The 71,336-nt window shown below is 30.1% G+C and overlaps 2 protein-coding genes across 7 annotated transcripts; both read right to left on the bottom strand.

The window, feature by feature from the left end:
* Positions 1-30,676: 30,676 nt before the first annotated feature.
* LOC129607563 (transcription factor grauzone-like) lies at positions 30,677-54,442 on the bottom strand. Of its 4 annotated transcripts, XM_055518823.1 has the most exons (7): positions 54,204-54,442; positions 53,872-54,121; positions 53,686-53,799; positions 53,487-53,613; positions 53,225-53,434; positions 52,767-53,154; positions 30,677-31,449 (listed from the first exon to the last, which is right to left on the bottom strand). In XM_055518823.1, exons 1-7 carry the CDS (start codon positions 54,312-54,314, stop codon positions 31,264-31,266), a joined length of 1,386 nt encoding a protein of 461 aa, XP_055374798.1. In that variant the 5' UTR covers positions 54,315-54,442; the 3' UTR covers positions 30,677-31,263. The 4 variants fall into 4 exon arrangements, with proteins under 4 accessions (XP_055374798.1, XP_055374641.1, XP_055374712.1 ...); XM_055518666.1 differs by having other exon boundaries at positions 53,487-53,799; XM_055518737.1 differs by having other exon boundaries at positions 53,493-53,799.
* A 14,850-nt stretch (positions 54,443-69,292) lies between these two features.
* LOC129616707 (uncharacterized) lies at positions 69,293-71,042 on the bottom strand. Of its 3 annotated transcripts, none has more exons than XM_055532371.1 (5): positions 70,845-71,042; positions 69,868-70,179; positions 69,768-69,818; positions 69,601-69,711; positions 69,293-69,541 (listed from the first exon to the last, which is right to left on the bottom strand). In XM_055532371.1, the coding sequence occupies exons 1-5, from the start codon at positions 70,925-70,927 to the stop codon at positions 69,487-69,489; spliced, it is 612 nt and encodes a 203-aa protein (XP_055388346.1). In that variant the 5' UTR covers positions 70,928-71,042; the 3' UTR covers positions 69,293-69,486. The 3 variants fall into 3 exon arrangements, with proteins under 3 accessions (XP_055388346.1, XP_055388294.1, XP_055388371.1); XM_055532319.1 differs by lacking the exon at positions 70,845-71,042 and adding an exon at positions 70,427-70,758; XM_055532396.1 differs by lacking the exon at positions 70,845-71,042 and adding an exon at positions 70,339-70,756.
* Between the last annotated feature and the right edge of the window lie 294 nt (positions 71,043-71,336).

The following is a 71,336-nucleotide window of genomic DNA, read 5'->3' as shown; positions in this document are numbered from 1 at the left end:
TTGAATTCAAAATAGCTTCAGCTTAACATATTGCTGTTGTAATATTGTAAGAACAAACTTTAGTTGACGATAGATCTATTTCAGGGAGGGGTCGACCAATGTAGTTGGGAAAGTAGTCAAAATTTTGCGGATTGATGTTAAAAATATTATTCGAATAAGCGCTGGAGAAAAATTTTTCAAATAAATCTGAAATTATTTGTGGATCATTTGTAGTTTGATTACCATAAGTCATAAAGTTTGGAAATTGATCAGATTTCCTTTTAGAATTAACAAACTTCCAGAAAGATTTGGGATTTTGCTTTAATTCCAAAGAGCAACCTGACAAATAATTACTATAACTCACTTCACACAAACGTTTAAATGAATAAAATAAATTTATGAAAGTAGAATAAGACTCAGAGCTCTGAGTCTTAACATATCTTCTCCACGCCTTATTCTTTTTATTTCTCAATTTTTTCAACTCAATTGAGAACCAAACCGGACTTGAATCAATACTCTTATTACGCGTTTTAGGAACATACATGTCAAAACCATGTAAAACGACATCATAAAATTTCTTTACTGCTTCGTCAATAGGAACATTACAAAGTAATGTCTCGAAATCCACCGTAAAGAAATAATTATTTAGACCTACAAAATCAGCTCTAGAAAAATTATATCCAAATGATATATTAGGCTGAGAGTTTATAGGACTATCATAGTTATAGCTAAATCCTATCGGAGGGTGATAGTTGTCAATTTTAGTTAAAGGCGTGAAAATAGGAGAGTGAAAGGCATTAACCCAATCAGAAGTAAAGATAAGGTCAAGCATTCTACCACTAGAATTAAAAGTGTTGGAAATTTGTTGTAAATCATAAGAATTAAAACCGTCAATAAGTGTTGCTTCAGCATTAGAAGATATATAAGCTGGCGTCATGTAATTTTCCTCATCGGCTGATTTCCATAAAATATGAGGTAAATTAAAATCACCACAGATAATTAAGTCATCCTCTGCATTAGCCAGAGACGAAATGTAATCAACAGCCTCCACAAAATTGTGATAAGTTTCACACGAAGAGTTAGGAGGAATATAACAACAAATAAAAAACAAGGACTTTTTGGGAAAACGAATTTTAATAGCAACTACTTCCAAAGAAGGGAATTGAGATAAATTAACTTCAGACGCGTTAAAGATATTTTTCAAAGCTATAAGAACTCCTCCACCCTTGGGTATGTTTACATTGTCAGAAACTGTAAGAAGTCTATCTTTCCTAAAGACCACATAAGAGTGATCAAACAACTCTAATGAGTCAATAGAATTATGCAACCATGTTTCAGACAATAAGTAAACATCAAAGTCAAGCAACAAAGAGTTTTTATGGATTTCGTTCGTTTTAGTCCTAAGGCCCCTTACATTCTGGTAATATAACGAAAGCTGCTTTAATAACCTTGTTGAACTGTTACCAGAATCAGTCAGATGGATTAGGTTAGAGTTATTACGTCGAGTCGGAGGAACGAAAAAATCTATAATTTGCATCTCTCATTCGTTGTATGTATTCAACCCACCTACTTTTCATATGATTCCTGTATGTTTCTAAGTCTTTGTCAACTTGAAGAGATGATACATCTAGAGTCTCGTGAAATTTTTTGAATAATTTAGATAAACGTGCATATTCAGTAGGAAGACCCTCACTCTCAATAAAAACTTTCACACTTATCCTAGTTTTACCTTCATGATGAACATTGTCAGAGGCATCATGTAAATAAGCAAGGAAAAGTCTCACATTGTCATACACGGCACGATCTCTAAATCGCGATAATACGTAAACGCTGTCGCCCTCTTCAGCCGCTTTTTTTGTCATACGCACTATAGGAGGAAGAAGCGGGTTGGCAATACTTTGAGTTACAGGCGCGGAAAACGATTTTACAGGAATAGCTGGGTTACTAGAAATGCAAGATGCCTGTCCACTAGCTAATACAGAAGAAGAACCCGTGAAAATACCCCCATGAACAAAATTAGGATAGTTATTCTTACTATTTTTAATAACACTATCACTATTAATATTATTACTATCATTATTCCTATTACGATAACCATTAATATCATTACTATTATTATTAATATTATTATGATTATTATTATTATTAATATTATTGTTATTATCATTGTTGTTATTGGTATTCGTATCATTTATATTATTGATACTCACACTAACATTACTGTTATTATCATTATTGTGATTAATAACAACATCATTATTAATATTATTACTGTTATTGTCATTGCAAATATTATTGTTATTGTTATTAATATTATTATTATCATTACTATTAATATTATTATTATTATCATTAATATTGCTATTATTATCATTATTATTGTTGTGATTATTGTTATTGATACTATTATTGTTATTATTATTATTACTATTAATACCGTTATTATTATGATACTTATTGTTTTTGTTGTTTTTGTTGTTGTTTTTGTTGTTATTGGTATTGTTTTTGTTGTTGTTACTATTATTATTTTTATTAAGAATATTGTTACTATTTTTATTATTACTATTATTATTGCTTCGGGTGTTATTGTCTTTTTTGCTAATATTATTAGTACTGTTTTTGCCGGTTCTTTTATTGCAACTACTGACTTTGCCTTTTGAATTCCTAGCCTTATGATTTCTATTTTTTTTATGATTCAATTTATTAGAGCTGTTATGGTTAGCATTATTTTTCTTAACAATAGTTATATTATTCTTATCATTATTATTATTATTGTTATTATTGTTGTTATTAATAATATTGTTATTATTATTATTATTACTATTATTAATATTATTATAATTATTATTATTATTATTATTATTATTATTATTATTATCATTATTATTATTCTTATTATTATTATTATTCTTATAGCTACTTATATCATTGCTCACCAGCTGATCTTCACAGAGCGTTCTCCCTTTCAACCTTCTACTCCACTTGGCCCAACGTCTCGATGATTTCTGGTGCCGTGATTTGCTCGACGAGTCATGATTGTTCTTAATTTTATTGATATGAAAATCCCAATCCTGTATAGACCACTTTGTACCCAGTCTGAACACTGTATCGATTGTAGTGGACACATTCGGAGTGGATGCTTTTTGTTTAGATTGTATTGTAACATTGGCATGATTTACACTAGCAATCTCGTCAAATAAACTCAATGTATTCATGTTCGGAACTTGGGCAACATTTCTTTTATTGTAGTCGCTCATCAACTCCTTTAGGCTATCCAGTTGTTCTTGTAAATCTTGGATTGCTTTTAGAGGGGACTCATTGAAATACACATATAGCGAGTCCAATCTCTTCGCTAGAACTACGTTATCATCATGGAGGTCTTTTATTGATTGTTTTAGAACCTCAGTTGATTGGGAATTAACAATTTTCACCTTCTCTTCAACTGCAATCGTAAGTACATCTTTAAGATTGCTTAGTTTATCTCTGACCACCTCACTCTTTCTTTTTGCTTTCTTTCACCTCACTCAGTTTTTCAATAGAGGCATTTGCATGACTTGATAACAAGCTGTTAACATTATCAAATGACTTAGCCATCTCGACGAAGTTAGCGGAGTTAGCGTCTATTACACTAAGTGACTTTTGAGCTAGACCTCTTTTGTTGTCGTCTAGCTTTGAGATGGCGGCGAGCAATCTGTCATGAAGCGTTCTTAATTGTACTTCAACGTCCTGGCAGTCCTTACATATGAAAAATAGATCCATGGAGGGATGGTACCAATCCCTATCAGCCCCGATGCACACTCCATGTACTTGTCTCCCGCAAAAAGCTCTGCACTTCACCATTTTCGATTTGTTGTCATAAACGGTGCAAGAGGTGATGTTGCATTTGTTACTCATGATTGTAAATACATCTAATACAACTTCCAAATGTATTGCTTTGGTTTTAAAACAGAAAAATACTGCAGTGTAATATTTTGTTGGACGTTTTCCTCTTGTATTATAATAAATCCAAAATGGTCCACAAAAATCCACAGCGCCATTGACAGGTGGTCTTGCTGGTATTACTTTATGTTTTGGTAAATTACTAATCATCTGAGCTAACAATTTTGGTCTTCTTTTTACGCAATGTATAGACAAACATGTATTCTTTTTCGTATTACTTCTCTAATATTTAATACCTAAAATTGTTGTCTTATCACTCAATGCTAATGGTTCTGCATGCAAGTGTTGTTTATGTAGATGATCAATGATTAAAGTAGATATAAAATCATTACCAGTCAACAATAAAAGATATTTAGCGTCATAGGAAACTCCTACCTCACATAATCTTCCACCTACTCTTAGAAGACCGTTTTCATGATTTAAGCTAATTATTCTACTTGATTTTTGTATCGGTTTTCCTTGTTTTAGTAACTCAATTTCTTCTTTGAAATAGTTGCTTTGAATTCAATTACTATTTTGGTTACAGCTTCTTTTAATTCAGCTGTTGTAAAGAAGTTGTTATCTGTAGAATTTTCATATCGCTTTCACATTATATTTGTTGCTCGAATTACATATGCCATTACTCCCAGTAGAAAACCAAAAGAGTTTTTATGATTTATTCGAAATAAAATATTCTGATTTCCTGGCACATTGACCGTGTTTAATAATGTCGTTGATTTCTTCTCTTCGTCTTCGGTTGTTAACAATGTTGATGATCTATTATGCCAACTTTTTCTTACGGTTGCAGAAAACTAGGTCCCCAAAACCATAAATCAGAATATCTAAGTTCTTCTGCACTCATTCCCCTGGAAATTATATCAGCAGGATTTTGTTTTGTATTTACATAATTCCACTGATTTCTTTTTGTGTTGTTGGAAATTATAGTCAACCGATGAGCCACATATGTTTTTAATGATGCTGGATCTCCCTTTACCCTTGACAAAACTATTTGTGAATCAGTCCATAAATGTTTCATCTACCTGCAATTTCAATACCTGTTTTAATTTTGCGTTCAATTCAGATGCTAAAACTGCTGCACATAACTCTAGTTCAGTTGGTTTTGCTTATCAATTGATCTTATATATACGGTTCCACATGGCTTTTCACTTACGTCAGCAAATATTTAAAGATCTTTTCTTACTGTGATTTCCTTGCCAAGTATTCTATGTCGAATCTTTAAGTTTTAAATCGCACACAGTCCATCTTTGAGTGCTGTCCAGTCATTTTGTAATTCTTTTCAGCATCCCAATAATACTATAGCCTCCACAATTTTTGAATAAATATTTTTGCAATTACAACAGCAGGATTAACTAATTCAAGAAGATCTAAGGGAATAGCTGTTTGTGACACTATTTCACGCTTCATTTTTGTGTGATTCCATGTTGCTGAAAAATAAAATATCCTGTTGTGGATTCCACGCTAATCCTAACGTCTTGATAAATCCATTTTTATCATCTTCAAATTTTTTCTCTGTCTCTTTCAGTTCGCCAGATTTCAACGTATTGACTAATTGCCCTTTTAGTTGTATCAGTTCTGTTACAACCGGTAATGACATCATTTACATAAAAGTCTTCTATGGCTTTGACTCCTAATGGGCATTTTGTACCTTCTTCTTCTGCCAATATTTTTAAACATCTTGTAGCTAAATATGGCGCTGCTTTCGTTCCATAAGTAACTGTTTGTAGTTTATAAACCTTAATTCTATGACTGGGATTGTTATGCCACATTATTAATTGAAATTGTTGATTTTCTTCTGAAACTCTTATTTCTCGATACATTTTTTTATGTCTGCAGTTAACACATGTGTGTCTGTCCGATATCTTAACAGAATTTAATATTAGGCATCATTTAACAATATATTGGAACTATTTTTGCAGGATACGTCGAAACTACTCGTAGTTTCGTTGAACTTTTGTCTGGTCATATCACACAATGATGCGCTAGAAAATAATGATTTCTTGGAATTTGATCTTCTCTTATTTATCTCATATGATTAATTAGTTCATATTATTTCATGAACTCTATATATTGTTGTTTTAATGCCGGATTTTTCTCTAACCTTGATTCAATATTCAAGAATCTTCGAAATGAACTCTTTCTCAAATTTCCCAGCAACTCCGTATTTGACAATATGGGTGAATTAACAACGAATTTTTGCCTCATCATTTCTTTCTGTAGTATTTTGAAGGAATTCTGCGCATCTTTGTTCTTCATTTGATAGAGGCTTTGCTTTTCTTATTTCTTATGTTTCCAAGAATTTCATTAGTTGATTTTCTAATTCTTGATTTGTCAACCCCGAAAAGTTCTCGCGGTGATTCTCATTTTGAATTGCACCAATCACGAGCTATCCAAATACTAACTGCTGCAAATTGGTAATTTCGTTCCGAGTTTTATTTGTTTGGCCCTTACTATTTCGCTATATAACTCTGCACCCAATAATGAATCAACACGCTGCGGCGAATTAAAGTTTGGATCTGCTAAATTAACCTTGTGAGGAATGTTTCACTTGGAAACATTTTCCCTCTTTCACTTTCTTTATCACATGTGCTTTTATCTCTGCTTCATAATTATTACATCTTGATTTAATTATTAGATTTACTTTATTTGCAGACACTGCTTTCCAATTTTCCACTGCATGTATATTCATCTAATCATTTCTCTTGTTTAACTTTAACCGCTTTTGTAATCTTTCGGTGATTAAATTTATTTGTGATCCTGGGTCGTATAATACCCGGCAATAAATCTTTTCATTATTTTTTCCAAGAATTGTTGCTACTAGCGTTCCTAATATTATATATAATTTAATTTTTTATTATTTCAAATTTAATTTTTGTTTTTCAAAACTAAATTTTTTATTATTCAGTTAGGCGCTTTTCTTTTGTTTGTAATTAAAACAACAAAAATTTTTCAGTGTGGTTAACTTTCTTGATTTTATTTAACAAATTTTAATATTATTAAAATTAAATTCTTATAATTATTATTATTATTTTCTTATACATAAGTTCCACTGGTTAATGTTCTAGTGTAGTTAACTTTCTTAATTTTATTTAGTAGATTTTAATATTATTAAATTAAATTCCTATTATTATTATTATTTTCTTATAAATAGGTTCCACTTATTAATGTTCTTTTTCTTTTTATTATTATTATTTTTATTATTATTCTTATTGACAACTTTTATACTCCTTAATTTTATTTAATAAACTTTACTGTAATGACTCCGAAATAAGACTAAAAAGTAAATCTTTAAAATATTCTAACATGTGCGTTATTTTTACTGTAACAATATCAGTTGAAAAAAAGTTAATCATGTTTATAATAAAACTTAGGTAATTATGCATTTTTGCATATTCGGCGCTTTTAGGTAAAAAAAAAAAAAAGGGAAAAAAACTAGAATGTAGCATTCTAGTAATGCTTGATATTTGTGAGAACAAATATTAAAAATTCTAGGAAAGAAAAAAAAAATTAGTTATAATAACTTATGGAATTTAAAAAGAATGTGGTGCGAGAAATAAAATTTACGAAACCGGTACAGGATGATTCAATATTGGTAGTTGAGATGAGGGTGACATAACTATATTTATTATCCATTTCCTCAGTTGAACAAGCTGCGTTGACACTTGGATTATCTTGAATTTTTGAACTGCCAGCACTTGCTTTGATTTTTGTCATTGTATTATTCCTTTTAGTTTAGCCATACTTTCGTGTTACCATGTATTGTGCCGTTTGGTGCATTTGAAACACCGTTTTATAACTTTACAGTCCTTGTTGAATGTCCTTTTATTAAGAAATTACTGCAAAGATTTAACCTTTTTGCTTCTAACTGTCTTTCTTCTGGTTTTGTATTTTTAAACCGTTCTCATTTGTAAATAATGTGATCTCCTTCACATATTTCACATTTCATTATATTATCATTAGGTATGAATATGGTAGTTCTCTTTGTTTTTTCCTGTTTTAATCCTAAAGCTTCTTGCGATTGGAACCGCGACTGTTTGATACTAATAATCTTTTGTTGTTATATCTATCGTTCAATATTTTCCAACCTATTTTATAGTTTGATTCAATTATTGACAAATGTTTTATAAGTAATACATTTTCTGTATTGTTGAAATTCCTTGTATTTTAATAACTTGATGAAATAGCTCTTTAAACTGTTGCCATTTATTGTAATCCTCATCAAACTTGGGAATTGTAATTTGTGGTAGTCTTGCCGCCACATTAGCTTGATTTGTTACTTTGTCTGTAACTTTATTAACAAATTTTAAAACTATTTATACAAAACTTTCCTATCCTAAAATCCCTACTACAAATTTTTATTTTAAATTACTACCATTTGATTTGTAGGATTTTGTTTATATTAAAATTTTATATTTTTTTTTTTATTTTTAAAAAATTATCCTTGCATTGGAAACATTATCAAACTTATTTCGTTCTTTCCAAATCGTGTTAATATTATACAAATTTATATTATTTTTATTACTTTTTGTTTATGACAATTCAAAAACTAAACATCAGATATCAATGCATTTTATCTTTAATAATTTTATTGGTTTACGTATATAAAAGATGCAAACAATATTTCTAAATTTTTATTACTTTCATTTCCTACAAATTATCCTTTTAAATTCTTTGTTAATATTTCAGATTTTTATTACTTTAATACAAAAATAACCATTTTTTTGCATACAGAAAAACAAAAAGATTTTATTGTTTTAATTTCTTAGAATTAAAATATCCTTTTGCATTTTATTATCCTTTTGCATTTTACTATCTTTATTTTTATTTCTTAGAACTAAAATATGCTTTTGCATTTTATGATTGCATTTTCTTTTACCGTGTTAACAGTTTGCGTTTTTTAAAATTGCAATATTTTCACAAATTAGCATGTACCGAGCAATTACTTATGCTGTAGCAATTTGTTGCCACTTGGTGGTTAATTGACATTTTCTTTCTTAATAACATTTTTAAAAAATAAAATTAATTAGAAATCGGATTGTTTCATTCATTAGTTTAAACCACACCTGACAAAAAATTTTTTTTTGCTATGTCAAGATTTAAACCAAACAGACATTTCTTAAATTTAATATTAATTCTTAAATTAAATAAATAGACAAAAGATTTCTTAAAATTCAACACTGCGCCATCGCAACATAATTGCAAATATCGCAACATTGTAGTAATACTCACGCAGTGTTAAATTTTATGTTTACTTTATGTTTCATAATCGAGAATTTGCAGAAATTAAGTACTTTGAGTGTTCTATTCGATATCAATACAAATTTAACTTTCATCTTGATAAACTTAGAAAAAGTCCATACTCTTCATACAACTGCAGAACAGATGGCTTTAACTCGTTCCTTTGATTATGTCATCCATCTATTCTGCAGTTGTGTGTAGAAATTTCTATTAATATATTTTAGTTTTTTCAATTTCCATTAATAGTTAATGGAACACGAACAAAAAAAATTTTTTTCGAAAATGGAAAACCTAATGCCACATATATCTATCAAGCCTACAAGATGAAGATATTTTTTGAAATTTTGAATTGGAAAAAAATAAAAAAACAATTCTTAACGTTTTATGTTTTCGAAATATGCCGATCGAAATATTTTTTTATTTTTTTTGTGAAATTTTTGACTATTTTTTATAATTCTCATTTTATTTAGTGTGATTTTAAAAGCCATCTAGATTATTATTATTTCTATGAAATTCAAGTTTTAACTTTAAAAAAATATGTAGAATCAGTAGAGCCAAAAATAGTGATCAATTTCCTTCACACAAACAAATTTCGTCACCGCTTCCACTTAAACTATATATAAATTTAGAATTTATTTAATGTTTAATAAGTAGTGTTGATATGACTATGTATACAAATGTTCATTAAATATAAAATGTATATGTATCTGCATTTTATGTACATAAATATACATAAAAAATTCTAAAATTTGGAAGTTTTACGGTTTTTATTCTTTTTTTAAGAATTACTTCAGGAATTTTATTGGCTTATACGCCACTTTTAACATTTTCAGGTTATTGTATTTAAAAATATTTATCAAAATAACTCAAATAGAAAAAAAATGAAAAACTGATTTTTTGATATCAACAAACTTTATAATTTTTCAAAATATGTAGCTAATTTTGAAATAGACACATTGTTAATTTTTGTTAAGTTTTCGTTATCCAGTAGCAGTTCATAAAAAATAATTCCATAATCGCAAAGCGGTAAAATAATTTTATTTGTTGTATAAAATTTAATTTAAATTTAATGAGTAATTTAGTGAATATTTATTATTTGCGTTATTAATTTATATTGATTAAATTTTGTCCTATATTTATAATACTTAGTATAAAATAAAGGTGCTTTTGAAAGAATAATATTAAAGTTATAAAATAAAATTGCTTAATAAATTGGTGTATTTTTTAAAGTTTTTATTGTATACATATTTAAATAAAATATAATAATATATTTGATTAGGTTCATATAGGGAGAAATGCTTCAAAAATGTAGCGTTGAAGGTTGTATTTCTATAAGAAACAGTAGTCTACGAGAAAAGGAGAACCTAAATAAATGTTATACCCACGCTTATTTTTCCAAAGAACTAGGTAACAATAAGCATTACATTTGGAGTACAAAGAACGGATACAAGCATCAGGAAAAGTAATTGGACTACTTAAAAAAAAGGGTAAATCGATTACCTGCTTTTTGAATCCATTTAAGAAAAATGGATTTTTTCATGGATGGAAAATTTTTTTATGTAAATATTTTGTTACTATTACGAGTATAACGAAATAACATATTTCTGTATACATTTTGTATTTAATATAAGAATATAATTCTGAACAAAATCATGATGATCAATTTGAATAACAGACATTTCCCGACTCCGTAATACACAATTTACTAATCCATGCATACGGTGTATTCAAAGCAAAGTATATCTACCAATAAGCAATTCGACTCGTTCCATTCCGTTAGTTTTCATTTGCATCTTGCTTCCAAATTCTTAAAATTTTCCATTTTCTTTTAGAAATAGATGGTAATAAGAGTTATGCAAGAAAGAAACAAAATATTATAAACAAACGAGTGTATCAAAAACATTGAATTAAAATGGAATTAAATTAAGTTAGGTAAAAATTTTGTTATTTTTATTTTGATAATAACAAAATTTATTTTACATTTTATTAAAGTTAGGTAAAAAATTCAAATGTATGAAAGCAAAAGAGTTTGAAATTTCATGTATGAATGTACACATGCATATACCTGGTACAGTAAATGCACAGTATCAGGTAGTGACACAGAAATAAAATTTATTAAGAAAAATAGGTGTATGCATACTGATTACTTTATGAAAAATAATTATTACCGATTCATGGGAAATAAGTTCTAAATTTATTAAGATTAAAATAAAAAATTTAGAGATAATTTATTTATTTTATTTATTGATAATTATTAATTACAAATGTTTAACACTAAAAATTTTTTGTTTTATATCAAATTGTTTTATAGTTTTATTAAAACTTTTTAATATGTGGTAAATTCTAATTCTAATATACAGCTTAATGAAATATGTTTCGTCGGACTTCTCACAACATTCATAGTTGAAATTATTTTTTAAGTGTTCATATATTTTACATTCTAAATTTTTGTCTGTACAAATATCATTAAAAAGTTTAATAAAAGTGTTTTCTAAATTCTTTAAATTATCCGTGAAATTCTTGGATGGTTTATAAAAAACTGAAAAATATTTTATATGAATACACCTATTTTGCCACCTTGTACTGGAATGAATTACAGAAATTATTGTGTCGCTTTTAAAATTCTTAATATTTTTCCCTATACTTTATATAGGATAAAATAAATAACTCCCGCTTTTAAAAATGCATTATAAAAAACAGGTTGACATCTATTGCGTACTCTTTCCCTCTCCCAAAAATTCTTATTTGTATAAAAATGAAAATAGAAGGTATACTGCTTAACTCTTTTAACTAAAGGAATTTTTTGTATACAAATATTGGTGAGTGATTACATTAGTGTGATGTAAACGGAGAGTCGAACTACTTATTAGTAGATATACTTTGGAGGTAATATTCACAATACCTATTTATATATATATATCCTTATATTTGTGAGTTTCAAATAGAAGATTACATGTAGCATCTCAATGTAAACAATCTTAGTAATCATGTGGTTTATAGTATAAAGCAATGTGAATAACATTTCTTCGGCAATATCTTCATGCCTCTGTAGTTCAGATAGTAGAGCGTCCGCCTGGGAAGCGGTAGGCCACTTTAACTCGTTTCTTTGATTACATAATCCATCAGTTCTGTAACTCCATGAAGAAATTTTAGGTGAAGTTAATATTATTAGTGCAATAGGCACATTACTTATTAATTAAAACAACTACACTTTGTATACGTCGTATATTTTTAAACTCAACTTAAGTGGTTTTCTTGTTTTTTTTTGTATAGATTTAATTTATTTTGATTTTAAATTTTATTAAACATAAAAATATCTACAGATAATTCTCTGGGCTATTCAATAATAGTTCTAATTCTATATAGAGAAAATTAACCTTAAGGCACAGAAATAACAACCTCATATAAAAGTGAATTTACATTACTTGGATAACCCTAAAGGAAGCATTATAAGGAACAAAATTCAAAGTTTTTTCGACTAAGTAATTTTTTCTGTTTTACTATAGTTTTTCATGTTTCTAAAGAAAAAACCTTAATATTTTGATTTTGTTTCTCGGTTTGCAGAGAAATATCTGCGGGAAAGAAACTTCAACTAAAATCTTTGCAGTTTTATGCTATGCGTAATAATTTTATATTTGTAATTTTTTAGTACAACTATTAATTATAGCTAGAAATTTTTTTTTCTCAATTTTGCTGATAGTATCTCAGTCTGTATAGTAAAAATTTGATTTTCCAAAATTCACAAAAAAACATTTTGACCAAAACGTCAAATTAAATTAATTCACGATTTCAGTTAGTAGAGCGTCACTGTTCGGTAGGTCACTGGTTCGAGTCCAGTTCGAGGAGTAAATTTTAGTATGATACATAATAAAACAAAACAAAATAAGAAAAATTGTGCTGAGTACTAATTTATTATATTTACATAATATATGCTCTAATAATATTGTACAATTAGGTCATATGTTTTATTATTTAGTATTATGTCAGGTTAATTTTTTTTTTTAAATTCATAATACACTAAAAAAAGATCACTAAAACAATAGAATACCGAAACCAAATTTTCTTAGTTTATGCACTAAGATAGTGTGACCTATGTGATCGAACGTTTTACTGAAATCCGTATATAAAGCATCTACTTGAAATCTCTTTTCCATTAACGAAAGAATGTCCGATGTAAAAATTGTAAGGTTGGTGGTTGTAGAGCGGCCAGTTCTAAACACGTGTTGCTCATTATTTAATAACCGGTTAACAGTGGGTGCAATTATACCAGTAACTAACTTGTCAGGTAACTTGGGAATAGCAGATTGAATGGCAATTCCTTTGTAGTTCTTAATAGTTGTTTTGTCTCCTTTTTTATGAATAGGAATGAGTTGAGAAATTTTCCATATTGACGGGAAAAGACCAGAGGATAAGATGAGTTGAGATATGAAGAAAAATGGGCGATAGAAAGTCCTGGCCAGATCATTTATTGGTATCTAAGTTGCAAATACCTTCAAATACGTTGTCAACCGATAAATGAACATCTTTAAAAAGGGGATGATCGTGACATATGCGAAAACGGTTATAGAGAATATTAGAAGAAGAATTGGATATATAAATTTGTTGAAAATTATCAGCAAAAAGTTTCAGAAGTCGAAGATGACATTATCCCGTTCTTGGTCATGGAGCTCGGGTATCCCGATGATCTACATCTAGAGTTAATAAAACCAAAAAATGTTTTCGGGTTTCCCATAATAGAGTTGCCAATATTTTGGACATAAATATCATATGCCTCGTTGGATTCAATTTTAAATTCATTCGCCAACTCATTATATTCATTTCTAAGTGAGTTATTGTCTTTATTCGAATGTTTAACTTTTTTATAAAATTTATTTCTCCGATTTTGTAACTGGTTTAAAATGCGATCTAACCATGGTTCCATTAGTCTATCCTTTTTAAGGATCTTTGGAACATAAGCACCAGTTATTGTGAATAAAATAGAATAAAAATCAGAGACAATATTGTCTAAATTAAGCTGATGGAACATATCGTGCCACTTTTTCAAACCAAGGACCTGATTGATGCCGTTGTAATCGGCGTTAAGAAAATCAGAAAATTCGAGAACAATTGCATTATGATGAATTGAATTTTCAAAAAGGTTCTCTTCGTCTGTAGCAAGTAGGCACTTGAGAATACCAAGTCCAACCAATTACCTTTTTCGTTTGGGCAACGCACTATATGCTGTAATTCATTAACATAGAAAGTGCTGAGGAGACTAAAATCGATGTCTTGCATGAGGTTGGAGATGGTTATCATAATCATCAAAATCGCCTAGAACAGCTATCTCATCATTCTCATTCATTTGTGAAAAAATTTTGATGCATATGGAAAAGAAATCATTATAAAAGGATTGGTCAGAATTGGGGCGAAAGTAAACCACTCCTACATAGGTATAGACTCTACCTGAGTATATTCTAACAAATTGATGGTCCAAACTAGGAAAAACTGAAGAGGATACCAACTGGTTTGATAACTGATTATTGACGAAGATTTAAACGCCTCCACCTCTAGATTGAACTGTAGTGGTATAATCACGGTCTTTTCTGTAGATCGACCAAGGGCTAAAATATTAAAATTACACGATTTAGCGTCAATAAAAAGATTTTTAAGCTTTCCGGGCCTGGGACAGGCTTCGATACTATTTAAACCATTTTGATGGCGATTTGGAGGATCCTGACGGAAGAAAAACCCCTCATTTGATTCTCTCACTTTGTAAGTAATCTACCAATTTACTCTTCATGTGACTCCGATAAGTCTGTAAATCGTTATCGAAACTTGCAGGATGCATATTTTGTACAATTTCAAGAGATGGGTTTAATCAGAGGGGAGACCTTCACTGTCTTCACTGTCTTTTACACTGAACTAAGTTTTGCCTTCATGATGTGTCTGCCGCGCCATGTAAGTAAGCCAGGTATAGCTTAACATTATCATAGACAACACGATCTCTGAAGCGAGACAAGATGTATGTGCAACTAATTAACCACAACTGCCTTTTTGTCACACGTACAACTGATTCTTTTCACGATAACACGCTTTGATTCCCTCAGGAGCTTTTGTGGTCCCGTTGAAAGTTTCACCCTGAATAAAATTTTAATACTTACTATTATATATTACCATTAGTATTTTTGTTGTTGGAGTTTATATTATTATTATTGTCACTAGGTTTGATAACAATATTATCATTATTGTCGTTATTAAAAGTAGTTTTATTGATATTATTATTGTCACTGTTATTGTTGCTACGAGTATAGTGCTATTGTTGCTATAATTTTTATTATTGTTATTACTGATATTATTATTATTATTATTATTATTATTATTATTATTATTATAATTATTATTATTATGAAAGTTATTAAACTATCTTGATTCGATTATAAAAAAATAATTTTATTTCACACAATGTCACAACTATTACTTAAAAATTAAATTTTACAATTACTTAAATTCGAATTGATAGTTTAATTATAATATTCTATTCTTATTAACACCAATTTTAGACTAAATCATATCTTAAAATCTAACAGTATTTATAGTAATTAAAATTAAGTTCATTTCCGGCCTCGTGCAAAATTATAGACGTTTCGTCAGCATTTTTGATGGGAACGATAATTTCGTAATTTCTTCATGTTTAAACATGTTCGATTGCAGACGCTGTGTCAGCAATTTTCATGTGAACAGAAATTAGTATCGTACTGAAGATGTAATTTGATACCACTTGAATATGTAACTAAAGACGGTGATAACTCCTCCCCCTTCAAAGATCTGCGTCCCGTAGATCAAGCTGGAATTTTGGTGCTTCTATGACTGAAATTTGCGGAATCTCTATAGTAGGAACCACTGTTGGAGTGCGTTTTCTCACAACCTTGCTGATGTTTTTCTTGATGACCCAAATGATGATGACTGCAATGATGACGAGTCCTATAGTAATATCGGATGCTATAGAGAGTTGGCTCCTTGGTATTAGCTTCTGAAGTTGTTTTGTGTTGCTGATATGAAGATCGTGAATGTAGTCGAGGCTTAGCTTGATATCTCCTTCTTTTAAATTTTCTTGAAGAACAGGTGGTAAAACTTGCGACGTGGTGGCAGATTCGCTTGTAAATTTCTGACCTTTTATGTGAACGGTTTCGTTGGTATGCTGTATCATAAAGCTTCCAGTTAAGTGTTTGCTCGTGTTGCCACTTGTTAGCTCCCCATTGAAATTATTGAGAAAGATGATATTTTCACTTATGGTTTCTATGATTTCTTCCTTATTGTATTGAAGGCTGCAACTGGCGTTTATTCCCTTTAGCAGTTGATACATACAGTGTCCTTCGTCCAGTTTTCGAATTTTACTTCTTTCGCATATGGTGATGTTTCTTAAATTCTCGCATTTTGTCGATATGCCATATACGTCATCTTTCACGAGAAGTTCCTGATATTCGAGGTAGACTTGTTGGGAGTTTCGGATTGTTGATCTCGCTATAATGTGGTCATAGTACTGGTTGCCTGTCTTCGGTATTGATAATATGTAGAGAATTTCTCGTCCATTGGTTACTACCTGTGGTTTTGCGTATTCTATTGCCTCAATTTCGTTGACGTAGGGTAGTGTATCGATCTCCTTCAGTATTTTTTGGATTTCAATCCTGCTAAGAAGATTTGTGTTGACAATTCCATTTTTTGCTAATTCTGTCGCTAACACGATTTCTCCCAAGGCTTCTTTTATGATTCCAAGTTTGTTAAATATTATTTGTTCGGATCGATGATCTAAGTTCCCTACATGTTCCAAAATGTGGTTAAATCTTTCTACTACTTGGTTTGTTATCCTCATAACTTCACGATTTATTTTGTACTGTTGATTATTATTTTGTATCAGCTTGTCTTGGCTTGTAACGATGTTGTCCCAGTCTGTGGCGTCTGGTGTTCCTGCCAGCCATTTCCATGCTGTACCAATCCAATTTATTGACCGTTGAACTCTTGATTTGCTGCTTCTCAATTTAGTCAGAAATTCCATTATTTGAGCCAGTTGGTGTTCTAACTGTGGTTTCATTATGCTGGTCGAGTTGATTCCATCAACCAAAGGAATGATTTGTTGTATAACCTCGTCATAGCTCTTTAAATCAATGATGTGCACCAAATTGAAATTTCCTTCCAAGATTTGACCTTGTCCTTGTTTAATGGTTGCTATTGCGCCTTTGAATTCGAAGATTTTCGGAAATGCTGTAATTCTAGTGACTGCTAGTCTAAAAAGAAACCTAAGGTTTTGATTATTAACATAATATTCTAATGTTATATGTTCTTGATGTGTGATTTATGGATTCTTTTTCCGGAAGCGGTAATAATGGTAGCTTTATTGTTTTTGGCCACAATCTCTTTCTTGTATATCGGTTTGTGCTCGCTTATGTTCGCTCTCGATTATGCTGAATTTCCTTTCCTCTAGAGCTACGTCTTCCACTATGCTTTGCGTTATACGGATTTTGAATCTGTTAAAGTGATCCTTAAAGACCTTCTGCAGTATGCGGATGTAGCATTCTGGGATCTTTATTCCATTCACGAGGTTAGGATTTAATCTTTCTTTCAGTATTTTCGTGAGGGTTCCTTCATTTATTTCTGGTAGATCGATGTAATGCCTGTGGTACCTTGGATGTGGTTCTTCGTGTGCTTCTATGTATTTTCCTTGTCTTATAATGATTTGATTCTGGAAGACATTTATCGGCGTCTCGCAGTGGGGTATGAGATCAGAACTGTCCTCCTCGCCACTATGTGCTGTTTCCGTTACGCTGTCCTCATCTGAACTGCTTGCCGTTTCGGTCGAGCTTGTTGATAAGCTGTTTACTTCGGTTGGCAGCCTGGATAGTGCATCCGCGACAACATTTGTTCTCCCAGGCTTATATATCAGCTCGTAGTTATATTCCTCAATTTTTGATTTCCATCTTTTGAGCTTTGCATTATGATTCCTATTACTCAAGGTGAAAGTGAGTGGTTGGTGATCTGTAAGTATCTTGATTTTGTTAGCCCCATACAAATAATTTCGCAAGTTGTCTAATGCCCATACTATCGCCAACATTTCCTTTTCATTTGTGGCGTAGTTTTCTTCCGTGGTATTGAGCGATCTGGAAATGTACGTAATTGGCTTATCTTTTCCAATCTCACCTTGTGATAACACCGCTCCAATAGCTGTGTCGGAAGCATCGGTTGTTAGGATGAACGGCTTCTCGAAATTTGGAAATATTAGGACTTCTGAAGATATAAGTAATTCTTTCAGCCTGTTAAATGCCTTTAACTCTTCTGCATTCAATTTGATTCCAACTTTCTTAGATTGATTGGCCTTTATTTGTGCGTTTTCGCCTCTTGTTAAGCTCGTTAGTGGTTTCGCCACTTTTGCAAAATCTTGAATAAATCTGCGATAATATGATGTGAGTCCCAAGAATGATTTTAGGTCCTTCAAATTTGTCGGTGGCATGATGTTCTGAATGGCCGCCACTTTTCTGGGATCGGGTTTGATTCCTTCGCTTGTGACTATATATCCAAGAAATTCTGTCTCGGTGTTGAAGAATTTTGTTTTTTCCAGGTTGACCTTCAGGTTAGCTTTTTCCAATATGCTAAAAATCGTTTCAATGTTCCTTAAATGTTCCTCCTCCGTTTTTCCATATATGATAACGTCGTCGATGTATACGTAGCAGCTTTTGCCTATCTGATCCTTTAGAACATCATCTACCATGCGTTGGAATATTGAAGGCGCATTCCTCAGCCCGAATGGTAGTCTTAGGAATTCGTACTTTCCATTCATTGTTGAAAAAGCCGTCTTGGGAATGTCCTTTTTGTGCATCATGATTTGGTGGAATCCGGATGTCAGATCTAATGTTGTAAAGAATTTGGCCTGGCCTAGGCTTGCTAGTGTGCTTGTAATATCCGGTATAGGATATGTGTCTGGTACCGTTACTGCGTTAAGTCGTTTAAAGTCGATAACCATTCTATACTTCTTCACACCTGATGAGTCGGGTTTCTTGGCTACTACCCAGATCGGTGAGTTGTAAGGGCTTTTCGAAGGGCGGATAATTCCATCCTCTAGCAGCTTTTTGATTTGTTCCTCTACTTCCTTCCTCATATTGGCTGGGTATGGATATGACTTGGTGTATATGGGATCATCAGTAGTAGTTTTAATTTCTGCTTTCACTTGTGTGTCTATTATTTCCCTGTCGTTTATTGGGCCAAATATTTTCTCGTATTTCCTTATTATTCCCATAATTTTTTCTTGGATTGCCTTCGGTAAATGGTCTGCCCCGATTTCGATGGTGTTGACTTGAGCTGATGCCTTTGCCTTTAACGGAATTTTTATATCTGGCTTGATCCTTAAGGTGTTGTTCTTTCTGTCTATAATGGCTTCGAGCTTCTTAAGCGTGTCGTCTCCAATTATACCATCAAAGGTCTTCAATCCTGGCAAAACAAAAAATTCAATGAAGGTGTTGTTTCCCAGACTCTGAAAAAATCTTCCTCCGATCTTCTTGGTGATTGTTATATCTCCTCCAGCTGAACGTATCTTGAATGGTTTTGTTGTTGGTTTGGCATTTGTCGCGATCTCTTCTCTTACAAAATTTTTATTAGCTCCTGTGTCGACTAGAAATTTTAGGAGCTGGTTGTTTTTTGTCTTGAATTCTAAGTAAGGAACGCTTGAAAGGCGTCCGTCATAAAATTTACTTCTTGAACCTCATCATCTGCATATGCTGGTTCTTCGTCATATTCGCTGCATTCTTCTGGGTGGTCATCTACGTCGTCTTCAAGTGTTTCCATATTGAATAGCCTTTGGTGCTTATTGCTAGGCATGTTGCCTACTGATGGTGGCCTCTTGTATATTCCCCTGTAGTTGTCTGGCCGGTTCATATAATTAACCTGACGTGTTTGTATGGATCGGTCAACGTCCATCTTCTCTAACGGTTTTGGCGGTCTAGGTGGAGGTTGCGATTCTCTCTGATGTTGAATGTTGTAAGCCAAGTTCCGTTGTTCCACTGTTAATGGCTGTTCTGGTTGATACGACCTTGGGTTCCCAGCACTTGGTTGTTGTCGTTTCATGGACATTTTGTTGAATGGTACAGTGATTCTGTTGTTATCATTCCTGTTGTGTATAGCGAAGTTTCGGCAACTATAGTTCTGGAGCTCTAGACACGTTGAATATGCTTCTGGCAGAGTTGACGGTTTCTGAAGCATCAAGTACCTGGACAATTCCCCATTGAGCCCTCGGATAAATACGTCCAGTGCTCTGTTTCTTTGTGATTCTATCAATACGTCTATAGTTTCTTTTGTATAATTCTCGGTCTTGATCTTATTGATTATGAGGGAGAATTGATGGTTGACTCTGGCGTAGAATTCATCTATGGTTGATCTTCCCTGCGTCAGTGTGCTCATTTGGTGCTCCAATGTGCGTATGTCCCGTTTGTCGGCATAATGCAGGGACAAACACTGCTTGATTGCGGCCCATTCTTCGTCGAACAGGTTGTACGATATTAGAGCTGCATCTGCTCTACCTCTAATTTTTCCTCTAATAGCTCGTAATATTGCTCTGTATATGGGTTTGTTTCTGACAACTTCGTAATCTCGTAGAATTGATTCTACGCTGTGCACCCATGATACATACTGCACTGCATCGCCATCAAAGGTTTGTAAATCTTTGACACAGTCCGGAAGTCTCGATATTTGTTTCAGGTCGTCTTCACTTTTCGGTGCTGCCAAATTTGTTACCTGCGGTTGTGGTGTATTGAACTGAGCCTCTAGTTTTGCTAGGCGAATTTCAAACCGTTTGCTTTGTTCAATTTGAGCATTGATGGCTCCATTTAATTTTTTGAGCTCTTCCATTATTTGTTCCATTTTTAACTTTTTATTAAGGTAATTTCACTAATTAAATTATTCTATTACGCGGTTTTAAACTTTTAAATTATATTTTTCTTTCAAATTTTGTCGATTAATTTCAAATTTTTTGTTAAATTTAAGTTTTTAGTTGGTTAATCTTATTAATTTTTCACTGGTTTTATTTAAATTTCTGATTACTTTTGTTTTATTTTTTAATTAAATATTTCTTGGTAATATAAAATTTAATTGGTTAATCTTATTAATTTTTTACTGGTTTCATTTAAATTTTTAATTACTTTTGTTTTATTTTTTGTATTAAATATTTATTGGTTAAATTTTAATTTTTCAATTTATTATCGGTTAATTGATTAATTTTTCAAATTTTCAATTTAATTTTCATTTATCACTTCAATTTTTTTAAATCTTAATTTTTTTAAAATTAACGAAGCTTCTATATTTTTAAAGCTTATTCAGTGAGATGCAGTTAGTTTCCCTCAGTTAAGTTTTTAAGATTAAGTGTAATGAAAAACTACTTACAGGAAAAAAACGTAATTCATCTGTTTGAGTCTTGGTGAGTAATGCGAATAGCGGTTGAGTTGTGTTTGTCCTTTTTAGACGTGAACTTTTATTCTCGTAAACGTCCTACTGCGGCACAATCTTCAACACTTTTTTGTAAGTACGGTTTGCTTCAGTTCCTTTTTCTTTTTATTTCACTTCGGATTTCCACAATACGCGCACTATAGTTGGGTACACTTTTATCGCGATATGCTTATTTTTCTTCTTTTCTTTTAAAATTTAACGAAGAGTTTTGCGATTTCACGATTCAAGTCACGTTGGGCGCCAGTTATTAAACTATCTTGATTCGATTATAAAAAAATAATTTTATTTCACACAATGTCACAACTATTACTTAAAAATTAAATTTTACAATTACTTAAATTCGAATTGATAGTTTAATTATAATATTCTATTCTTATTAACACCAATTTTAGACTAAATCATATCTTAAAATCTAACAGTATTTATAGTAATTAAAATTAAGTTCATTTCCGGCCTCGTGCAAAATTATAGACGTTTCGTCAGCATTTTTGATGGGAACGATAATTTCGTAATTTCTTCATGTTTAAACATGTTCGATTGCAGACGCTGTGTCAGCAATTTTCATGTGAACAGAAATTAGTATCGTACTGAAGATGTAATTTGATACCACTTGAATATGTAACTAAAGACGGTGATAACTTGAATATTATTATTATTATTATCGTTGCTGTTATTATTATTATTATTACTATCAATATAATTGTTACTATTAATTATATTATCACTATTATTATTGTTATTATTATTTTTATTATTATTATTATTATTATTATTATTATAATTTTTATCATTCTTATTATTATTAGTATTGTTATTGTTATTATTGCTGTGATTGCTTTTATCATTATAATTATAATTATTATTATTAATATTGTTATTGTTGTTATTATCAATGTTATTATTATCGTTATTATTATTCTTATTATTATTTTTATTGCTGTCTTTCTTATTTCAATACTTACTATTATATATTACAATTAGTATTTTTGTTGTTGGAGTTTATATTATTATTATTGTCACTAGGTTTGATAACAATATTATCATTATTGTCGTTATTAAAAGTAGTTTTATTGATATTATTATTGTCACTGTTATTGTTGCTACGAGTATAGTGCTATTGTTGCTATAATTTTTATTATTGTTATTACTGATATTATTATTATTATTATTATTATTATTATTATTATTATTATTATTATTATTATAATTATTATTATTATGAATATTATTATTATTATTATCGTTGCTGTTATTATTATTATTATTACTATCAATATAATTGTTACTATTAATTATATTATCACTATTATTATTGTTATTATTATTTTTATTATTATTATTATTATAATTTTTATCATTCTTATTATTATTAGTATTGTTATTGTTATTATTGCTGTGATTGCTTTTATCATTATAATTATAATTATTATTATTAATATTGTTATTGTTGTTATTATCAATGTTATTATTATCGTTATTATTATTCTTATTATTATTTTTATTGCTGTCTTTCTTATTTCAATTGTTACTATTTTTATTTTTATAAGTTTTGTCATTACTGTTCCTATTTTTATTACTGTTTTTGTTGTTTTTTATGTTACTATGTTTTGTATTAATTTTGTTAGTATTGTTAAAATTGGTGTTCCTGTCGTTTTTATTTTTAAATATTTTACTGCTCCTATTATTAATTTTACTATTCTCGAAGTTAGTAGACTTGCGTTATGGTTAGCCTGTTTATTCTTAACGTTAATATTAATGTCATCATAAATTTATGTAAAAGAGTACATGCTTGCCAATGCTTACGATTTCGGATTTCTTTTAGTTTAGACGCTGGCTTTAAAGGTGAGATATTTTTCTGCTTCAGAAACGCCGGTGTGATTATCTTGCGCACAACCACAGAATATTTGAAATTTGTGCGTAATTTATGTGGTCTTTAAAGATAATTCACTCAATCATATTAAGTGCTAACATTTTTCGGTACCTTCGGCACCTCGAGTAATTCAGTATGCAAAGACTCGTCATACTTAAATTGAGAGCTGAGTTGGCTTTTTAACTTGACTCCTAACAATCAATTTGATTTCTTCCATGAACGATGACACCGATTTATTTATTAATTCAAAATGACTCTCCATTTCGTTGAAGCTAACTACATTATTTTTGATGCAGTCCACATTTTTGGCTATTGAACCTTGAAAATCAATTCTTACTGCATCGAACTTCTGTTCAAGTATGATCGTCCAGCGATTTGTTGATTGAGCAACAATCTATGCAGATTAAATGGTTCGCCAGAAATGCACTATACCAACCACGCGGAGCACCTACGCATGTACCATGAAAGGATTTTCTACAAAATCCCTTGCATGTTACTTCTTACATGTCTTTTATGCCATTGCAACTAGCTGCGGAACATTTGAAGTCCATGCTATATATTTTTAAAATGAAATTTATATTTTAAAATCAATTTGTTAAAGGTTATATTTTATTTGTTTTATGTTTTAGTTATTCTTTCTTTTATCGTGAAGAAGAAAAATCCTTCTTAGTCCCTTCTAACTAAAATCTTAAAAATAATTTTTTGCATAATTTTACCTGATCTTTATTAATTAAAAATTTTAGTTTTGCACATTTATTATCAAAAATTAATATTAATTAAGATTAATTATTATCAAACATCCTACTTTTGCAGATTTAAATTTTAATATGTCGAAGATATTTTGTATTAATTTTAAATTAAATTGTTAATAGTATCCAATTATTTAAAATACCCAACATTTTCTTCAATATGCACAGAGATTTTTCATTAAAATTTTCTAATAAAAGGAAAATACGTTTAGAGTTTGGTGAACTTACCCTACAAAAATTTTTGAATTTATTTTGATTTTTAATTTTGTTTCGTAATTTAACCTAGTACCCTTTTAGGTGGCAATAAGGAAAGTTTGCATCGATTTAATTTCTATAAATTTTAAGAAATATATTTTTTATAACATTTATTTTAAATGAAAACTTTCCACTTTTGGGTACTTTTTCTTGCAAATTATATAAAAATCGTTTAAAATATAATCAGAACATAAAAGAACGGTGAACATTTTTTTCCTTCATATAAATCTACACATACTTTTAAAAACCATAAAGGAAATGAGAGTTGCTCCCTCTACGAGTCGGCCTTATACTTAGTCTCTTTATATCTTACAAGTGCTGATCTTTTTTATTCAATAAAAATTCTTTTAATTTTTACGAAATATTCCTGTTTTTTTTTTTTAATTCCATTATTCTTGTCATATTTCTTATTATTTTTTTTCTTATTATTATAAAAAAAATTTACTTGTTAAACAAAATACAAATGTTAAAAAAAATATATATTTTTAATATATTCTAAATATTGCAAAAATTTAAAAGAAAAACATTATATTTAATATAAATAATTTGATATTATAATTTAATATATTACATACATACATATGATATATTTTGTATCATGTAATTTTGTATACATACATATATGCGTATGGAACACGAATATTCAATTTTTTAATTTACTTATTGAAATAAAAGCAATAATATATTTAAAAGAATGAAAGAATATAATATATTTAATAGTAAAATAATGGTTTAAAATTAATTTAAATTTTTGGTTTAATTAAAAAGAGAAATGATAATGATTTCGGTTGGTTAATTAGTACATAATCAATCTTATGCAATATACAATTATTTGAAATATTAATTTTTATTTTTGATTCATAATTTTTTAAATTAAATCAAAAATTTTCTTTAAATATATTTTAATTATTTTTTTAAATAAAAAATGAAAGAAATAAACAAAGTACCGGTAATATGCATTTTTTTATAAATTGCTTAATTTCTATGCCTCGTCTACATTGCGGCTTGACGTGAAATCGGCTTAAAACTCAAGCTGCGTTTTTACTATGTTAGCTTAAAAGCCTAAAAACGACGTTTAGCTATTAAATTTCGAGTCATTAATAACATTCCAAGTCAAGTAAGTGACTTAAGTGAAGCCGGCTTCAGGTCCAGTAACGTTTATATAGGCAATAATAAGCTTGAAGCAGCCATATAAACGGAGTACATAGATGTTGATAGGTATGTACCGTATAACAAAGTATGAAATTTTAAATTTATAACCAAAGTATATCTACTAATAAGTAATTCGACTCGTTCCATTCCGTTAGTTTTCATTTGCATCTTCCTTCCAAATTCTTAAAATATTCCATTTTTATTTAGAAATAGACGGTAATAAGAGTTGTGTAGGCAAGAAAGAAACAAAATATTGTAAACAAACGAGTGTATCAAAAACTTTGAACTAAAATGAAATTAAATTAAGTTAGGTAAAAATTTTGTTATTTTTATTTTGATAATAACAAAATTTATTTTTCATTTTATAAAATTTAGGTAAAACATTCGAATGTATGAAAGCAAAAGAGTTTGAAATTTCAGGTATGAATGTACACATGCATGTACCTGTTACAATAGATACACATTATCATTTGATTACTTTATGAAATATAATTATTAACAATTCATGGAAAATATGTTCTAAATTTATTAAGATTAAAATAAAAGTAAAAAATTTAAAGATAATTTATTTATTTTATTTATTGATAATTATTAATTACAAATGCTTAACACTAAAAATTTTTTGTTTTATATCAAATTGTTTTATAGTTTTATTAAAACTTTTTATTATGTGGTAAATTCTAATTCTCAAACATTCATAGATGAAATTATTTTTAAGTGTTCATATATTTTACATTCTAAATTTTTTTCTGTACAAATATCATTAAAAAGTTTAATAAAAGTGTTTTCTAAATTCTTTAACTGAAAAATATTTTATATGAATACACCTATTTTGCCACCTTGTACTGGAATGAATTACAGAAATTATTGTGTCGCTTTTAAAATTCTTAATATTTTTCCCTATACTTTATATAGGATAAAATAAATAACTCCCGCTTTTAAAAATGCATTATAAAAAAACAGGTTGACATCTATTGCGTACTCTTTCCCTCTCCCAAAAATTCTTATGTGCATACAAATGAAAATAAGAATACTGCTTAACTCTTTTAACTAAGGGAATTTTTTGTATACAAATATTGGTGAGTGATTACATTAGTGTGATGTAAACGGAGAGTCGAACTACTTATTAGTAGATATACTTTGTTTATAACTATTACTTTCATACATTCGAATGTTTTTACCTAACTTTTATGAAATGAAAAATAAAATATGAAAAAAAAAAATTTATTTTCAAAATAAAAATAACAAAATTTTTACCTAACCTAGCATTTACACGTACAAGTTACTTGCAAGAATGTTGCAATACATAAAAAAATTTTACTAACACATTGAAATATTTCTACTTGCTTGTTTACTTGCAGTTCAACTTGCAAGAATATTTTGCTGCCAGTAATTTGAGCATGTAATTTGACATATTGAGAAATTCACAAAAAAAAATTTGTTGTTTTGATTTTTTTTTTAATTTTTGAATTTTGTTTTGAAAAAATTAAACTTAGCAAACTTATGGTCATATTCCATTCGATTAAGTAGTATAAGTGGTTTTACCCAAATCGTCCTTTTTACCTTTTTTTTATTTTTTTCATTTTCATTTAATAACTGTTTTAATTCGCTTAAAATAACTACCGAAGCTATTGCTAGTTGTTTTCTTCTCAAAGACATTTTCAAAAATTAACTTGCTAAACGCCTACGTCATAATAGCAAGTAATTTGACATTTCGAAAAACTAATTGACAATTAATATTATACAAACTTGCTTGCAAGTAACTTGTAGGTGTAAACACTAAGTAACCTAATTTAATTTTATTTCAGTTCAATGTTTTTGATACACTCGTTTGTTTACAACATTTTGTTTCTTTCTTGCCTATACAACGCTTTGTACTATCTATTTCTAAATAAAAATCGAATATTTCATGAACTTGGAAGCAAAATGCATACGAAAACTAACGAAATGGAACGAGTCAAACTACTTATTAATAGATATTTTAATAAGTTTTTGATTAAGTTATTAGCTCCTTTCACATTATTCTTCTTTCTTCCACAAAATTTTGATTCTGCTTTGTTTCCACATTGTTCATTAAAAAGTGGATTCATTGTCGTATATACATATGCGTAGTAAAATTTTGAAGAAAGAAGAATATAAAATAAAAGGAAATAATCTGAAAACTTCGTGATTATTTAAAAATAAAAAAAGCAATATGTACAATTTTTTTCAATTATAGAATAATATATATATATATAATTTATTTTTAATTTATATGTATAATTCTGATTATTTTTAATTTATATGTATAATTTTCCATTTAGTTGTGCGCTCTAGTTATATGTGTATCGCTTGAAATCCAATAGATGAATGACAAAGAGAAAATTTTTTCTTTTATTGGTAGATTCAAATGTTCACCTCGTAAAATGTCGGATTCTAAAAATTTAGTAAGTATGAGGGAGAATTTAAATAGTGAAAGAAGAAACGACTAGTATGGACATATGTATTCATTATACCCTGCACTTCGTGAAGGGTATATTCACTTTGGTATGGAGTTTGTAACCACTTAAAGGAGCCGTCTCCGGTATGGACATAAATATATATTCTTACTCAGCGTAAAATTCCGCGTTGATTTAGACATGTCTGTCCATTTGGTTTTAGAAGAAACAATTCTACAATAGACCAGGTCCTTAGAATAACTAATATTATAGAAAAAAGCTTGGAAAATAGAGGAATCTGCTCTTCTATGTTTCTAGACGTAGCACAGGCATTCTACAAGGTATGACACAAAGGCCTTATACTTAAGTTAGGGCAAATGTTACCATCGTCATTTGTAGAAATTTTGAAATCTTCTTTAGCTGATACATTATTTAGAATTAAACAAGATTCTGAATACTCCACGCTAAGAGAAATAAAGGCAAGTGTGCCTCAAGGCAGTATATTGGGCCCAACGTTGTACTTGCTTTACACGAGTGATTGGCCACAAATAGAAAATGCTACGATAGCCACTTTTGCTGACGATACTGCAATATTGGCAGTAGGAGCGAACATTGACGATTCGACAAAAAAATTACAGGCGGCAATTAACAAAATAAGCCAGTGGACTAGAGATTGAAAGGTAAGGTTGAATGAAGCAAAATCGGTTCACAAAAACTTCACCAATCGGAAAATAGTCTACCACAAATTAATGTAAATGGAACGAACGTAGCGATCCATAACTCAGCAAAATACCTAGGAATAACTTTGGATGTCAAGCTAAGGTGAAAAGAGCATATAAAGAAGAAACACATAGAATTAGAAAATAAATATAGAGAAAATTATTGGCTCCTAGGCCGTAAGCCCAATTTGGCAATTGATAATAAGATATTAATTTATAACCAAATCATTCAACCAATATGGCGATATGACATTCAATTGTGGGATTGTGCCAAGAAGACTCACATTAACAAAATTCAAACCTTCCAGAATAAAGTTCTACGGGGCATGGTAAATGCGTCATGGTATATACGTAACAGTGATATTCACAGGGACTTAGAAATTCCTTTGGTTGTGGATGAAATCGGGAGTTGTGCTACAAAGCATAGCTCGGCTGCTAGATAATGGCGTTATAACAGAAAGACTTAAACGAACAAGACCATTCGATTTAACACGAAATACCAATTTCCTTATGGAAAGTGTATAATTCCTGTACGGAAAAACCAAGTTAGCGCGGAGGTAATAGTTGGTCTGTAGGACCAGTTTTATTCGTTCAGAATTTAGGTAATTTTTTAGGGTAGGAGTTACGCTCTCCCACAGATAGAGCTGTTCTTATTCATCTTTCGAGATTCTTTCACCTAGTAGAAAAAAAAAAGAAAAAAAAAGAAAAATTTAGTATTTCCTTATTTCTGGTACTGACTTCTTGTGATTTTCTAATGTTTTAAGCATTTTATGCTTGACATTACAAAATATCAAGGCCTGGATCCTGCTTTTTTTGTGAATGTATTAGTAAAATTGCATAAAGTATTTTTGGCGAAATGACTTTTCTGAAGAATCATTTTTTTTTGTTGTTTTTTTGCAAAATTTTCATTTTTCACAGATGATTTTTCGTTTCGAGTTTTCTATACGAAAAGCAGACTAAAACCTAAAAATTTTTGTACTAAAATGAAATTTAGAGTTTTCTGAACAACATATCAAAAATTCAAATTTCAACTCAAAATTAAATAATTAAGTTATAATTTTGATTAAATATATTTTCCCCGCATTTCTTTCCCCCGAGTTTTGGTCGCATTTTTTTGTAAGGTAGTAAGATTTTAATTTTTGAATTGAGTTTTTGTATTATTTTCATGAAAAATATAAAAATTTCATATTAGAAGAAAATTTAAAGTTTGTACTTTTAACTGGTGAAAAAATCAACTTTCTAGAGGAATATTTAAAGGAAATATGAAAGTTTTAAAAAAACAGCGTTCTGGAATTTTTACGAAGGTAAAGCTTTTTTTTTCACACAGTGAATAAAAAAATATTTTTGCTGTGCATATTATTAAGAAAAAAGTTTTTCTGCAAAATTTTTATTTTGTTTATTTTAAAATAAATTTAAAAAAAATTATATATTAGATTTTAAGCTTTATCATTATAGTGATTTTTATATTATATTCATATTATTATGGTTCGCAAATGCGCGGTTCTTGGTTGTCCGTCCAATAATAAAAATAAACATAATAAAAATATAATAAAGAAAAATGTTCCAGTTTTTAAGCTTCCTAACGAGGAGATTTGTAGGAAGGCATGGATTGAGGCTATTCCTAGAAAAAATTGGAACCAGTTGAGAGTAGTGGTGTTTGCCATTTACATTTTCAAAAAACATGTTTTTATTGCCTGGTAACCATAGGAAATAGCGACGACATAATAATAAATTTTAATTATTTAGTACACAAAATCAATGAAAATATTGTGTTAGATGGCTGGTTAGTATTTAAAAATAGTTTCTGCGTTGTATTATAGATTTTAGAAAATAATGATAACTTCGGGTGTGAGCTTAAATTGTAGATTAAAAATTAATTGTGATTTAACAGCAAGTTGCTTTTCGGAAAATTAGAAAATATTTTATTTATTTATTTATTTTTTCTTAAAATTTTATAAATGTATTTTTTTTACTTTTTCTAAACTTTTCTTGAAATTTTACTAATATGCTTTAATTTTAGGTAAATGAGTGGATTAGGCCTACTGGAGATACCACAAAAAAAACGCGAAATATCCTCTACCTCCACAAGGTGATGTGGAAAGGGGGATAACTACTTACTTACAATTATAAATTTATTTTATTGCATTTATTTATACCAAATGTTCAATTTTTAAAATTGAGGAAAACAAAAAATCTGCTCGAATTTTCACAAAAAAAAAAATTGCCTGTTTTCACAAAAAAAAAAAAAAAACAGGCAATTTTTTTTTGCCTTTTTAACATTTTAAAAAATTTTAAAAATTTTTTTGTAGCATTTTAACAAAATTTTGCACTAGCAAAATAGAAAAAGATTGAATTTTAAGTTTTTCTAAATAAAAGTTTGAAAAAAGTTGATCTTGTGGGAGATTTATGATGTTAACTGTCACTCTCTCTTAGGGTCCAGGCCTGTATTTCTGTCAGCCGTGATTTTATGTAAAGTAAGTTATCGTCTACATATTCAAACTTGTAAACTCTTTCCAAGTCTCTTTTTTATTATCTTTTGCTTTTCGAGCTAACTCAAATTCGACAGGATGTTTTAGTTTCCTATGATGATGCATATTTGAACTATGAGTAAAAGTTTTGGAACAGTGCGGACAGGAATACAATGATTGTCCAGTGTGTGCAGCCATATGTTCCTGAAAATTAAAAAAAAAAAACAATAAATTATAAAAAATATTTTGGAAAAAAAATTTTTGCAGCATGATCCGGCAATTATCCCCGATGGGTTGGGAAGTAGAAATACAATGGGAAATAGAAAATTGAGTGAACTTTTGGATATCAAGAAATTATTTATTTTTTAATAAAATTATAAATGTCAAAACCAATAGAAGTAATGAAAACTAAATTAAAAAAAAATTGAAATAGAAATGGAATAGAAAATCCTGCCTATGAAAACGAAAATATTGGATATTTGACCGAAGCTATGAAATAGCTACAATAACGTGCAACAAAAATGCGCTCGCCTTATATTAAATACATACGTATGTGTGTACATACTCGTACACATACTTACGTATGTGTATGAGAATTTCTGTAAATAATATAAAATTACGAGAATCAGTGTATGCTGATTTTCAAAATGTATTTTCTTGACCTCAATCTAAAGTTGCTTTTTTGAAAGCATTATTTTTATTCATGAAGAATTATATTAAATTAAAGTCTCAAAATATTACTTCTTTTTGTTGCAAATTTTATAAAGCACATAAGAAATCATATCATTAACGCTACGACTCCGCACTTTTTTTTTGTTACTACTAAGCTATTATGCAACTATTTTTTTCCTCTTTGATTAAAAACGCTACGAATTGCAAAAGCTCAAATATTTTCGAAAATATTGAAACAAAATTAAGGCATGAGTGTATATTAAAATAAAACAGTATAAGGTCCGATTTATCGGACGATTGTATTTTCCACTCTTCCAGATGACACATAAATATTTTTGACACTTTTTTTCATTTATTGTGTTTAAAAATATATTTTTTATGTTGCTAGTGCTATTTTTGTTTATTTTTAAATTTATAAGTTAATCAAAAATGACATTTAGTTGAAATGGCGCGTCGTGATTTTTCTCTTTGCAAAACTGGGGAAGTATATAATTTATTTTTTCATAGTTTTTATTATCTTGTGTTAAACTTTTTGTGATATTTATGTTGATGAATATATAAATTGTGCTTGGTGATTATTTATATGTAAATATTAGTGTCCGATAAATCGTACGCAATGCACATTGAACTTTCTAGTATAATTTAAAAAGCCTTACGATCTAGCATCACTTCTAATTACATGACAGGTTTAACAATTTATACCGGGCGAAGTACTAAAAATTAGAAAAAAAATTGATTTAGACCGCGATGTTGTTTTAGAACTAATAAGTCAAAGTGAATTATTTTCAAACATATGTATATTAATAAGTAGTTTATTCCATTTTTATTTAGAAACAGACGGTAATAAGAGTTGTGTAGGCAAGAGAGAAACAAAATATTGTAAACAAACGAGTGTGTCAAAAACATTGAACTGAAATAAAATTAAATTAAGTTAGGTAAAAATTTTGTTATTTATATTTTGATTTTTTTTTTTCATATTTTATTTTTCATTTCACAAAAGTTAGGTAAAAATCAAATGTATGAAAAAAATAGTTATAAATTTAAAATTTCATACTTTGTTATACGGTACATACCCATTCAAGATAGATACGCAATATGATGTAGTAATATGTATGTACTCCGCTTATATGGCAGCTTCAAGTTTATTTTTGTCTATATAAACGTTACTTGACCTGAAGGCTTCACTCAAGTCGTTTACTTGAATTGAAATATTAATAATGATTTGAAATTTAATAGCTAAACGTCGTTTTTGGGCTTTTAAGCTAACATACTAAAAACGCTGGTTGAGTTTGATTTCACATCAAGCCGCTATGTAGACGAGGCATAGAAATTAAGCAATTTGTAAAAAAAAATGCCTATTACCGATACGCGTGTATGTATAAATATTCATAAGAAATATTTGTTTTAAATTTTTAAAACAAAATTGAAATAAAAATAAGAAATTCATATTTTATATTACAGTAAATGTAATGACAATTACTAATTACAAATTTTAAATATTTTGTTATTATTTGTCTTTTTCAAATTATATACATATATGTAATATGTAAAATTTGTTTTTAAATCGCTTCGCTTTTATAATATGAATACTAATGTCTTTATATCTAACAAGTCCCAATGCTCAGAGAGAAACTTGAAAGCACACCTTATTTTATATGGACTTTTTTAAATCGAAGTGGCTATTTTTTGAGCAGAAATATTAAAATAAATTCACATTTATTATAAGGCAGGTAAAATTTAGAACATATATTTGAAAAGTCAAAAAAATACATTAATATTTTCATTGATAATTATTTTAAAATTTAAAAAAAAGCGGAAAAACAACAAACACAACCTTCGCCTTCAACGTTTTATTTGTTACTGAAAGCATTTCATTATTTTTAAGTGAACAGCTTTTTTTTCTCATAGGGTAAGTTAACGCAAGATATGGGAAGTACCTGTGGTGTCAATTTGAAAATATAATTAATGAAAGATAATTCTTAAATATTGATATAAATACATAGTAAAGAAAAAATTTGAAGAGGGAATTAGAAAATAATATCTAAAATACAATCAAATATTATTTGTTAAATACAAATTTTATATAAACTTCAAAATTTTACCTCTATTTTTATTTGAAAAAATATTAAAAACTTACTATCATTTATATCAATTACCTAAGAAAAAAAAATATTTAAAATGTTTGGAAAAAACAGTCATATATTTTTATGACCGGATTTGAATATTTTTCTATTTTTGAAATAAATGGTATTTTACCAAATGACTCGAAAATTCCGACTGTAAAATAACAGGTATTTTAAAATTTTTGTTCATGTATTTTAAAATTCTTTCCGTTTAGAATTAAGATAGGTCATACATACACATGCAGTGACATTTTATAAATAGATTGCTCTTGTTTACCTGCTAATAAAATATGAAAAAAGAGCACAGCAAAATTTTTGAAGCACTCAATATAACATGTTTGAAATAGTTTTAAAATAATTATTTAAAAAAAAAATTATTGAAAGTAGGTACATACATATTTATTTTTAATAATTTAAAAACTAACTGAAATTATTTGAAACAATTTTATGAGTAACGTATGAATAATCGAAATGAGATAATTCAAATTGTTGAAATGTGTCAACCTATATTACTTTTAATAACACTTTTGTTAGCCGACACTACTCAACTTACCTTATTGGGAAATACAAAATGTGCATAAAAAATCGTACATCCTTCCTCATTAACATTTCAAACCATACTGAAATATGAATTTCAAATTTTTTTTCATTTTTTATTTCCTCCTACCTTTCTTTCTTTTTCGTGCAATAGAATTTAAATGGGAAGCTTTTTAAAAAATGTGTATAATATCCTGAGATTTTTTAAAATATTAATCTCTTTTTTACGTAAAAAAAAAGAAAAAAATAATAAAAAATATGACACGATCAGTGGCATTTAAAGAAAAAACCAACAACGAGGCCAAAAATTCGTAACATTTCGTAAAAAAAATTGAGTATTGGGACTTGTTAGATATAAAGACATTATGAATACACCCAACCCTCGATTTGCACGTTAAATTGGTTCGTCAAAACTACCGTGTAAATCGAAAATCGTGCAAACCGAATCCACATTTTTTTAATATTGAAAATTAGAGATATATGTACATATCTTACAAATCCGCAATAGGTATGATATCAATGAACCATTCAGGAAATATTCCTCAAAAGGAAATAATGGAACCATGTTATTTATTTTTGTATAATAATTTGCTTTATTATTATTAATAAACTAATAAACAAAAATTTAAAAAAAGTTCATTTTAATTTGAAAAACAATAAAAAATAGTTAAAAATGTTGATATAATTTGAAAAGCAATTAGAAAAATTAAAAAGTTCATTATGTATCATCTTCACTTGTTAGAAACACGACAGCTCTTTTCTTGTTTCTTCTCGGAAATTCTTCACTACTGTTACTAATTTCCCCAATTTCAGAGTGTTTTTTGATTCATTTTCCATATGCAAGTTTTGTTTTGTATATAATGTAAAAAATAGATAGATTTTTTTTATTATGAACTCTTACCGAATGTTAGTGATTTATGATTGAAGAACACTTTCTTTTAAAACTTACACTTTCGAAAAGAAATATGTACTGAAATATGTACACATAATTTATTCAACAATATATTGAAGTTAGAATAAAGTGCTAGCTAGCAACGGTTTAAAATCTTACGCCTACTTAAATTTAAAAAAAATTTCTTCCTTGAAAACTACTTTTTTGTACATACATAATTTATTTAACTGTTTAAGTTTACTGTTAAATAAAAAGTGTTACTTAGCAATGGTTTAAAATCTTGAAAAGATTTTTTTTTTAATTTATGTGACCGTGCTAAACTGAAATAGTGTCGTGTAAATTGAGGTTTTTCCCCATTTCTCCGACCGTGTTAAACCGAAACCGTGTAAATAGAGTACCGTGTAAATCGTGTGTACATACCGGTTAAGTGTACATAATTTCTGTAACTTTGGACTGGAACAAGTTACAGAAATAAAACTCCCGCTTTTAAAATTCTTAATATTTTTTCCTATACTTTATATAAGAAAAAATAAATAACTCCTGCTTTTAAAAATACATTATAAAAAAGCAGGTAGACATCTTTTGCGTACTTTTCCCCTCTCCCAAAAATTCCTATGTGAATAAAAACGAAAATAAGAAAGTATACTGCTTAACTCTTTTAGCTAAGGGAATTTTTTGTATAATTATATACATATATTGGTGAGTGATTGCATTAATGTAAACGGAGAGTCGAATTATTTATTAGTAGATATACTTTGTTTTCAAATTCAGGAGTTAAAATTTTCTTTATAAAACCATTATTGGTACCTTTTATGATAACAAGGATCGTTGGGTAGTACCTATTAATACTGAACGTAGGTGTGGTTATAACTGTGGTGGATAAATAAAATTCAAAGGCGAAGTGGCTTTACATCCGAAATGCTTCATGCAGTATCATAATAATATAATAATTTGTGAAGTTGCAATTTTTTATATTTTTTGAATTTAATTTAATTTTTTACTTTGTTTTTAAATTTTTGATATATTTGTTAGTTGAATTGTTCATTTTTGGATTTTTTTTTAGTTCTTAGTTACTAAATCGCTAATTATTGACGATGTTCTTTTTTTGCAAATAAATATGCCAATCAAAATAGCAAAAAACATAATTGTTTTTAAGTTAAATTATTTGTATGAGTACTGCATTTATCGAACATCTTATAAAACCCAAGTTATTGTCAAAATTTTAAGTATAAGTGATCTTCAAGGACCGTTCTACATAGAGAAAATAAATTTTACTCTGCACAATAATTTTATGTACTAATCGGTTAAATCACATTACATAAATAATTAATTTAATGTTAGAACAAAAATTTAAAATTAACTCAGGTTGCTGTTAACTCGCAAAATATTGAAATTTATATCTATATATCGGCCGAGTAATAGTCATTGTAGTTAATTTGAAATGATCTTGGGTATTCTTGTTGAGTATTTGTTTCTCATCTTTGAGTTTTTTTACCCTGCTTTGCTCCTGGAGGGGCATGCGACAGGTGCATGATATTGTTGATAACCTAAACCACTTTCTAACGTCATTGAGTTTACTAGGTAGGTAACGAGTCTACCGTATAAGTTTGAGTATAGGTTCTTTATTTAAATGCATTATAAACTATGATTCATTCATAAATTATATTTTCCTGTTAATTCTATTTAGTTCAAAGAAAATTTCTAACATTTTTATAACAACACATACATATTAAGAATGAATATATACATATGTAATACTTTTACTGCTTAGCAATCTTATTCAATTTGTGAGCCAAACTTGTATACAATTTAGGTCTGTCTGGGATAAAACTTAGAAAAACTTTAAAAAGAGAAACATTAACGAAATTTCTCTCAAAAAGAAAAAGTTCTCACTTAAAAAAAATAAAACTGCCTAAAACTTGAAAAAATTTTATAAATAGGTGATAAATGTCAGATTTCAAAATATCTATCAAATATCTATAATATATATAGCATTAGTTCGACAATTAAAAATTTTGAAATCTGAAAAAATAAGTAATAAATATTTCAAGTTTGAAAGAAAACAAAGCATCGAAATAATACTGTTTACATTTTGAACATACACACATAACCAATATAATTTAACCAAAATTATCTGCAAAGGTTGAACTAATGCCATATATATCTATCAGGTCAGGCCACCAATCTCAGAGAGCAAATCCAAAATAAATTCCAAATTTATATGAAGTTTAAATGGAAGATGTGTCGGAATTTATTTGTGTGAAGGAAATTGATCAATATTTTTGTCTCTACTGATTCTACGTATTTTTTGAAATTTAAAATTTAAATTTCAAAAAAATCGATTGGGAAATTCCATTTGAAAAATGTATTTAAAAAAAAAACAATCCAATTTTTAGCGCAGACCACCTTTCTTGTCTTTCAAATGGAAGGGTACAGAATTACAGTGTAAAATTCTTGATTGAGAAATAGAATTTAAAATTAACTGAAGAAAAAAGCAAAAAAATTAAAATTATAATCTAGATGGCTTTTAAAACTACACTAAATAAAAACTATACTAAAATTTATAGTATAGAACTATACTAAATTTCACAAAAAAAAAAAAAAATATTTCAATCGGAAAAATATTTCATACTTCGAAAACATAAAGCATTAAGAATTGTTTTTGTATTTTTTTTCTATTCAAAAGTTCGGAAAATAATTTCAACTTGTAGATATACATATAACGCATTAGTTGAATTTTTAGCTGTTGAAGATCTATGATTATGTCAAAAAATGTTATTAATATTTCTGTTAGAAGAAAAATTCAATTATTTTCAATTCCATACACAATTTTTAAAATGCCTTTTAATTTTCAAATAAATCTTTTACTCAATTAGCACAGCAGTGGATGATAGTAAAGGATTTCTGAGTTTTATTTTTATAACATTATTAGAAGGGAAATTTTAAATGGAATTTCCCAACCGATTTTTTTGAAATTTAAAACTAAAAAACTCTTAATAATCTAATTCAAGTTTGGGAACATAATTCCATCTAAATTCCGTTTTCAGTATTTACTATTTGAAGCCTAAATATCAACAAAAATTCCGATTAAGATTTTTTCTAGGTAACCAAAGCAGTATGTATAAGAATAGAGGTCACTTTTTTTTACTTTCTTTTTTGTCATGTTTGTTTTCGTATTCCCTTTGCATTTTTGTACGTTATTTTTTTTTTATCGTAAATCTCGCTACAATCTGGGTATTATAGTTATATATAAGATTAAGAAGTATTAATAATCACAGTTAGTTATTATATGAGTATCGTCTTTGGCGGACGAGGAACTGTCACTGTGAATCAATTTCATAGCTCTGAAACCACAGTTTCATGATGTCTATAGACTTTCATATAAACCTATTTTTCGTAGATCGTATCTATCATTTCTTTTGACTCTTGTTACTACATATGACCCAAGAAATTTGTGAAATAATTTTAAATTTGCGCTGAACTCAGTTTTTTTAATAGCTACTAAATCTTGAATTTTTAATTTTTACAAGGTTTTCTCTTTCTGTGGAACGTTTTAATATTTTGTTGTTGTGTTTTCAGAATATTTGTCAATGCTTCTTGTCTTCGTTCGTTTCTTTCTTCTTCAAATTGTTGTAACATTACTTCCTAAATTCGTTTTTCCAATTTAAAATCTTCCGCATTTCGCATTTTTGTCGCAAACATAAGTTCGGGAACACATCCCAAACAAATAGCTTTTATTTGTACTACGATTTATTTTAGAATTTATCAACTTTTCAACTTGTGGATCGTGAAAATTTCGTTTATTCGCGTAGAATTCCGGTGGTAATACCGATATATATAATATTATTTTTATCACAATATTCGCTGAGATGAAGGTGGTACCTTTATCACTGATTATTCTGTTAGGATTTACAAAGGCATTTGCTTGTAGCTGCAATTTTTGTAAAACTTCCTCTTTTGTTGTAGACTTCGCAGAATAAATCAAAAAGAAGTTAGCAAAAGCCTCTGGTACAAAAAAAGATATTTATAATTCTGTGCCATTGCCGCCAAAAGACCAACATGAACTGTACGATAGCAATTTTTTCGTGACGCTAAAATACAAGCAATACAATTATCAATAAAAGCTTTTACCTTTGAGTTTAACTATTGTATATAATCATACTGATTAGAATTGATGATAATTTTCTGCTATTAATATTTGGAAACTACCAATAAATTTAAGCCATTTTAGTATTTGACATTCAATTCGTCTAAAGTGGTGGTTTTAAGCAATACAGTTTGGTTTATATTGCTATCTGGTATACCATTTATAATGTACATACAGAAAAAAAGACTCTTCGTCTATTGTTGCTTTATTTGCTACAGATTCCATTGCGTATAGATATTCAAGAAAAGTTTCAAAAGTTTGGTTTTTCTTTTTCTCGAGCGTTCAGTGAATTCTGTGAAATGCTAGAGTAGTTCTTTCTTAATTATAATAATTAGCCACATTTAATTATTATATGAGTGCGGTTTGTATTATATATGTGGGTACTTCAAATATGCTTCAAGTAAAATATATAGATTTATTATGATTTTATAAAATTTTATCCAAGAAATTTTTTTTCCAACCAATCGAAACTAATTGACAAAACTAATTGACAAAAATATTAATAATAAAAACTTTCCAAAACGATTAAAAAATTCTTTTAGAAACAAAAATTCCGAAGTTATTTACTCGTTCTTAGTTTTGGAAAAATATATTGTTGATAAGAGAAAATTAGAAAAAGTTTTCGAATATTAATTTTTACACATGTACATGCACATGCACTTTTTATGAACTTTGATAAAGCTTTCGTTTTTTAATTCATAACATTAAAAATAAAGACTGATTGATTCAGAATTTAAATTAAATTTAAGAAAATTTAGCACTTTTTTGTATTACTTTAGAGAGGTACTTTTGCACTTGATATACGAAAAATATTGGCGTCACTGGAGAGTAGTGCTACATAACCGCCAATGCCGGAGATGGACACTAATATCTCAGAGAGCTTGAAAATGAGTGGCGCAGCAAATATCGCTTTGAAAGGTTGCTGGACCAGGGAGTCAATATAGATGAAGCCACGGAGGAATCAAGCTGAAGGAAGGCAATAATCAGACCTGTAAAAATCTCCAAGCTGGAGGTGAAGTCAAGCTGGCAGCCGGCTAAAGTAAGCCAATAGCACGCGACAAGGCAACTACGACCAGAGGCTCGGCGGAAGACCAGCGGCCACAGCGGCTACCTGTGCTTAGTAAGGCTGAAGCTGGGATGGTGAGCTAAGTGCATCCAGCTAAACCTCCATCAAGCTAAAGCAACATCAAGCTGTGTAAGCAGGAGGTTCACCAAAGAATAATGTTAATAATAATAATAATATGACGCTTTAATTCATTCGAAAAAATTCATTCCAAAACTTTTTTTTTTTTGCCTTTTCATTCAAGGGCCCTTTGTGGAATGCTATTTACTGGCCTCCGAAAAGTGTGGCCTATCCAACTCCACCTCCTTCTTCGGCTCTGGGCGTATGCTGGTTCCTGCCGCATTAGTTCTCAGAGATCCTTATTGCTTATAGTTCTCGGCCAGAATATTCCGCATATTATTCGTTGGAATCTATTTATGAAGGTCTGCGCCTTATCTATATAGCTCTTCTTCAATAACCATCTTTCGCTGCCGTACAGGAGAACCGATTTGACGCACGCGTCAAAGATTCTTATTTTTGTGCCCTTGATAAGTGACTCTGCTTCCAAACCGCCCACAGTCTTCCGAGTGCCCCACTAGGAACCCTAAGTCTGTTTTTTATGTCTCCTTCAGCACCTCCTCTGTAGTAACTGTACTACATAGGTAGCAGAACTCGGAGACATCCTCTATGTTCTTGCTATTTATCTGCAGAGGGATCGTTGTTCTTGCATGAATTCTTAGGCATTTTGTCTTGTTTGTGTTTATACGAAGACCTACTTTCACAATATTTTGCTCCAGGCTCCTTATTTTTTCTTGCATTTCGCTGCATGTGTGTGTGAGAAGAGCTATATCATCTGCATATTCCAAATCTTACAATGTATTTGTGAGGATCCATCTTATTCCTTTAGCAGTGTTTGTTGTTTTGTTCATAACTTCATCAAGCACCACATTGAACAGGAGGGGGGAAAGTGGGCATCTCTGCTTGACTCCCGCCCGCAGCTCTATTGGGTCGCTCAGGCGCCCATGATGAAGCACTGCCAATTCCGCTTCTTTATATAGTGCTCTAATTATGTTTATTATCTTTCCCTACTTGTTAGGCAGCGCCACAATGCTTCTCGGTCAATCCTGTCGAAGGCCCTTTCAAAGTCCACGAAGGCGACGTACACCGGCGAGTTCTATTCAACTGACTGTTCTATGATTATTCTTATGTGTTAGCCTGGTCGACACAGCTTCGCCCCCTTCTGAAGTCCGCTTGCTCCTCTCTGTGGCCCGCTTCTATTTTACTTTCTGTTCTTGGGTGGATTATGAGTGCTAAAACTTTGACAACAGAGTTCAATATTGAGATACCTCGCCAATTTCGGCATTCAGACAGGTCGCCGTTCTTTGGTATTTTTATTATGATGCCACTTTTCCAGCTTCTTGGTATATTCTCCGTGCACCATATTGTGTTATGAATCGGACGCATAATGTTGGTTATTCTGTTAGCGGCCGCCTTCAAGAGTTCTGCTGGTATTCGATCGAGACCTTTTGCTTTTTTGCTTTTCAATTTGTGGATAGCATCAATTATTTCTCTTTTGCTTGGCGGCCCCGATTTAATATGTTGGTGCTGCCCCTGTTTTCTTGCGTTTGCTGTTCTTGCTGGTATCGCTGGTCGCCATTCCTCCGTAATTGCTCTTTCGTGGACGTGAGTGGCCGGTCTTCCTTGTCTTTGATCGGTTGACTTTCCTTCTTGGGTTTATTTGATAGCGTTCTTATGTTTTTGTACAGAGCATGCATAATGTTTATGCATTGTAGTAATTTCTTGTATAAATAAGTAACTAAATAAACTTGCAATATAGTTTTTAACGATAATTATCAATTATAAAGCTATATTAAATACCAGCAGTTTAATTGTAGTGAGAAGATTTAGTTTAATTGTTTTAGTTGAATTGTAGTAAGAAGACTTCCACACAGGCTTCCTTCAGGAATCATGATTGGAGTTGTAAAATGTAAATTGGTTTTCTTACATCATTCTGAAACACCAAGAGCTGCATTGCGACTTGATAAATCTACCAAATTTCTTGCAATTCCAGAGTTCATCGTTAGGGACCTGGTAGCATTGGAGGTCGAGGCTCGGCAAGCCGGCGGAAATCAGAGGCTAATCTGTGCTTTAGCGTATTTTTCTGGAGAGCAGACCTTTGCCCCTCCAAAGGGCCTAAAGAAACTCGTTTAGTACTGCAAGAAGAGAAGAGACTCATCTTGGTCTGTGATGCCAACGTTCATCACAGTATGTACTTCCCCAACACGAACCCCAGAGCTGAGTGCCTTTTTTGATTTTCTGCTACAAAATAACTTAGATATCGTTAATAAGGGTAATGAACCGACCTTAATAAAAGTAATACGTGGAGATGTCTAAGACTTTACAATATGTAGCCTCTTTTGACGTCTCTAGTTAGGAATTGGCATGTATTTGAGAGAGCCTTTCTTTTAGCACAAAAGCTAAAAGAGAGGTGCCCTGGTGGAATGGAAGGCTAGCTGGAGAGGTGTAAAGGGGAGTTAGGCAACTTTTCGATATCATAGGATTCTCACAGAATACAATAAAGAGATTCGCAAATCTAATTCGCAGGAGGTTCCCACAGTTCCTCGTCTTCTCAGGTCGTTTTCTGAAGATCATGCGAACGGCATTGGAACGCCTAGGAAGGATGATAATTCTTTTACTGACAATGCCGAGGAAACCGCAATGCTTCTCCTTTCACGCCCTAAATTGGAGGATTTATTAATATGGTCACATTCCACAGAGCTAGAGGAAGGTGAGAGTGGTATTCATACCGAAGGTCAATCGACCTGATACTCACCCGGAGTCACCCGAAGTCATGGAGAAAATGCTGCATGTCCACAATGTTTGCCGAGAAAGATACGCTGATGATCTAGTCGTAATTGTGAGGGACAAGCATGACGACGCCGTAGCTGACCAAATGCGGGAGGCCCTGGACATAATCCGGGACTGCACGCAGACTGAGGGCCGTGGCATTAACTTTGGAAAGGCAATCTTTATACCATTTTATAGACGACGGAAATTTAGTTTGCGCCCGATATCCCTGGGAGTCACCAATAAAGCCATTCGGGCTCTATGGGCATCGACGAGACTGTATGGAAGAGCATAGCCCCAGACCTAAAATGGTCCAATGTACCTACACTACCATTGTTCGACCAATGTACTCTTCAGTCATATGGTAGACTTTATGGGCCATAAGCATTATTTCTGATGGATTGGGCCACGAAATATCTGCAGTATAGTATACTTTTGGTAAGAGCCCTGTAAAATCCAATAGAAATCCAGACGCGACTCTCTGGTCTGCAACTTATCCCTGAGGGACGGCAGAAATTATATGTTCTGCATTGCACGTTGGAAATATTCTCAAAGCCTAGAAGAAGAAAACTACGAAATAAAGCAAAACAAATACAATGAACAAAACACAAGAATTGTATACCCCAGGTGGTAATCCAATAATGCTGAAAAACCCACACTCTTCGGAGGATGGTTTCATGGATTTTGAAGGAGACCACTTCTTGCATAGTAGATCGGCATTGATGGACCCATTTTAAAGAAGATCAGGAGTCATCTGCAAAATCTGTATTCTAGAAAATCTGCATCAGTAGAAGAGAAGAACAAAGATGCGAAAGTTATTGTATATGAAACCGATGAGGAAGAACTGGTTAGAGAAACTGACTGGATCATAAAACAGAATAATGCAAAAAAGCGAAAAATGGAAATAAATTGAGAGGAGACAGTTAAAAAAAATAATGAAACCAGCCCTAAAATGAAGGCTGAAAACCCCAAAGAAGTAAAAGCCTGCTTCGGTTATATTGAGCAATATTAAAAACTACTCCCACATAGTTAAGATATTAAAAAAAAAAAGAATAAACGTTAGGGTCAATATGATGAATAATGACCAATTAAAATTAAATGTGGAAAATGAATATGAATACAGATTACTAACAAAAGCTATAAATAAGGCTAGACTGGAGTGGCACACGTATGAGAATAAACTGACAAGGTCAGTTAAGGTTATTGCTAGAAATCTCCATCCATCGTGTGAGCCAGAGAATATAAAAAACGAGCTTATTAGCAAAGACTTTAAATGTCTAGATGTTGTAAATAAAATCAAAAGGAAAATTGAAAATATATTTCAGTAAAACTTCCGCTTTTTGTGTTATCTTTTGACCATGCGGAAGAGATAACCAAAATCTATAAAATATAATACTCACAGCAGATGAGAGTAAAAATTGAAGCTGTTTTCTAACAGCAGCAAATCCATTCCGCAATGCAAAAGATGCCAGAGGTTTAGACACACACAAAAGTTTTGCCAAGGAACGGCTAGATGTGTAAAATGTGCTGGTAATCATATTACAACAGAGTTCAACAAGAAGGATAATTTTCAGCTCAAATGTGTAAACTGCAATAAGGCACACCCTGCTAGCTATCGAGGTTATTTGGTTGCAAAAGAATTTCAAAAAACAAGATTAAAAAAGAATAAAACCAAACAAAATCAAGTTAAACTTAATGAGCAAAGAGCTCCAAAAATAGCCAGAATAACAACACCTAGCAAAGTGTTAAAGGAGTACCATATTCACAGGCGTGACGCAGACATTATGTTGATTAGAATTGACGAGATCTCTAAAAGACTATTAAAAATAGAAAAAAATAACATTGAGCTGTATACAGGGACATCAAAGCGATTAATAAAAGATGTACGTAAATGAGAATAATAAGAATAATAAGTTCTTAATAAGAAACAAGAATTAGAGGTTTTTCTCAAAACGAGAAATGTAGAAGTTTGTTTGCTGTCGGAGGCTCATTTGACATATTATATTGGCCTTAAAATAAAAGGTTATAATTACTATAAAGTGGTACATCCCCGCAATCAGCCAAGAGAAAGTAGTGCAATACTCATAAAAGAAAGTGTTGGTGCTGTATACTGTCCACCAAATTGCAGCATTAAGGAAAATACTTTTAAAGATCTCCTGTACAAACATGGACATAGATATCTAATATTAGATGACTATAATGCCAAACATACAGATTGTTGCTATCACTCCACTGACACTCCTACTTATTGGCCTACTGACACTAGCAAGATTCTTGATGTTATTGAATTTTTTTAACCAAAAAAATATCGGAAAACTTTCTAAACTTTGAAGATAATTATGATTTTAATTCAGATCACTCTGCTGTCATATTAAAACTGAGTGAAAAAATAACTAGAACATTATATAAACCCACATTGACATATAGCTCTACAGATTGGGCGAGCTTTAAATACGAAATAATAAATAATATTGATGTAAATATTAATATACAATCAAGAGAACAATTAGATCTTGAGTTAGAAGAATTTATTGAAATCATACAAAAAGCTGCATGGAACAATACAGAAATGTCAAAGTGCTAACCGACAGCAAATAGCTATCCTAAAGAAATGACTGATTAAAGAGGTGAAAAGAGAAGGACCAGACGTAGATGGCAACGTTCACGTCACCCTGATAATAAAACTCTTTTAAACAGACTTTCTTTTCATGTGCTTAAAAGAAAAATCCAAGAATGTAAATCGACAACATACGAAAATTATATAAAGAACTTGTCAGCTACGAAGGAAACGAATTATTCCCTATGGAAGACGACCAAGAGCAAAAAGAAATCGATTAAGCAGGCTCCGCCACTGATGAAAGCAGATGGCAGTTGGGCGAGGAGCAATGTAGAGAAAGCCGAATTATTTGCTGATCACTTAGAAAGCTTTTTCACACCAAACGCAATAACATCAAATGTAAGTTCAGTAGAATCTACCGCAAATGAAGCAGGCAGCATAGCTCCACTTACTCAATTAGAAATTTCGAAAGGGATAAGATCCCTGAAATTGAAATAATCACCGGGTTTTGATCTTATTACTGTGGAAGTACTCAGAGAGCCACCAAACGAGGCATTGGAACGTCTGACGAAAATCATGAATGCAGCTATGGATTTTGGGTATGTTCCGTATTTTTAGAAAGTCGCAGAGGTAGTTATGGTGCCCAACCCCGGGAAATCCTTGAGAGAAACAAAGTTTTACAGGACCGTTTCACTGTTACCAATGATGTCTAAAGTTTTTGAAAAGCTACTATTAAGGAGATTGAAGCCAATAATAAAATCTGATGTGGTCAGCACATAACCGACCGCAATGTGTATTGTCTATTTTAGCGAAAGTGTTACAGAATATTATAAAAATGTCTGTCAATTTTTAGGGCTTTAGTAAGCTCTAAATTAACACACCTAGAAAAATTTATATTTGGCTCTTAGTAGAGTTTCGCTTTGTGTTACCCGAATTCAGATCAGTTTTCAAACCCTGGTCTTTCCAAAAATTTTATATTTCCATTGTTTTAGTAGGAAGAATTTAAATATTAAATTTCAATGAATATATTTTTTCTCTTTACATAGGCAAAAATGTATATTTGGCTCGTAGTAAACGTCCAGTTGCTACGAAATTCCAAAAATTTCTTCCAAAAATTAGGAGGTATCGCGGACGGTCGAGCGAAGCCTATATATGAAATTTCAAGTAAATCGATTGAATATTTTCTTCAAAATGGTCAAAATGTAAAGTAGACCCGCTAAAAAGTACAGTTCCCGAGGCCTGACATATTTCAAAAGTTGATCAATCCGTGTCATGGTCGAAATAAACTTACATATAAAATTTCATAAAAATTGGTTCAGCCGACAGATGGACAGGTTGCAAAAAATAGTTTATTTCACTTCCCTACCATGGAGAAGTGCATTCCCACCGAAAACTCAATATGCAAGATTTGTTGCCATCACATAACCTACCTATTGTATACACAATACAGTCATCAATTTGGTTTTAAAAGAAACCATTCCACAATAAACCAGGTCCATAGAATAAGGAATATTACCGAAAAATCTAAGAAAATAAGAAGATCTGCTCTTCTACTTTGTAGACGTAGCACTGGCACTCGACAAGGTATGGCACAAAGGCCTTATATTTAAGGTAAAACAAATGATACCATTATTAAGTTAGGACTTAGCTCATAGACTCCACACTAAGAGAAATAAGAGCAGGAGTGCGTGAAGGCATCATATTAGGCCCAACGTTGTACTTGCTTTACGAGTGATCTACCACAAATAAAATTACTTACGAGTGATCTACCACTCGTACCTCTTCCATAAAAAATGCTACGGTAGCCACTTTTGCTGACGATACTGCAATATTAGTAGGATCGAACATTGACGATTCGACAAAAAAATTACAGTGGACTACGATTGGGAATTGAATGAACCAAAATCGGTTCACATAAACTTCACCAATCGAAAAATAGTGAATCCACCACAAATCAACTTAAATGAAACGAACGTAGCAATCCATAACTCAGCAAAATACCTAACTTTCGAATGACTTTAGATGTCAAGCTAAGGTGGAAAGATTATATAAAGAAGAAACACATAGAATTAGAAAATAAATAAAAGAGAAAATTATTGGCTCCTAGGTCGTAAGTCCAATTTGGCAATTGATAATAAAGTAATGATTTATAGCCAAATCATTAAACCAATATGGCTATATGGCATTCAACTGTGGGGTTGTGCCAAGAAGATTAACAAAACAAAAACTCACATTAACCTTCCAGAATAATGTTCTACGGGACATAGTAAGTGCGCCTTGGTATATACGTAACGGGGACATCTAGAGGGATTTAGGGGTTCTTTTGGTTGCAGATAAAATTATTAGTTGGGCTACAAAGCATAGAGCTCGTCTAGAGCAGCATATAAATATGGAAGCAGCTCGGCTGCTAGACAATGGCGTTATGACAGAAAGACTTAAACGAACAGGACCTTTCGATTTAACACGAAATACCAATTTCCTTATGGAAGATATTTAATTCCTGAACGGAAAAACCAAGTCAGCGCAGAGGTAATAGTTGATCTTTAGGACCAGTTTTATCCGCTCAGAGTTTAGGTGATTTTTTAAGGTAGGAGTCACGCTCCCCCACTGTCGGAGAAAAAAGGCTGGTAGCGCCGTTTCTCTTCACCTTTCGGGATTATTTCACCTAACAGAAAAAAAACTTGAACTTTAACGAGGAACATAGTTAAGCCTTACATTGCGGATTTGGGAGGAATAGCGGCCACAATTTGGCCCTTGGTCCGTGGTGTTCTGTACGGATAGATACAAAGCCTATGAGGGTGTGGGTGTGTACGGCCAGGGCGTGAACCTGACAAGGGCCCTCGGACACTGTCCATCTATCCATTGCCGGGATATTACGATATACACGGGAATAAGAGAGCTCATGGACTCGCCAGGGATGAGCGGCGAATCCTTCCGTTGGACCGGAGCCATGCTTTATGGTGCCAAGGACAGTGCGCACTCTGAGTGACTAGCAGGAGCAACCCAGAGTTTAACATTGGAACAGCTGCTGGTACCTTTCGCACTCTAAGAAATTTATGCCACTCTTGGGTCTGGAGGGGCGGAACCTGGTCGTGCTTGCTGCGGTTTGCCAAGGGCCTGGTTATAGGGCTACCTTAGATGGGAATGCGAATCACAAGAGATCTTACGAGTCGACGTGAGCAGGGCTAGAGTGTCTCGGTCCCCAAGAGGAGAAAAAAAAAATAAATAGATGCACAAATTTTCGTACATACATAAGCTTCATATGCTTTTTGCTGAGTAATATATTTAACAAATTTAAAATGTTTATTGATATTATAAAATTTTATTAATTTGCTTTTTTAAAATTTATTTTTATTATTTTTTAAAATTGCACATAAATTATCATTACTTTTGCAATGGTAATTTATATACAATGTTTTTATATACGAAAAAAAAGAAAGTACATTTAAAAATACATTATAATACATTATAAACAAATTTTATTTTATATTTAAATTTCTCGTATCAAAACAACGAGTATATAAATTTTTATGGAATGATCACGGCTCGTAAACTCAAGAAATCTGAGGACCGATTTTACATTTTTTACCATATCTACGGAACGAATCGATGGAATTTCTTAAAATTTGATATTTTAGCTCTGGTTGTAACCGAAACTAACTGGCGAGCATTTCAGGGAATTCGGGTAGCACAAAGCAAAACTCTACTAAGAGCCAAATTTACAATTTTCTATGTGTGTTAACTATAAGCTTATTAATGCCCTAAAAATTGGAAAGAACTATTTAACAGGCATTTTTATAGTATTCTGTACCAATTTCATTAAACTAGACAATACACATTGCGGTCGTTTATGTGCTGACCACATCAGATGTTTTTGTTATTCATTCATTTAAGCCGTTACTTAATGGTTTTACAAAGATTTTATTTGGAAATTTCGCTTTTTTTTTTGAAAGCTGATCACAGCTGTTTTAATCAAAAGATTGATGAAAATGATTGATTGATGATGTTTACATGGCCAATTAACTTCAATTTCAATCATGATGGACATTGACATGTAAACGCCGACTTAGAGTAAGAAAAAAGCATATGGATTTTGGATAAATTTTACTTTGTTTAACAGGTGTGTAGTGTGCACTATCTACGAATAAGTTTACAGGGCTATCTGCGAGTAAATTTAAATAGAACAGGAAACGGAAAAATAAATAATTAATAAACATACATATATATGTGAATTATGAAATGACAAATTAAGTACAGTAATACATGTTTAGCTGCTTCCGGATTAAAAGCGTTTCCTTTTTAAGTATGTCATCTTTTTTAGAGCTTTTACTTTCTCCACTACATTCAATGACAAAAAAATCGGTTAATTGCGTTTCCTATAACTGCGCGAATCGTTTAATTGCATTAATTTTTTAACAATGTTTTTCAGTTTTTTTTTAGTTTTCGAAAATATTTTTTTAAAGTTTTCGAAAAATAAGTTGTTTTCATGTACGTCTAATGTCAAATAAAATTTAACAACTAAGTTATTTCAATTTTGTTTTTTGTTGGTGGTTACCTATATTTAATATGGTTCCTGTTACTTGCGCAGTTAAGCGGGTTTTTTAAGATGCACTAAAGCGATAGTTAACAGTATTAGATAGTTAACAAAGTATATCTATCTAAGAAGTAGTTCGACTAGTTCCATTCCGTTAGTTTTCGTTTGCTTGCCACTTCCAAAATCTCAAAATATTCGATTTTTATTTAGAAATAGATGGTAATAAGAGTTGTGTAGGCAAGAAAGAAACATATTATGGTAAACAAACGAGTGTATCGCAACATTGAACTCAAATTCAATTAAATTAAGTTAGGTAAAATATTTTGTTATTCTTATTTTGACAACAAAATTTATTTTCCATAATTTATTTTTCATTTCAATAAAGTAAAATAAAAAATTCGAATGTGTGAAAGCAATAGATATATTTGCTAGATATAGAAATTCTTTAGCAAAATATGTTCATTTTCCGGACTTCTAAAATATTGTGATATTAAAATATTTATAGTTATTTGCAATTTATAAATTAAATTTATTCAAAGAGAAAAAAAAATAATGAGTTTTGTTAAAATTTTGTTTTTATTACAGATATCTAAAATGAAAAAATATTTCGAAATATGTTTTAGTTTGTGCATTAAAAAAATTTTCAACCTATCCTTCTTACAAATTACACATATTTTATAGTAGCGGTCAGACAAGAAAATAAAATTAATACTTAATAAAATTAATACTATTATAACTTTTACAATGCTCGGAGCAAAAAGACAACCAAAAAAAATTTGGCTTCATTGTTTTTTCAAGATGCTCCTTCCTTTAGTGTTTCTAATTCGTTGATATAAATAATATTTGCAAATCTATCAACAATATTACTTCAGGCAGGGTTGAATAGTTCAACACTTATTCTTCAAAATTTAAAAAAAAAAAAACAAAAGAGCTCTCATAATTTTCACTAATATAAATAGGGTAATACAATTTTGCGCAGTTACATGTTCCAAAACTATATATGTACACTAATACATACATATCTAAATAATTTATTATTAAATATTGACTTAAAATTTTACAAAAAATTATTTCAGGGAACTTAGTATTACTGAGGATGACATAAAAGTCGAAACTAATCGGAATCAATATATTTAAACAACTTTTTGTGATTCAAGATAGATCTCACGCTGCATTTTTTTTCAATGGTCTAGCTTCTATCGAGCTTTAAAATAAATAATTATAATTTTTCGTTATAATGAAGAATTACATTTTCTGATTTTTCCATTTTCGTAACATTGGTTACTTCATTGATTTAAAAACCATCTTGAGATCTTGGAGTAAATCTTCGAGGTTTCCATTTCTTTCGATTAGAGCACTGTTTCTTAAGCTATTCTTGAATTTTTTGCAGAAATAAGATAACTAACGGCGAAGAGACTGAAAACAGTCTCAGGAGAGATTTTGCTCAATAACTCTTTTTTAAATTATAACATAATGAAGTTCTTATTAAACTGATAAAAAATAAAATAGTAGATTAAAAATTGTACGTACATGTAGAAAGAAAAACAAAATAGAAAATTATATAAAAAAAGAAAAAAATTAAAGATAGAGCAAAAAAAAATTATAAAAATAAGAGAGTAGAAAATTACAGAAAAAGCAGAAAATTATGGAAAAAGAAAATAGATTATAATGTGATGGAAAAAAATAATGTGAAAATAATAAAAAAGGAAATCGAAAATTATAGAAAAAGGAAGCGGAAAACGATAGAAAAAAAAAAGAAAAAGAATAGAAAAATTACAGAAAGATAAACAAAATTTCCCACATTTAGTCTTTTTTAGGTTGGAAATCGATTTTAACTCGTCATTGAACTGTAAAATTCTTTGTTAAATTTAAAATTATCACATCATATTCTAATTGGATAATTTTGAATTTATTGTTTATGATGACAGAAATGACTTAAATAACATGATAACACAAAAATGACGCAACTCAAATGGCAACATTCAAGAAACAAAAAGCTTGAAACCGCCGCAAATTAAAATTTTGCTTTAATATAATGAATTCACTTTTATACGAAAAAAGATCAATTTGAAGTAAAACCCATATCTGCATAAAATGTATTATTAACCCTTATTTTTGTAATTTATAAAACACGTAATAAGTGAATATTAATAAAGAAAATGTTAATTACCTTAAGAGCTAATTCCCTTTTGAAGCTTTTCTTGCACAAAGTACACTCGAACTTCGCTTTGGCCCTATGAACATACTGAATATGATTTTTTAGTGCCTCCGAGTTCGCTGAAATTTTATTACATATAGTACATTTAAAATCGATATTTGGATTTTGATTTTCATGTTCTCGAAACTTATGGATGTTATATGCGTATTTTGAACCAAATTCCATACAACAATATTTGCATTTATGTGTCGACTTTCCTACACCTTCATGAATTTGGAGGCGGTGTCGTTTTAAATCTTGCCTGTTGTTATAAGCCTTCCCACATATATCGCACACTCCTGAATAATATCCTTCATGACATAAACGTATATGATACTTTAGGTTCGATTCTGAGGGAAAACTATAAAAGAAATGAAATGAAAAATATACGATCAAATTTAAACCGAAACATCTGGAACGTGTTAAATTACTTTTTTTTGCAATAGGAGCACTTAAATTTTTTTTCTTCTTCTGGTAAATGAATTAGCTTATGACGTGCTAATTGTGCTTGAAGTTTAAACGTCTTACTGCAATATGAACATTTAAAAGCCTTTATTTTGTCATTTTCTTCCTTATGAATGCTTTCCATATGTATCTTCAGATTCCAATGATTCGCTGAAATATGATTGCAAATGTGACATCTACAAAATATTCATTTTGTTAATTTGTAAGTTTGAATAAATCTGCTACAACTTATGCTTTTCAGGATCAATGTGCATTTCAATATGTTCTACCAATTTACATTTTTTGTAAAATTTTCTCCCGCAACACATTACCACTCCTTGCTGAGCATGATTTGACGTGCAATGATGCTTTAAAGCTGTGAAATTTATTTGTTCTTTTGAACATACATTACAGTATATTTTCATAAATTTGGCAATTAAGGCATCACCTTCAGCAATTTTTTTATTGAAGGCATATGTTTCCTCCGGTGTTCGTTTAAATATTTTTCTTTTATCTTTGCCTTCCTTTTTTAATTTTCCCTTTACCTTAGCATTAAGATTTCCTGTTAAAATGTTAGTGGTAAATTGTACGTGAAAATTATAAGATTCTTATTTTAATTTAAATTCGGTTTCACCTTCGTGTACTTTATCCATCAACGCCCCATAGCCAAAATAATTTTCCTTTAAATCCTGTCTCTCACTTAGGGTAGGCTGAATTTCTTGAATATCAAATTCCTGACTTTTACTAGGGTCTTCTTTTATAGAAGACAATGTTTCTGTCCAATATTTTTCAACCTTTTCAACAAGCATATACAACTCATGAAAATTTTTTGTTGTTGTCCAACAAGGAACACATATTGTGTGAGATTTGTCGTCTAATTTTGGCTAAAAAATTTGTTTAAAAATATATACATATTCATTCATTAAATTTTTATGCAAATTCATGTTAACAAAATATATTCTTTACCTCAAACCAAAAATGTTTTGCTATTATACTAACAATTTTTTTTTCCAATCCTACAGAATCGAAGAAATCTAACATATCTTCCTTGTGCTCCGAACAAAGTCGGCAAATCATGTTTTTGTTTTTCAAATGCTATAGTGTTATTTCCCTTGCATTCGTATAAATATTTCTGAATTTGTTTAGTATTTGTTTATCACGTAAGTATATACTTGTTTTAATATTTTTTAATTGCTCAACTCCAGTGTTCCCACTTGGTAAAAACAAAATGTATCCAATTTCAAGGAAAAAATGTATCCATAGTTAGAGTTACCACACGTCCTACTTTCGGTAGGACAGTCCCACAATCACGTAATTTGTCCTACGTCCTACATGAAAGCAAAATTGTCCTAATTTTAAACTTTAAACCATTTTTTTACCCGATAAATGGAGTATTATTTTAAAAAATACAACATCGAATAACGATAATATATTTAAAATTTTGTCACATAATTTAAGCATTCCAGCTTCATCGTCGTTTATTGAACGTGTTTTTTCGATTATGAATAATAAGTGGACAGATGAAAGAAACAGGTGTTCTGTGTTCTTCTAAACTTATTAGAGCAGAACTTCTAATTAGTGTCAATTTAAAAATTAGTTGCCTGCAATTTTATGAAAAAATACAATATGACACTGAGTTATTGAAATGTGCAAAAAGTGATAAAAAATATAAGTTCAGACACAATCAATAAAAATATTTAATTTACAAATAATACTGACTTTTTTTTTTGTTGTATGTCCTACTTTGAGCCTGTCATTATGTGGTTTTTTTTGTTATATGTCCTACTTTGAGCCTGTCATTATGTGGCAACCCTATCCATAATGTATCCAAACTCATTAAGTATAATTTTTATACCAAGCCGTCCTATTGTTGGTTTTTTTATTTATAGTAAATTCTTTAAGAAATCATATACAACTTCTATTATATTTTAAATGTGAAAGTTAAGGTCAGAAAAAACATATGCATATATGCCTTCTGTAGTAGTTGAATTATGTGCCAAAGACAATTCACCATTAAAACGGAAAAATTTTAAAAAATATGTACAGCCAATGCATTTTCTATTACAACTAGCTTACACCAATATATTTCTGGTACGTTCTTGGCTAAATGTTCTTGATTTGAATACAGGAAGAGGCAGTACTCATTTAATAAAGCAGATTTCTTACTTTCTTCTAGTAAACTCGGAAATCTGTTTAGAAAGGCCAGCAAATAACACTTTTTAAAGATAAAGCAATTTCGCGTTTTAATATTAGCAGCATTTTACAGTTTTGTAACATTTATTTAGTGTTTGAGAAATAAGTGTATCCATATTTCAGCAAAATTTTGAAATGTAGCGAATTTCGGCATTTTAGCAAATTTGAGTATCTTTGTATCCAAGTTAAATTTAAAGCAAAAAATGTATCCAAATAGATACAATTGTATCCAAGTGGGAACGCTGCTCAGCTCAATACAAGACAAAAGTGTTAACCGGGGTTGCCACGAAAAAATAAATGGGCCAAATATTTAAAAAAAACCCAAATGTAAGTAAAAACGGCCAAAATTGATAGTACTTACCCTCGACGCTCAATTAGAACGACAACTACCCTGACTACATATTACATAAATAAATTTTCGGTGCCGTTGAATTAAATGAAATAAAGTGATTTCAGTCAGTCAGAGTAATTTACGCTTATTCTCATGTGAGATATAGCACTCCAGCAATAACTTTTAAACAGGAGACATTTTCATTAACACAATACTGCGAAACAATAATGTGATAGATACGTAATATATTTTTAACAGTTGTATACAAAATTTGCTATTTTGAATTTGCAGTACTGTGTTCATGAACAAAAAATGTCTTTAACAAAAAAAAATTTGTATTTTGGCCTTTATATTATAAAAAATCACTTCATGCACCCTGTGTTTTTGTGAATGTATTTGTAAAATTGCCTATCTAATTTTGGCGAAATGACATTTCTGAAGAATCATTATTTATTGTTTTTTTGAAAAATGATGATTTTTGATATTTTCATTTAGAATTTTTCATACGAAAAGTTGACTAAAACCAAAAAATTTTTATATTAAAATAAAATTTGCAGTTTTCTAAACATCATGTAAAAATTCAAATTTCGACTCAAAATTTTAACTATAATTTTGATTAAATATATTTTCGAGTTTTTTCCGCATATTTTTGTACCGCATGTCAGCAACATGTGAAAGAATTGAGAGTAAAAAATGATAATACACTGAATAAAAAAAAATTGGTGCTATATTTTTAGTCTACAATAAATTAAAGTTATAATAATTTTATTAGATTAAAGTTAATAAAAATTTTATTAGATTTAAATTTAGAATTCAATCTTGTAATTATTTGATTTTAGGTTTTATAATTATGATAGTGCTTTTAAAATTTTATAATCATTATAAAAATGCATCGTGTCAAATTGTCCCCTATATAGAAACAAATATAATAAAAATTAAAGAAATTTGTAAAAGTTACTGATGCGGTAGTTTAGATAAATTAGTGAAATAGCCTTACTAACAGTGTGAAAATATTTGTTAATTAAACTAAAATCACATATGTATATACCTAAAAAGAATTACATATATGGATTTTTTATATAAAAAGAATTCACATATGACGGCAATAATTTTTATGAATAATGGAGCATATAAATTTATTTAATATAGTACACATAAAAAAATTATATAGATATATACGTGATTGTATAAGAAGTATGCATCTTGGGAAATATATCATACAAAATTAGCAAACTCGTTAACATCAAAATCAACTTCAAAAAAAAAATGCACTATTTTTTTTCTTGTATTTATTGAAATCTTAAAAAAATGAACGGAACATGGAAGGTTTTTTTTAAATCAATTTTTTAATGTTTTAATAACACAAAACTTTAAAAATGTAAGCAAATAATAAAGTAGAAAAAGACTGAGTTTTCACTTTTTCCAATTAGAAATATAAAGAAAGTTGATTTTGTGAGAGATATATGATGTCAAAAAGTCGCCTCATAGATCCCATCAAGGTTGCCGCTCTGCTCCGATTTTAAAATTTAGGTTCCCGGCTCCTTCTTTTGCATTTTCACTCCGATATTGTTTTTTCCTTAGGCCCTTGGTAATTCTTGAAAATTCTTGATAAAAAATTTCTATTGAAAAATATAATTTGTAAATAAAAAAAAACTTTTTTTGCAGTATTTAAAAATTCGTTGACATTACCTTGACTAACGAAATTATTTACATATACCTTCTTCTGCTAGTTTTAAAGTCGCCACTTTTGTAATCAAGTTAATCAATTAATCAGTTAAAGTGTCAAATAATGAAAATTCGTCTACGTCAGCCGACAAAATAATGTGTTGGTATAGAATTTTTTCAATAAACGATAATTTTGCAATTTTGACATTTTAATTGAAGTCGATCGAGTTGAAAACTTGAAAAATTTAATCAAAGCTACCTTAGGTTAGCGCAATGTAGTGCGGCAGATTATAGGTATGTCTGAGATAAAAATAAAATTGGGAAAACAATGACGTAAAACAAAAGAAATTCTCATTTAAAAAAAATTAAACTTATCAAATTTAAAGAACTATTCTTCTTATACCAAAAACCGAAAATTTTGATTTTAGATTTATACAAGTGTGAAACTTAGAAAAAACCATTTGGGAATCCATTTAGCTTATTTTTAATTGTTTTGAAAAAAAATTATTGTTAAAAAAAAATTTTGTTTTCAAAAATGAAACCTTCTGACATAAAACAATGAAAAACATATGTTTTGACAGCTGTAACATTTTAAAAGTTTTTAATACACTAAATTTTTGTTCAAAAAGTATTATTTCACATGCTTTGCGTGCACAAACTTTATAAAGGTTTTAAAGGTTTTTAAAAATGTCTTATACCAGACGGTCTATTTATTGAAATATTTTGGGAAAACAAGGGTTGGCATGGGTCCTAGTCGGTTTCACATTTTCGTAACATGTGAAGCTGAAAATGCTAGGAAATGCCCTGTGAAAGCATCAGCTCTGCCAACAAATCCGACTCTCACCTCCCAGAAGGTAGGTAACATAGTTATCAGCCTGATGTCTCCTGGGCAACTTACTTAGTAATGCTGACAAGAGCGGGTGAAAGCGAGTACTCGGCGCTTAATCCAGGTTTGGTTGGTTAGGAAGCGTGCGGGCGGTATATGCAGAAGCGTCTAACCTAGAATAGACAGCTCCCTGGTCTGCGTAAGATCCCTAAGGGACGGCAGTTTTTTAATCCTGGCAGAAGGTATAAAATGAAAAATTTAATCATTTATGCAATGGACAAAACAAAAGGATTTAGTACCCCAGGTGGTAATCCAACTACGTCGGCTCTACGGATTCTGGGGAGAGCCATTTATTGTATTTGATTGATCCGTTCAGGTGGAACGCGAAAACCAGGTGTTCACCACCTACATCTGATGTGCATATTTTAGAAAAGAATAAAAATATAGAAGGTGGACTACCGAACATTCAAGTTCCACAGGCCAATAAGGATATAACAATGAGTAAAGCTCAAGCCAAAAAAAGCACTGTGTGGCTTTGAAAAACGAAGTTCTTCAACTGAGGGCTGAGAATGAGAAGCTAAAGAAAGAGAAACATGTGCGAATTACAAACAATAAGTCTAATAATAGTATTCATAAAGAAAAAGACGCTGCACTACAAGCAAAGCAGGTGAGGTCAATCTTGGAGGACTACTCAACAGATGAAGAAGAACTCGCCAGAGAAACAGATTGGATCCTAAAGCAAAAGAGGTCCAGTAAAAAAGAAAAGCGAAATCATCTGCGGAAGTGGTCCAGGTGACGATCAACGCTAAGAAAGCGGATGTTCCTGATTCTAAAAGTCGAGGCGATGTCACAAAAAACTCTAGGCCGCCTCCAGTAGTTATAAGTAATGTGGTTGACTACAATCAAATAGAGTCAACATTAAAAAATAAGGACATCAATTACAAGGTTAAAATGATGAATAACAATCAATTTAAGCTTATTGTAAATTCCGAAATGGATTAGAGGAATCTTACCAGGGCCATGAATGGATCTGGACTAGAATGGCATACGAAAACAAGCGGACCAGACCAATAAAAGTCATGGTAAGAAATCTTCACCCCAGTTGTAAACCGGAAAATATAAAAGAAGACTTAAGATCTAGGGTTTACAAGATCTTAGATGTAACCAATAAAATTAAAAAAATAAAAGAAAATGGGAAAAATATTATGGTGCCTCTACCGCTGTTTACGTTAACGTCCTCAAATGACGAGATGAAGAAAATTTATGAAATCGATCACATAAACACGATGAATGTTAGGATAGAGGCACTTTGAAAGGATGGAACCATTCCGCAGGTCCTAAAAGGTGTCAAAGGTATGGGCATACACAAAAATTTTGCCAAAGAGAACCAAGTTGTGTTAAATGTGCAGGCAGGCAGTTAACATCAGATTGTAGTAAGCCAAAGAGTACTGCAGCAAAGTGTTCCAATTTTTTGGAGGCCCACCCAGAAAACTATAGGGATAGCTAAGCAATTGCAAAAACGTAGAAATACGAGTAAGAACAGCAACAACAACTTGAAGAAGAATTCTAACCGGCCATTGAGGCAATTTACCTCGAGAATAGTCTCAAAAGATGTAACATACAAATATGTTCTGCAAACGAAAACTGATGACGGTGGTACGAGCAATAAGACAAGGGCCATTGACGTGAATGTTTTGTATAAAATGAAAATATATGCAGAACATGCTAGATATGATGGACAAAATCTCTCGGAGACCTGGTAAATGATGGCACGAGGTAATTTTAAAATAACAACATGGAATTGCAATAGCATTGCAAATAAAAAGGACATGCTTGAAGTTTTCCTACATACACAGAATATAAACATGTGCCTCGTAACTGAAACACATATAACCTTAAGAAGCAGGATTTAGTTTTCAAGTTATAGAATTTACAACTCGAACCACCCTGGAAATATAGCGAAAGGCGGAACGCCGATAATAATAAAAGAAAATATAGTGCGATCTGCACCAGAAGCAAACCGAGGTAATGCAAATACGGCGGTTCAGATCCTTCCGACTAAGCAAAAATTTAGAGTGGCTGCATTAAATTGTCACCCCAGATTTAAAATGACGGCAGAAATGTTTCAAAACGTTCCGGCAGACCTAGGCGATTGATTTATATTGGGGGGTGACTTTAGCGCCAAGCACACTGATTTAGGTTCGAGGCATACTTCAACTAGAGGAAGAGAACTTAGGATAGCATTTGGAGGCGCAGGGCGCCTTTTTCACTCTACTGCGAAGCCATTGTATTGACCAACCTATGTCAATAAGTATCCTGATTTAATAGATTTCTTCATAACAAAACGGATTGCGAAAAATTTCATCGAGGTACATGATAACTACGATCTTAACTCCGATCATTTAGTGCTTATTCTTGATATTGTAATGAAAAGAGCGAAACCTGCGCTGACAAATGAAACTACAGATTGGTCAAGATTTCGCTTAGAGGTTGAACTACAAATGGATCTAAAGAAAAGAATAAAAACGACCCGGCACATAGATGAGGAGGCCGAAAACTTTAATAAAATTATTCATAATGCAGCTTGGAGTAGTTCGAAAATTATTGCTATTAGAGGGGTAGGCACTGTGAAGGGCAACAAAGAAAATGAAGCAACCTATCAAACACCTTGCTCTTATTAAAAACAAAGATGGAACGTGGGCAAAAACTGACAAGGACAAGGCAAATGCGTTTGCCGATCATTTGGCCGATATATTCAGTCCGCATGACAGTCAGGGCGTGTATGAAAATGAGGAATCTGCTTTTTTTGAGGATAGCGTGACTATTCCAATTGTCAAGGAAATAGATGTTATAGAGATCAGGACTTTTAAACCTAAAAAGGCCCCGGGATTTGATCTAATAACGGCCGATATTTTGGAAAAATTACCCAAAAGGGGTATAACCATGCTTACGCGTCTAATAAATGCGTTTATAAGGTTTAATTACATGTTTGACATTTGGAAAGTTGCAGAGATAATCATGCTGCGCAAACTTGGCAAACCTATAGACAGGCCGACTTCTTATAGACCAATCTTACTCTTGTCGATGATTTCAAAACTGCTAGAGAAACTTTTATTGAGAAGACTTCAACCTATAATTGAAAGTAAAAGGTTAATCCCGAATCATCAATTTGGTTTTCGCCGGAACCACTCAACCATAGATCAGATTCATAGAATAACTGACCTAATAGAAAATTCACTGGAAGAAAAAACAATATGTTCTATCATATTTTTGGACGTAGCCCAGCCTTCGATAAGGTTTGGCATTTGCGGATTAATAAAAAAAACTTAGGCGATTACTACCAAGGCAGTAAGTTGACCTGCTCGAATCTTTCCTGATTAATAGGGTATTTCGAGTTAAACAGAAAGAGGAGTACTCTTGCCTTAGGGATATCAGGTCGGAGGTACCACAGAGGAGTATATTGGGCCCGACATCATATTTGCTACACACGTGTGATATTCCTGAATCGGAAGGAGTGACAAAAGCTACGTTTGCTGATGATACAGCAGTTATCGCAGTAGGACGAAATGAAAAGGACCAGTGACGAGATCTCAAAATGGACTAGAAAGTGGAATATAAAACTTAACGAGGTGAAATCAGTACACGTGAATTTCACTAATAGGAAAATTGACGGTTCCTTTTCGGTTCGGATAAATGGCGTCTTAATTCCGTCCGCAAACACGGCCAAGTATTTGGGAATGACGTTGGACGCAAGGCCCAGATGGAAGGAGCACATAAAGAAAAAGAAATTATAACCAATCAAGGAGGAAGACAGAAAGTTTGAATGGCTTTTGGGAAGGCGTTCTAAGTTGACAATATACAAGATAGTTTTGATATATAATTAAATATTTAAGCCTCTCTGGGCAGACTCATATCCAATCTATTCAAAGATTTCAAAATAGGGTATTACGGGACATTGTAAGCGCCCCTTGGTATGTCCGTAATGCTAATATACACAGGGATCTCACGATCCTAAGTGTCACAGACGAAATTAAAAAGTAAGCAACCATTCATAGGATGCGTTTATCCAATCATGTCAACATCGTGGCGGCTCGATTGGTTGAAAATCAAAACTTTGTTAAGAGGCTTAAACGTACGAGACCTCTCGAGTTAGTTTAATGTACTTAGTACACTATGACCTCAACAATGAGTACTTAGTACGCTATTATGCCAGATCAAAAGCTTGTAAATAATCAAAAAAGTTAGAGCAAAATTAATGGTTAGTCGTTTCCGACTAGTTTTATAATTTATTTTGAGGAGGGTGTTTTTAGTGGATTAAAGTTCCACACTACTGCTTTTCGTCTGGCAGTGTCTTTCGAGATTTTTCACCATTCCTTTCGGTAAAAAAAAAAAAAAATTTTTAAGCATACAAAAATTTATACGTGGCTAATATTTTCATTGTCACGGCTGATATGACTGTAACCATGCTAAATTTTTAATTTGCAAAAGCTAATGTGACAGTAACGTAAATATATAGAAATAAAAAAAATCGAGAATAGATATAGAAATAAAAAGATAACCGAGTCACAGAATTTTTATTGCATACCTTATTGAATTTAAAAATGACTGCATATAAAAAATTTAATTACACTCAAAAAACTCGGAACGCGCGGACACCCAAGTAGTGAAAATATAATAAAAAAATATTTATAAAACAATCAGATGAAATCAAAAAAGTCATTTACTTTACTAAACAAAGCGCATGCAATCTGCAATGAAATACAATTGAAGTCAGGGGTTTACGTTATTCTCTATTCTCATCAGATTTACTTAATTAAGTTTTTGCAAAAGTTTTGCGCAGCGATTAGCTGATTTTTATTTTGGTTATAATTTCCTCAAATATCCGAAGCCAAAGTATATGTATTGATAAGTAATTTGACTCGTACAATTCCATTAGTTTTTGTTTGCATTTTACTTCAAAATTCTTAAAATATTCTTTTTTTATTTAAAAATAGAAAACAAAATATTGTAAACAAAGGAGTGTATCAAAAACATTGAATTGAAATGAAACTAAATTAAGTTAGGTAAAAATTCTGTTATTTTTATTTGGATAAAAACAAAATTTTGTTTTTCAAATTTTATTTTTCATTTCATAAAAATTAGGTAAAAAATTCGAATTTATGAAAGTAATAGTTATAAATTAAAATTTCATACTTTGTTATGCAGTACTTATTTATTATACAATATTATATATTACACGATATGATGTAGTAATATGTATGTACCCCGTTTATATGGCTGTTTCAAGCTTATTATTGTCTATATAAACGTTACTTGACCTGAAGGCTTCACTCAAGTCGTTTACTTGAATTGAAATGTTAATAATGATTTGAAATTAAATAGCTAAACGTCGTTTTTCGGCTTTTAAGCTAACATAGTAAAAAAAAACATAGTTTATATAAAATTTGTATTTAACAAATAATATTTGATTGTATTTTAGATATTATTTTCTAATTCCCTCTTCAAATTTTTTCTTTACTATGTATTTATATCAATATTTAAGAATTATCTTTCATTAATTATATTTTCAACTTGACACCACAGTTACTCCCCATATCTTGAGTTAACTTACCCAATGAGAAAAAAAAACTGTTCAGTTAAAAATAAGGAAATGCTTTCAGTAACATACAAAACGTTGAAGGGGAAGGTTGTGCTTGTTGTTTTTCCGCTGTTTCAAGAATTTTAAAATAATTATGAATGAAAATATTAATATATTTTTTATTTTCTTGATTTTTCAAATATATTTTCGAAATTTTACCTGCTTTGTAATAAGTGTGAATTTATTTTAATTTTTCTTATCAAAAAATAGCCACTTCGATTCAAAAAAACCCATATAAAATAAGGTCGTGCTTTCAAGTTTCTCTCTGAGCATTGGGACTTGTTAGATATAAAGACATTACTCTTTAGCTAAGGGAATTTTTTGTTAATGTCTTTATATCTAACAAGTCCCAATGCTCAGAGAGAAACTTGAAAGCACACCTTATTTTATATGGCCTTTTTTAAATCGAAGTGGCTATTTTTTGAGAAGAAATATTAAAATAAATTCACACTTATTATAAAGCAGGTAAAATTTAGAACATATATTTGAAAAATCAAAAAAATACATTAATATTTTCATTGATAATTATTTTAAAATTTAAAAAAAAGCGGAAAAACAACAAACATGACCTTCGCCTTCAACGTTTTATTTGTTACTGAAAGCATTTCATTATTTTTAAGTGAACAGCTTTTTTTTCTCATAGGGTAAGTTAACGCAAGATATGGGAAGTACCTGTGGTGTCAAGTTGAAAATATAATTAATGAAAGATAATTCTTAAATATTGATATAAATACATAGTAAAGAAAAAATTTGAAGAGGGAATTACAAAATAATATCTTAAATACAATCAAATATTATTTGTTAAATACAAATTTTATATAAACTTCAAAATTTTACCTCTATTTTTATTTGAAAAAATATTAAAAACTTACTATCATTTATATCAATTACCTAAGAAAAAAAAATATTTAAAATGTTTGGAAAAAACAATCATATATTTTTATGACCGGATTTGAATATTTTTCTATTTTTGAAATGGTATTTTACCAAATGACTCGAAAATTCCGACTGTAAAATAACAGGTATTTTAAAATTTTTGTTCATGTATTTTAAAATTCTTTCCGTTTAGAATTAAGATAGGTCATACATACACATGCAGGGACATTTTATAAATAGATTGCTCTTGTTTACCTGCTAATAAAATATGAAAAAAGAGCACAGCAAAATTTTTGAAGCACTCAATATAACATGTTTGAAATAGTTTTAAAATAATTATTTAAAAAAAAATTTATTGGAAGTAGGTACATACATATTTATTCTTAATAATTTAAAAACTAACTGAAATTATTTGAAACAATTTTATGAGTAACGTATGAATAATCGAAATGAGATAATTCAAATTGTTGAAATGTGTCAACCTATATTACTTTTAATAACACTTTTGTTAGCCGACACTACTCAACTTACCTTATTGGGAAATACAAAATGTGCATAAAAAATCGTACATCCTTCCTCATTAACATTTCAAACCATACTGAAATATGAATTTCAAATTTTTTTTCATTTTTTATTTCCTCCTACCTTTCTTTCTTTTTCGTGCAATAGAATTTAAATGGGAAGCTTTTTAAAAAATGTGTATAATATCCTGAGATTTTTTAAAATATTAATCTCTTTTTTACGTAAAAAAAAAGAAAAAAATAATAAAAAATATGACACGATCAGTGGCATTTAAAGAAAAAACCAACAACGAGGCCAAAAATTCGTAACATTTCGTAAAAAAAATTGAGTAATGGGACTTGTTAGATATAAAGACATTATTTTTGTATACAAATATTGGTGAGTGATCGCATTAGTGTAGTGTAAACGGAGAGCCGAACTACTTATTAATAGATATACATACTTTGATCCGAAGTATAACAATATTTAATTATGTTTATAGTATTATTTTGGTGAAGAAATATCCTAAGCAAACAAGTGATTGTTTACATAAGCATATAGTTCATAAGGGCATGTGGACTATACCAGTAAAGAAAATAATTTCCGCTCAAAATTGGAAAACTGATGATAACAAAATTTTTTCCGCAAAAAAGTTGGTATTTTTAAGTAAAGTAACAAAAGCAACATGCATTTCTTTTATGAATTAAATACCTAACGAGTTTTTGCAAATAAAATGTTGAATTTTTTATTCAAATTTTCATGAGAAATAAAGTTTCATTTCGTTTACAAATTTCGTTTGTAATTTTAATGTTCTTGTTTTTGATGTTCAACTTTCAATAAATTCATTTAGATTCAGATTCATTTTCAAATGTAAATTAATTATTTTTTATTTTATTAGACAAATTGCTTAAGCCAAGCATCAATAATGATGCAAATTAATATTGCATAACAGCTTCAGCACCACAAAAAACTTCTTTGCCAACCTTAACAAAACCTAATCTAAAATTGGCCATATTTATAACCGTGTTAAGATGGGCCTTATAGTCAAGCTACGGCTATAAGAGCTTGACCTAAAAAACCCCAAAGAATATATCAATGAGTATAACCATTATAAAATACATATGTAACATTTTGATTAAAACTTATATGTACACTAGTTTTTTCAACGCTGACAGTTCCATGCATTCTTAGCAACAATCAATTGACAAATTCTTGTGGACACACAACTGCCAAGTTTCATGAATCTGACTTTATTATTTTTCCAAATATGTAAAATAAGCTTTTGGAGTTTTATGGCAAGTACCTGAACCTGTCAAACAATTCCATCAAAACTTCACAAATATATCTGATCTATAATCGGACACACAACTGCCAAGTTTCATGAATCTGACTTTATTATTTTTCCAAATATTTAAAATAAGCTTTTAGACTTGCATGGCAGCTACTTGAACCTGGCGAGCAATTCCACCAAAACTTCAGAAATATATTTGAGCCATAATTAGACACATGACTGCGAAGTTTCATGAATCTGACTTTATTATTTTTCCAAATATTTAAAATTAGCTTCTGGAGTTGTATGGCAGGTACCCGAACCTGTCAAGCGATTCCTCTAAAACTTCAGAAATATATTTGACCTATAATTAGACACATGACTGCCATGTTTCATGAATCTGACTTTATTATTTTGCCGAATATAAAAAATTTGCTATTGGAGTTGTATGGCAGCCACCCGAACCGGTGCAGCTATCCCATTATAATATTTAGAGCATGTGTAGAATATAATTGGACACATGTATACAAAATTTTATATTTATAGCTTTATTAGTTTTTGAAATATTTAAAATAAATTCTTGGAGTTGTATGACAGTTACCCGAACCCGTTATCCGATTTAGTCCAATAACAATAGGGTTCGTCCTTGGCACAAAAAAAAAAACTTGTGAAAGTTTGGTGTCGATTGCATTATTCGTTTTTGAGTTATCGTGCGATCGGACGGACGGACATGTCTAAATCGACGCAGAATTTTACGCTGAGCAAGAATATATATATATGTCCATACCGCAGATGACTCCTTCAAGTAGTTACAAACTCCATACCAAAGTTAATATACCCTTCACGAAGTGCAGGGTATAAAAAGGTGTGTGCATACTGATTAATACTTTATAAAATATAATTATTACCGACTCATGAGAAATATGTTCTAAATTTATTAAGATTGAAATAAAAATAAAAAATTTAAAGATAATTTGTTTATTTTATTTATTAATAATTATTAATTACAAATGCTTAACATTAAAAATTTTTGTTTTATAGTTTGGTTAAAACTTTTTATTATGTGGTAAATTCTAATTTTGATATACAGTTTAATGAAATATGTTTTGTCCCACTTCTCACAACATTCATTACAAAGTTTAATAAAAAAAATTTTGTCGGACTTCTGTACAAATATCATTAAAAGGTTTAATAACAGTATTTTCTAAATTCTTTAAATTAACCATGAAATTCTTGGATGGTTTATAAAAAACTGTAAAATATTTTTTTTTTTCACAACTAATTCAAATTTTTTTTAATATTATACGTCTTTTTGAAATTTATTTTTATTATTTTTCAAAATTATATTACTTATATAAATTATAATAATTTTTTTTAAACACTTTTTTTCCGCTTCGCTTTTATAATATGAATACACCTTTTTTGCCACCTTGTACTGGAATAAGTTACAAAAATAAAACTCCCGCCTTTAAAATTCTTAATAATTTTTGCTATACTTTATATAGGGAAAAATAAATAACTCCTGCTTTTAAAAATACATTATAAAAAAACAAATTCTAAAAATTCTTGTGTATAAAAATGAAAATAAGAAGGAATACTGCTTAACTCTTTTAACTAAGAGAATTTTTTGTATACAAATATTGGTTAGTGGTTGCATTTGTGTGATGTAAACGGAGTGTCAAACTACTTATTAGTAGATAACTTTGGTGTGTACGAATGACTTTGTTACTTCATTCATTTACTGTAATTTTAAATTTTGAAAACTTCAACTTTATATTTAGTGTTATCTTTAGAAATCACCTTAAGTCGCAAAATATTTATTACATATATTTATTTGTTTTACACTTATTTACAAAGTATTAAAAAAATTTCATTAAGTACAACTGGTGCAATACAAAATAAATATTTTTCTTTTCTTATATCATGACCACACTTTTTTAATATACTAATTTGAGCAAAAGAAACCAATTTACGAAACTCGCGAATTTAGAACTTTAGCGATTCGCAAGTGGTTTGGTACTATGTAACAAAATCAAAAACATTTTTGACATTCTAACTTTTTTAAAATAGTCATACATTTAAACGTATATTATTATTATATTGCTAATTTTAAAAAATATCGATTAAGAAAGATTTGTAACAGTTAAGTTAAGATTTAAATATGTATTGCTCTCGCTCATTTCGTTTATTATAACCGAAGTTTGTAAGGCTACAGAAAAAAAGTTAAGTTCGATAAAAATAAAACGGAAAGGAGCAATATAAAGATGGATGCAAACCGGAATTAGTTTTGTATTTTATTTTGGCCTATATTAAAATTATAATTATTAATTTTCTAATTTAATAAAGCACAATAAATGTAACATTTACGTTGTTTAGTTTTATTTTCTCAAAAACTTAGGCTTATGCAACAAGATTCGTAAACGAAATTGCAAGTGAAAGTATGCGAAAGCAACATTCTGTTGTACAACTTTTGCTACTTTCACCAACGCAAATTTACGATATTCGATTTATAGTGTTAAAATTTAAAATGCGAGAATCGTTTAGCGAAAATAGCTCAACAGTTCACAGCTGACGAATTTACACGTATACTTACAAGATCTATAGAGGGACCTTTTTAACATCATAAATCTCCCTAAAGATCAAATCAATATCTCCTTTTTTCAAATTGTAAATTAGAAAAAGTTAAAATTCAATATCTTTCTATTTAACTAGTGCTTACATTCTTGAAGTTTTGTGTTATTAAAACATTAAAAAATTAATTTAAAAAAAAAACCTTCCAGGTTCCGTTCATTCTTTTAATATTTCAATAAATGCTACACTACAAAATATTTGTATATGTATTTATATTCAATTATTCAGATTTTATAGATGTATTGTTAAATCATTGCCATTGCTTCTCGTGTTAATTTCTCTGTCAGAATACCATAAATTGATTAAACTATAACTTTTTCAATATCTAGGCTCTTCTTTTATTCTTATGGATGATGAATTTTCGTTTGTACCACTGATAAATTATTATTTTTTGAAAAAGAAAACATTAATTTTTAATATTTACAACGTTACCCATTATTTATTGTTGAACTACTTCGGTGCAAAAAATTTTCATTATCAGCATTTCTTAATGCCTCCGTCAATTCATCGAGATCTGGTTTTCGATCCTCCTCTTCATAGTTTCTATTTTTTAAAGCAAAATCTTCATTATTTAAAATTTGTTTATAAAGGAAACTTACATTGTTGCAAGAGGGTCATCAAACACTTCAGGTTTAACATGATGCGGCTCTCTAAAAAAATATTATTACTTTTTGTACAAAAACTTAAAACAAATATTACAAAGCTTCAACATCATTATCAGTAATTATATCTTCGTTATCAAAATCTTCATCTGTTTCAGTTATAAATGATTCAGAATGCGTTGAATTTGATTCTGAGTTTGAAATTAGCGACGAATAACAAGATTCATCACTTGATTCACTATCACTACTACTTTCGATCGATTCAATACTTTCATCCTCTGACCTTTCTACTTCTTCATCCATGCGTGGTCGCTTTGCTCTTTGTGCCTCTGAGTCAGAATCGTAAAGCTCCAATGTTGATTTTTGTAATTTTACCGGACGATCTGCTTTAGTTTTCCGCCTTAACTTCCTAAATAAAATAACTTGCATTAAATTTTGTTTTTGCAAAGTATTTTTTTTAAAGTTTGTAAAATCACACCACATATGTGGTTTAACAAAAATGAACTTCTTTTTGAAAATTTACGTATATACATTTGCATATATGCACATGTTTTACGTGTATTTATACCTTTGGCTAAAACTTTTTTGTGCTATTAAAGACAATAAAAGCGTAAAGGAACTCATGGTTAAATTAACATCAAACATACAATACGTACTGCTTAAATTTCAATAACTTTTTTTTTTTTTTTTTTAACTCTTTTAGTTTTTTTAAAAAAGAAAATAAAACAATGGTAGAAGCACCCAAAGCTACAACCCTTAAAGTTTTTGACGCCATTCAGATTTATTGACTATTGTAAACTTTTATTGTATACACATTTTTTATATACATACGTACACACATACATATGTACACATACATACATATGTATGTAGTCAGTTAAAAAACACTGTATCACTACTAAATAAAAACAGACATTTGCATTGTTATAATTTCCAAAAATTAAAATTTCTGCAATTTACAATTCAATATGTTCATACACAGGTACGAGTTATCACTGTGGCTACACCGCGTTTATGGTGAACAAGTAAAAGAAGTTTGTTTCAGAATTTTTATAATGTTTTTCTACTTAGTACCTAAATTTTTTATAACCCATATTGCGACGACTTTTTAAAAGCAGAACTAAAATTAATGCAGCCATTCTTTGAGTTCTATTCATTCTTTTTTTAATTTTTTAATTGAAAGTATTTAAAAATTTAATAAAAAAATTCAATTTACGAATTTATTTCAAAATTCTCTAAAAAACAGCTGACTTGTTTAACAGCTGTTATTTGTTATGTGGGTCATATAACAGGAATGTATTTATGTTGAAAAATTTTTGCGTTTTCGAATCGAATGATCGATATGAACGATATTTCCATAAATTTATTCTTTTTCTTGAAAAAAAAGAATAAAGTAGAATTTAAATAAAGTACCTGAATTTGCATTAACATGTTGTACCACATGTTATATGTTCTTCGAGAAGGTATCTATCACGGTTGACAGAAATATAGACTTGAATTTAGTGTCAATTATCAAGCCAGTTTGGTATAAAACTTTAAAAAATTTTAATAAGAGAAAAATGGGAC

The sequence above is a fragment of the Condylostylus longicornis genome, unplaced genomic scaffold (genome assembly GCF_029603195.1).
Source record: "Condylostylus longicornis isolate FDR11 unplaced genomic scaffold, ASM2960319v2 ptg000001l, whole genome shotgun sequence".
Classification (NCBI taxonomy): Eukaryota; Metazoa; Arthropoda; class Insecta; order Diptera; family Dolichopodidae; genus Condylostylus; species Condylostylus longicornis.
The sequence above is the reverse complement of the archived record's forward strand: the minus strand, read 5'-3'. Positions and strand labels throughout refer to the sequence as shown.

Coding starts and splice junctions, on each gene's coding strand:
- LOC129607563 (XM_055518666.1), bottom strand. CDS start 54,314: ATGATTTGCCGACTTTGTTCGGAGCACAAGGAAGATATGTTAGATTTC. Junction 53,435..53,486: donor ATTGATCCTGAAAAGCATAA/GTTGTAGCAGAT, acceptor AATATTTTGTAG/ATGTCACATTTGCAATCATA. Junction 31,450..52,766: donor AAAGGGAATTAGCTCTTAAG/GTAATTAACATT, acceptor TTTAATTTTCAG/GAACATATGGCTGCACACAC.
- LOC129616707 (XM_055532319.1), bottom strand. CDS start 70,545: ATGGCGTCAAAAACTTTAAGGGTTGTAGCTTTGGGTGCTTCTACCATT. Junction 70,180..70,426: donor AAGTTATTGAAATTTAAGCA/GTACGTATTGTA, acceptor TATTTTATTTAG/GAAGTTAAGGCGGAAAACTA. Junction 69,542..69,600: donor AGTTCAACAATAAATAATGG/GTAACGTTGTAA, acceptor ATAATTTATCAG/TGGTACAAACGAAAATTCAT.